We start from the raw sequence: 72,089 nt of genomic DNA on the forward strand, positions 1-72,089 counted from the left end.
TCAAAAGCTAAATCAGATTGAAAAAATAATACATATTTGACGGCTGATAAATATGAAATACCGGTGTTCTATAAAAAGAGTGAACACCAAATAAATTCTCTATAATTAATGTGCTAATTGTGAATTTAACATTTAAGTGTAAAAAATATTTTTTACTATAACGTTATTTGTTGTGTCAAATTTATCATATGTTGTACTTTATGAAAGAGATATAGGAATATTGATCTAATCACTTTTTTTTTTAAAAATGATGACTTGAGTTTAATTCAATATTTATGGGCATTTTAGTAATTAGACAATGAAATTGGCTAACGTGGTATGCACATCGCATATGCCAATTTTCGCCAGGTTTTTCGAATTTAGGTGGAAGTCAATTGATTGTCAACGATTTAAGAGCTGGGGGATTATTTTGTCAAAATAAAAAAAGGATTAAAGTGTCAATTACTAAGGGCTTATTCTTTTGGAGTTTAACTTGAGTATAATTCTTGAGTTGAATTTGAGTTATAACTTGAGTTAAACTTGTAACTTGAGTTTGTGTTTGGTTGTGTACATTTGAGTTATGATTTGAGATAAGAATCTTTTTGAGTTTGTGTTTGAGTGAGTCAAAACGTGAATTTGTATTTAGATAGTATTTTAATAAAACTCAATGCTGAGGAAAAATTTTAATAGGGTATATGGGTCGGGTTTTATTCGTTTTTTTGTTGTTAACGCATAGAAAAAAAAAATCATCTCAATAAGAATTAAAACAAAAAAGTTATAGCATTTTTAAGAATAGAAAAAATGAGTTCGAGTTTTTGAACTCGAGTTGAAGGGGAAACTTGAACTCGAGTTTTAGTCATAAACTCGAGTTTGAACTCAAGTTTAAACTCGAGTTTAAGCTTAAAAGAACATGAACTCGAATAAAATTGTAACTCGAGTTGCGTTTTTTTTAAGTTTTTCACTTAAAAGAACAAGCCCTAAATAATTGAAGAACTACCGGTGCAAATTACTCTAAAATATATTTAAGAGTAAATACTTATTATAATAATAATTTTAAAAAAAATTATGTGATTGAGTACTAAAATTACATTATTTATAAATTACAATTATAAAGAGTTAGATCTTAAGTAAATTCTACAAAATTAACTTATATTTTAAAGAGCTAACCTATTTATCTATACATATATATAAATTTCAATAGATGATGTTTGATGAATAATATTGTCTGGTTCGCTTCGCGGATTTGAGTTTTTAATTCGAATTGAAATGCGAAATTTTTTTAGAGCTTTTAACTGTAGCAAAAAAGTTAGATGTGACATTTTTTGAGAATTTTTAACTGTAGAAATCTAAAACTTCGGTGAAATGAACAAAGTCATGTCAACAAAAGCACGCTCGTTTTGATTGATAAGGGTTTTTTTTTTTTTTTTTTTTTTTTTTTTTTTTTTTTTTTTTTCTTTTTTTTTTTTTTCATAATTTTATATTTTTCATTCTTGCCTTTTGCTCCATTTATTTTTTTTCATAATTTTATATTTTTCATTCTTGCCCTCTTTTTTAACTTTTTTTCTTTTCATTTACTTAGATTAATTTCTTTTTCCTCATGTTATTCTACTTAGATATTTCTTTCTAATTGTGCCATAAAACTTATTTATTTTTCATTGTAGTCTTTTTTTCCTTTTTTTTTGTCTTGAAATTTCATTTTTCTTTTTGTTTTGCTCCCTTTTGTCCTAAAACTTATTTATTTCTTCATTTTGGCATTTTTAACCTTTTTTTTATTTGGTTCCTTTTACATTAAAACTTATCCATTTTTTCATTTGAGTACTTTTTTTACCATCTTTATTTTAGTCATGATTTTTTTTTATTTTGATTATTTTTGCCCTAAAACTTATTTATTTATATCAATTTTTGACCTTTTTTATTTTATTTTTACCCTAGAACTTTATCTTTTGGATTGATTACACAAATTCTCTATGAAATATGATCCTTGTTACACTTTATCTCCGATCTTTAAAAGATAATAAATGAAACTTATTTATTTCTTCATTTTAATTATTTTCTAATACTTTTTTATTTTTATTTTTAAATTTTAACTTTTTCGTTATGGTTCTTTTTATTCTAAAACTTATTTATTTATACATTTTGGTCTTTTTTTATCCTTTTATTTTTACTCTAAATTTTTTTCATTTTAGTCTATTTTATCTTAAAATTTATTTATTTCTTCATTTTAGTCTTTTTTTTAACTTTTTTTCTTCTTGCTTTAATTCTTTTATTTTGATTACTTTTACAATTTTATATTCAATTGTTATATATTTTTAACTATATTATGATAATTAAAACTTAAAGCATGAATTATTCTTCGCCCGCAAAGTACGTAGAGTTTAACCAGTATGATTTTAAGGTTGATAATCCTTTTCCATCCTGTTCGATATTTTTATCCTACACTGATTTCTGAAAAAAAAAAAAAAAAAAAAAAAAAAAAAAGGGAAACAAAAAAAAAAAACGGGCCTCAAAAAAATAAAAGGGAAGAAAAAGAAAAAAAGAATCAATCACGTGGGGACTGAAAAAGAGGAAAAGAAAAGTGAGAGACGTGGAATGTTTATATTTCATATATCTGTGATTTGTTAGTCTCGTACGTCCAAATTTCTTCTCTTTCAGTTTCGTCTCAGAATTATTTCCCCTTTCCTTATTATGCCTTAGCTTCATTTTCAGATTTTCCTCCATTTTCTCTTCTGGGCACCTGCAAATTGCTCTGTCTTTCTCATTTCGGTAAGCAATATTTTTGTTTTGGGTTTTTTGGGGCTTGTTCTGCTAATGTAAAAACGTTCATTTCTTTATATGAGCTTGCTTTGTTGTTATTATTTGGTGTCTTTACTGGGTACAAACATGCATGAATTCATAAATTGCTCCTCTTTTTTTGGGGGGTTTTTTTTTTTTGTGTGATGTTGGTAAAAAAAAAAAATCTTTGTTTCAAATCTTTGGCAAGTTTTTGAATTTTGGCTTCTGGGTTCGAATGAAATTGTATATTTGCGAATTGTGATTATTCTTTGTTTGACAGTCGAAATTGTAAATTATTAGTGCCCATATAGAAGAAATAATGAAATAATTTACATGTCTTTATTGTGATTTGTGATCTTCATGGGCTTTAATTATTTTCATTCGTACTTGGAATTTTTAAGACAGAACTATATGTTTTACTTATTTGCATATTCTTGGCGACATAATGCTTTTCAAGGATTATGATGCAACTGGATTGAATGTAAATTATGATCTCTTTCCCAGAAAATTTTTCGATTAATGTGTGCGTTACTATTGGAAATTTTCTCTGATTAAAGGTGTATTATTTAGGTCTCTGGCGCTGCTTTGATTCATTGTATAGTGAACCATTCGTATATTTGGCTAATGGGTTCTTCTGAAGCAGTTCTGCAAGTTTTTTCCAGAACTGTACCTCACCATTTTTTTACTGACTCATCTTTTGGAAAATTAAAATCCGATTCAACACATTCTTCTAAGAACTACATCAAATGCATAGACAAAAAGGTCTCCAAATGTATGCAATTGGGAAGTGGTCCATTTGGAAATATGACGATTTGTCGTCCATCACTTCAGAGTTGCAAGTGCCATCCGTCCGAAAGAGTTAGTGGGATAACTGCGGAAGATGTCAACGGGACATGGTTTGTAGATAATGCGAATAAGTTAAATACAATCAATGGTGTGGTGAATGGACCAAATGTTCTGGAGTTTCAGGATGTTCAACAATCGAAACAGGAAAAAGATGGTTTGACATCTAATGGTGCTAATGGAACAGTAGTCAGAGATGAGTTTCGTAAGATTAGTGTCGATTCCATTGAGGATGAAGCATGGAATTTGCTACGGGATTCTGTCGTTTACTACTGTGGCAGTCCTATTGGAACCATTGCCGCAACTGATCCGACCAGTTCCAATGTTTTGAACTATGACCAGGTCTTCATCCGTGACTTCATACCTGCCGGTATAGCTTTCTTATTGAAGGGAGAGTATGATATTGTTCGGAACTTCATCCTACATACACTTCAATTGCAGGTACTGTCATAATCCAATTAGACTGATTTTTTACTCTTTTACAAATAATTTTGTTGATTTCCCTGTCTTTGTTCTTTTTGTTGATAAAAGCAGAAACTTTCCTTGTATTGTTAAATTCTTCTGTTCATTTGCTTTTCCAATATGAAATTTGGCAACGTGATGCATTCATTTTTTTTTTTTAAATTCTAAATACTTATGGATCTTGCATGAACATATTCTTTGTCCAGTTCAATGTCTGAATGTAGTGCTAGTGCTTGTGTTAATATTGATCTCCGCAAATTATATCTGTGGATATTTCCAGTCGACAATTGTTTGCCAGAGCCGCGGAGGATTATTATACTACACAGACGCTTTTGTTGGACACCCTAATAGTAATCTCATATTGTCATACTGATTATTGTTACACCGTAAACACCTACACAATAACTGATGCTATACAATGCATGACAATTGATGCCATACAATATAGTATAAATACCATTTATTACGGCTTGCCAAGTGTTTTTTATTTTTTATTTTTTTATTATTATTTTTTTGCTTGGCATGCCAAGTTAAGGCTTAATTATTTTGCTTATAAATTGTTGTCATTGATGTTCATATGATTATTCTTTGAGCTTGTTGTATCACTCAGTGCACATAACTTTAATGTTGCAGAGCTGGGAGAAGACAATGGACTGCCATAGTCCTGGTCAAGGATTGATGCCTGCTAGCTTTAAGGTTCGCACAGTTCCCTTGGATGGTGATGGGTCGGCAACAGAAGAGGTACTTGATCCAGACTTCGGGGAGGCAGCAATTGGTCGTGTTGCACCTGTTGATTCTGGTAAATAACTTATCTGATCAAGTGTTTCAAATACAAAATACATGCTCACATTAGAATATGCTTAAAATTTCTATCCTCCTGTTATGAATTTCAGGATTGTGGTGGATTATCTTGTTACGCGCTTATGGAAAGTGCTCTGGCGATTTGTCTGTTCAAGAGAGAGTTGATGTACAAACAGGCATCAAGATGATACTAAAGCTCTGTCTTGCTGATGGTTTTGATATGTTCCCTACATTGCTAGTGACGGATGGCTCTTGCATGATAGATCGCCGTATGGGTATTCATGGACACCCTCTAGAAATCCAGGTAAATGCGCGCGCGCTCTTGCGTGTATGTGTGTGTGTGTGTGCGCGCGCGTGCTTGTGTGCACGCGCGGGCATAAGCTAGTCTTCTCCCGAGACAAACTAGTAATTGTCTTAGAGACATGGTTGATAAGTATTGGAATTGGGTGGAAGAAGAAGTTTGGGAAGTTTTTTTGGGGGTTAACTGTTCCATTATGGATGAAGGACTACTGAGTGATAGGTTCTGCGGAGAGGTAATAATACTCAGTTCCTCACCAGTCACAAAGGAGACTCAAGACTGCTTTTGGTGGTTGGCATTGTGTGACAATGATGATTGCTAGACCACACTTAGGTAACAATATGGAGTTCACAAGTTCAACAACTATCTTATGCCTTGTTTGAAGGAAGAAAGTTTGAACAAATGTGCACTTTGAGAATTTCAATAACTAATATGTTGGGAAATGGGTTTCCTTTGAGATGGGTTGATTTGTTCTGTTAGCGCTTGTAATGCTTGAGCGTTTTAGGCAATGCTTCTACATACCAGTACTTTTTTGATAAACAAAGTTTTATAGTGTTTATGTTCAAGAATGTGTTGAGCAGGACCCCTTTCCACCATACACCCTCTTCCGTTGAAAGATCTAATAAGAGGATTAAATCTCTTGTTCTCAGCCTTTTAGGTATTACCATTGTCTTTATCAGAATTAGTCCAATTCCCTTCTTAGTACTATGGTTTGTTGGAAAGTTTAACTTAACAGTGTAGAAAACGCTTCTTGTCTGTTGGTTGTTGGTTTATATAGGCTGAGAATGAGTATGGGTGATTGTTAAAATTTGTTTACCTTCTCGAGATTAGTTTTTTTTGTTTATTTATTCATTTATTTTTTAATGTTTTGTCGAGTCTCAGTACCGGAGAAATTTTGAGTGAAATTGATTCTTGCCTTTTTGTTTATTAACTATATGTATGCCTTTCTTATATAGAAACCAAACAATTGTTTCGGACTTGGGCCTAGGTTTAGTTTGATGTTGGAATGATATCATAATATTTAAGCAAATGATATTTTTGAGCGTGTGATAGTTTTCTCTAGGGAGTGCTGCATGAATGGTGCAAACATGGACTTTGGAAATATTGATTGTCTTAAACTGTTTTGCATGGTTGCTTGTCTACGCCAAAAGCAGTATTCAGAAGGCAATAAACTGAGGTGCAAACACCTGAGTAGAAAAAGTAGCATGTCAGGTTGGAATGGTCAATGTTCTAGCAAGAGTTGCAATCTTTGTATTTGTTGTCCTTGCCTATGACAGAATGCTAGAAGAGGCAACATTTTTAACTTAGTGGATTTGAATTTAGTAGTTCATGTACCAAGTTTTTCAGTTGTAAATTTACTTTTGGAAATAAGACAAAGAAACTTTTGATTGACCGGTCATGTAAACATCTATAGTATGTGCTCTTTTCTGTTTTTGTCCCCTATTTTCTGAGTAAGTTACGGGAATCCGGCCTTATATTGTATTTGATTCTTGCAGGCACTCTTTTATTCAGCATTACTTTGTGCACGTGAGATGCTTGCTCCCGAGGATGGATCAGCTGATCTTATCCGAGCACTTAACAATCGTCTCTTGGCTTTGTCATTCCACATCAGAGAGTATTATTGGATTGACATGAAAAAATTGAATGAAATCTACCGTTACAAAACTGAAGAATACTCATATGATGCTGTCAATAAATTCAACATTTACCCGGATCAAATTTCTCCTTGGTTGGTAGAGTGGATGCCCAGCAAAGGGGGTTACTTGATTGGAAACTTGCAACCAGCTCATATGGATTTCCGATTCTTTTCTTTAGGAAATTTGTGGTCCATAGTAAGCAGCCTTGCTACCATGAATCAATCACACGCCATTTTGGATCTTATAGAGGCCAAATGGGATGATTTGGTGGCTGACATGCCTTTTAAGATTTGTTATCCTGCTCTAGAAGGCATGGAATGGCAGATCATAACAGGCAGCGATCCCAAGAACACGTAATGTCCTAAACTTGTGCAACGAGATTGTCACCCATGCTTTGTTTTACTACTTTCTTAGTTTCACAGCCTTTTTTGTTTCTGATGCAGGCCTTGGTCTTACCACAATGCGGGTTCTTGGCCGACTCTGCTGTGGCAGGTTAGTTATCTTAACCTAGTAGTTATTTGGTTGTTAGTATGTGTGTCATTTCCATAGATCGACCAAAAGGTTGACGTTGGAGCACGTTATATAGGAATGAATAATGGTAGCTGTAGAGAGTGCACAAGGCTGTTTTCTCAGAGTGGTTTGGACCATAACTTTCCAGTGGTGCATAGAACAACTTGTATGTTCTTTGGAATATTTATAAATGGCTGACTGCTCGTGCATGATGAACCTGTTTTTGATTGAATGCGGATTGGTAGATTTACATAGAATGGTTATGCTATGTATTTGACATGTTTAAGGTGCCTTTCGCAGCTGACAGTTGCATGCATAAAGATGAACAGACCAGAGATTGCTGCTAAAGCTGTCGATGTTGCTGAGAAACATATATCACGAGACAAGTGGCCCGAATATTACGACACCAAGAGAGCAAGGTTCATTGGAAAACAAGCACACCTATATCAAACTTGGTCAATTGCAGGATACCTTGTTGCGAAGCTCTTGCTTGCTGATCCTAGTAAGGCCAGGATGTTGATAACCGAGGAGGATTCCGAGCTAGTCAATGCTTTCTCTTGCATGGTCAGTGCCAACCCGAGAAGAAAGCGCGGCCGGAAGACTTCAACACAGACCTACATAGTTTGAGTTCTCCGCAACCACTAATTTTAATGTGGTGTGATAGGTACTTGATTATTCTCCTGATATTATTATTTTTATCACTATTATTATTTTAGTGAACTATGATTGGAGTATAAGAGAAAGTTAGCTGAGTCTAAAATAGATTATATCTTCTTTTACATTTGTTTGCATGTATAGGCCTAAATGTTACACAGGCTTATTCATGTATATTAGATTATTAGTATTGTATTGTAAAGATGACAAAAGTCCTGAATGAGGTCCATAGATAGCACTGAATTGACTCAGGTGATAACATTACACCTAAATCTTATAAATATAAATATAATAAAAAAATATTGTTTCTGAGATTTAATTGTCTATTGAGAACTTTATGATTGCTTGCTAGCCCATTTAGTTGTGCCCTTTAATATTAAGTTATTCGATTGTCTAATCAATCATGGAAGATGTTTGCTGTATGATTATGTTGCGAGGCTGCTCATTGATTTTGAGCAAAATCTGGCTTTATAGGATACAATCTTTTTTGTTTAATTTTCAATTTTTGCGAGTACTTGAAAATGGTATTCTTGAAAAGACTGTTTGCTCATAGAAGAAACTGTGTTTAATTTTAAGGACAAGTTTTTATATTATCATGAAAGAAAAAATTTTTAAACAATTGAAACTAGAAAAATCGTAGATCAAAATTATTGCCTTTGGGATTTCTCTTTTAGACAACCATCATTTATTTCTCTAAGTGTAATTGTGTCTCTCCGCATAGTTAATTTTGGCTAAATGACTAAATATAAAATTAAGGAGGAATTTTGTGTGATTAGAAAAAATGCACGGGTGGATTTTGTGTGATTGAAAAAACATGAGGGAAATCTTAGCATTTTATAAAAACACCTGATATATTCTTGCATTTTGATTAAGACACATGGAAGATTTTGTTATTATCCCCGTAAAGTTAATGATCTTTAAGCAATTAATTAACAACTACAACTGTGTATTAGTATTGTTATGACAATGATATATTGCCCTAATCTGTTTTGGCCTTATTAACATTAATGTCTAAAGCCATATATTACTTCTTCAAAGTATTATCAACATTGTTGACACAAAGCGGCCAACAAGTATTTTAAGTTTTTTTTTTTTTCTTATTTATTTATTTATCTTTAAGTTGGTAAGATGGACAGCTCCTTTTTTTTTTTTTTTTTTTTTTTTTTCAAAATAATTGTACAACATGCAGGCAGTAAAGCGTTTCTTCTCACTCTTGTCTTTTATTTTAGAACTAATTTCATAAGTTCCCCTTAAATTTTGTATCTTGTTTCAACATGCTTTCAAACTTTGAAAATGTTCATTCCATCTCCCAAATTATGTACTCTAATTTAAAATAGCCCCATACATTTTTAAAACAAACAAAATGAGGATGTGATGCTACTTATACTTTTATAAATGCCCTCTAAACGATTGGTTTTAAATCAACTTGCCCTTAAATTATTATTTTTGTGTCAATTTGTCATTGTATTGGAAAAATTTATACAAAATTAGTAGTTCAGAGGATATTTATAAAATAACGTTAATTTAGGGGTTGTTTTGAAGCACTTTTCATATTTCAGGAGGTGTGAAAGGTATTCTTTTTAAAATTTAGATGCATGTTGAAGTATGGTATAAAATTCATAGTTACTTATGAATCTAATCCTTTCTTTTATTTTTTTCTTGAGCCTTAGATTTTGGATTCGTTATATGTTTTGCATGTGTCATTTTCATGGTACTTTTGAAGCATAACTTAGATTGATGGAACTTTGAATGCAGTCCCAATAGTTCTTCCTCTCATTCAACCTTCCCACCTCTGCCCCAACCTCCCCAGGAAAAAATTAATAAATAATGCATAAAGGAAAAACAATAACTTGGAAGAAAGAAAAAAAGGAAAAAAAAAAAAAAAAAAAAAAAAACAGAGATATGTTATAAGATATATTGCAGCTGAGGAGGTACTAAAGGCTGGAGGTACAAAAATAAGATGACAAATACAAGCTGGTTGAAAGGATCTTAGACAGTTAACCAAAACGTTTTCTAGAAATCCATGTGTGGAATTATGAAATAAACCATGAAGAGGTCAATTTTTTATTTAAATTTAATGCCTCTGGGCAAAAGGAAGAAGCTAAAAGTTCAATTTTGTCCAACTACTAAAGATAGATTGTTTGAGGTGTTTATTAGACATAAATTGCCCATTAAAATATTGCGCACTTAATATGTGATGTTGACTAAAGACCTAATCTTCTACTTGGACAAAATTTTCTTAGCTATAGACTCATTTTACCTGATAATCCACCCTTTAACAATGCTTATTAGTTCAGTGAAAAAAAAAAAAACTTCTTTTTGCTTGTTATTGAAGCATCAAAATGTAATGAAGTGCTTGGATTCCAACTTTTTGGTAATCTTTTTGCCCTTTTAACTTTTTTGAGCTATAAGAAAAAAAAAAAAATAAATAAAAGAAAAGTCCCCAAAATTATATGGGACATACCCTCAAAGAAGAAAATGATTGGTCCAAGTGGTGAGTATTATTACAGTAATCCTATTAGTTTTGACTGAAAAGCATTTTAGTGTTTTATTAGAGGTCACAGAAAGTACTGCATGTGCCTTTACAGTTTTCATAATTTTTCATTGATTTTTTTTTCTTTCCATTCCGAAAAGGGTTTACATAGTAAAAAAAGATTATATATATATATATTCTCATGAAAGGTAAAAGATTGCATTCTGTTGGTTTCTTTTTTCTTTCCTATTCCGACAAGGCGCTTTCCTTTCCTGTTGATGAACTATGCTGTCGAAAATACAAGAAAAAGAAAACCCAATACAGATAACGAAAATTATGTCCTTTAACTTTTATTTTGCCATTGGATAAGCTGATATCTTTCTCTTTTTCCCTTAATGTAAGAAAGAGAAATGCTAACGTTATTTTTTTTATCATTTTTTTTTGTCACTCTTACATTCACTGTTTGGCACTAAATTTTACTAACACATTTTCTGTTTAAATGATAATATAATATATTAGTAGAATTCACGTGTTAAATGATGAATGAAAAGAATAACAAAGAGAGTGGCAGAAAGAACAACGCTAACATTCCTCATATAAGAAAAGGCATATCCTGCATGAATTCTAAATCTAGCATGTAGAAATTGAGTGTATTGTGAGATTTTCTGACCTAAGTGTGTCATGAGATTATTTCATGTAAAAATGATTTTATAAAAATATCAACAACAACAACAAAAACAAGCTTTAATATTAAATTAATTGGGGTCGGTTATATGGATTTTTCATTTTCAGTTTGTTCTATTAAACACGAGATCCTCCTAAAACCTTAGATCTTGAAAGTCGTGCCTAACTACATTAGTCCAAGTAATTCTTTGTCTACCTCTTGCTTTCCTAGTACTAGGTATTTGGATGTTCTCCCAAACACAATATGTGCATCTAACGATCTACGTTGTACATGCCTGTACCACCTCAGACGGTTTTCTCGTACCTTATCTTCTACTGGTGCTACACTTACTTTACTACGAATAACTTCATTCCGTATGCGATCCATCCTCGTATGGCCACTCATTCATCTTAACATACGCATCTCCGCCACATTCATCTTGTATATTTGTTGTCTCTTGATGGCCCGATTCACTACCATATAACATAGCTGGGCGAATTGTTGTCCTATAGAATTTTCTTTTCAACTTAATAAGCATCTTATCATCACATAAAACTCCCGTGGCATATTATCATCACATAACTCCGCCTATACGGTGATTTGTATAGCCGGTCGTAAACCCGGGTAATTGAGGAAGATTACGGTAGGTTGACAGCCAACGTAAAAATATATCACTTTACATGAATTTCTCATTTAAAAGAAAAATGATAATAAATTTATCTATGGCAGATTAATGTTATTTGTTTTTAAAATTATTGTTATGCAGAACTAATTTCATGTTGTACCGTTTATTTGTAGGTGTTATAATGCAGGTCTATACACATATATAGATATATATATATATATATATATATATATAAATGTATATATTTTTTTTCTTTTTCATATAATATTTCTGGTTGGTATTGCATCAGCTGGCAGAAAGGCACATAAAGAACAGAATTCAGTATAAATAGACTAAATAAATTTAGAGATAGAGACATGCATGCATATTTTTCTAGGGGTTTAAGCATTTTTTGTATATATTAATTTGTTATAAAAAGAAAATTTTGCTTGCTTGACCAATCCTCTCTAATTGATAGCATTATAAAGGAATACAACAAATAGTCTCCGGAGGTTTTGAACACTCATCTTAGATTTATGAAAGCTTAATTTAGAAGCTTAGATATGAAAAAAAAAAAAAAAAAAAAAAAAAAAAAAAAAAAAAAAATTGTGTTAAAAACTTGCAAAATGAAAAAAAAAAAAAAGAAAAAAGAAAAAAAAGTTGTGTTAAACACTTGCAATATGTGGTGGTAGGTATTGTGTGGAGCTATAAAATAATATTATGTGATAAAAGATGAGTCACCAAACGTACTAAAAATCTGTGTGGTTCTTAATTTCTGAAATCACGACTCACAGTGACCAAACAAAAATCGGCAAAGTCTCTCTTTCAACCTCTGTAATCAAAGCTCACGGCCAGCCCATCAATGGCAGACTAAAAACCCCAACAGCACCAACAAGTTTTCATCATATTTATTGCAATAAAGTTATGAGAGGCAATTGAGTTCAAAACCATAAAATAAAGTTACGAGAGGCAAGAGTTTAAAACCGAAATTAAAGCTATTAAGGGATTTTTACAGTAGGATCTTGTCCTTTTTAACCATCAATAATTACCGTAATTTTAACTATCGAAATAAGATTTCAAGAGTATAATTTATGAATGTCTACGTTAAAAATTTATAGCGCGTGATATATAGCCGCAACAATAACATATCATAACGTTAAAAATATAATTCAACGATCAAAATAGCAAGAATTACCGATAGTTAAAAATGATACATAATATCAAAGAAAAACTTAAAAAATAATCCCAAAAAAGTCAATTCATTTAGAACTTGGATTAGGATTCCAATTAAAGAGATTTCTTTTTCTCGCCCCAGATGTCACAATCAGCAGCTTTCCCACCTAACTAGTCACTAATTTCCCCATCTAATTATCTCTCATGCCCAAATCCGGTTAACAAAGCTCAAAACACAAGAAATCACTAATGAAGAATTCGAAGTTCTAACATATTAGGCCCCGTTCATTTCACCGATTTGAGTTAGAATTCAATTTTTGCTATATACAGTAAAAAATTCTCACATAAAATCACATTTTAACTGGAATTAAAAATTTGAATCAGCGAACTAAACGAGTTCTAATTTTGTCAATGGAGCCCCATTTAGAGTTTTTTTTTTTTTTTTTTTTTTTTTTTTTTTTTTTTTTTTTGTTGTATATTAAACATTACCTTGTTGGTAAGTTTTTTATTAAAAAAAAAATTGTCTGGTCACTATTGAATTTTGTTAATTTTACCTATTTTTATTTTTTATGTGATTTTAATCCCCTTACATATCCTGGCCGTATTTATTTTGTTGTTAGAAATGATAAGCCAATCGTCACGTCATTAAACTGAAAGTGCATAGCATGGTATTTATCCATCATTCTTACCTTCTTCTTCTTTTAATTTTTTTTTTCTTTTTTCTTTTTTTTAGCCAAAAATTCCTCTAATAAGCGAGATTATCAAAGTTTTAATACTGTTTCCATTTAGAAATACCGTTATTATTGTGAATTGGCATGATTTTCATAAGCAGAATAATTAAAGGCAATCTCCAACATTTTTATGAACAATATGATACATGTTGAAGGGTCAAGACACCAGTCAATGTTATGGTGTTCATGGGACTGAATATACGTTTATAATGTGTTTTTTTCCTCCTCTTTTTTTCCCTTAAGTTAAAATACCCACACCTTATATTTTAAATTAATTTTATAAATACCCCCCCTAACTATAGAATTTATGTCAGGTTGCTCATTGATTTTTATTGGGGTCATTGCACTCCTCAATTACGTGCAATAGTTAAAATACTGATTACTTCGAAATCCATCTATAATACTAATAAGAGGCTAATGTAACACTAATTGTAATTTCATAAATACCCTTGAAATATGTGTCAACTTTTCTAATTTATAAAAAGCGGTTACTGCATCCCCCAACTAAATAAAAGTGTTCAAAAACACCCCATTTCATCCATTGTCCACAAAACCAACAAAATGACTAACATAAGTATTCAAAAATAGGTTGCGGAAGTTGATTTGGTAAAAACAATTTAACTAAGCATAAATAAATACAATTTATGCAACTTCCCGTCCACTCCTCACGACTTGCCCATGTAGGTTGCCCGGGGAGGGATGCAGTAGCGCGTGTGTAGAGAAATTATTCAGTACACCAGGTGCATCACGTCATATTATTTATGTAGTACACCGTCCAATAAAATTGTATCATTTAGACATTTTATCTATGCCAACTTTTCACTTTTACTTTTCTCTTTCTTAATAGGTATTTGCATTGAATGCCCATTAAGAAAGAGAAAAATAAAAGTGAAAAGCTTATATAGACAAAATGTCCAAATGGTACAATCTTATTGGACGGGTGTACCATATAAGTAATATGACGTGGTACACCCGGTGTACTAAATAATTTCTCGTGTGTGTATCCTGTTTTTTTTTTTTTAATTTGATATCATTTACTAATTTTACTAATTTTTGTTTTTTTACCATTTTTTTCTTGTTTCTTTTTTTTTTGGGGATTAAACGGGTGTTTTGGACTTTTTTTTAAAGAAAAAATTGCATTTCATTAAAATACTAATAAATAATCGTGTTAGTATAATTAAACGAGTGTTTTAGACTATTATATATCGTTGAGGGGGTGGAATGAGCTCTTTCTGAAAAATAGGGGAACATTAACTTGAAGTCTATAATTCACGCAATTTAAAACATTAAAATCCTATTTACATGTGTACTAACTTTCTTTCTATTTATCACTAATATTGTTGTGTAGCATCAACTTTTAGTGCAATCACGCTTATGATACTTTTCTATCAAAAATCACACTTATGATACGGGCGATTAAACTATAAATTATATTCTTAAAAAAAAAAAAAAAAAAAAAGTTAGATTACACAATGCTTTTGTTGACGTTCAACTTTTGTTTTCTACTTGAATTCCATGGAAGATAGGACACTGCTTGATTTTTATTACATGATTAGATATAGGACACTGCATAATGTCATACCATTATTCATTTGTGGACTTGTAACAAAATATATTCTGTTTATTACAACAATCTCATTAGAAATTACATAATCCTTTTAGATTATCTAAATCTGCTATTGATATATTCCATAATTGTTTTCCTTCATGTATCTACTTTTTCTAAATGACAATTTGATTCCCTCAACCAGCCATATCCAGTGACCATTAAGGAATAAAATTTCATTAAAGCTTGCAAAATAAAATATTTAAAATTATCGCTGGACGACATTCAAAGACAACAACAATATATCATCAACTTGCTCATTATTCAATAAAAGGAATGTCATGCTTAAAGATAGTAAACCATAATCAACACTTAAATCTTACATATCTTATAATAGCATTTCTAATGTATTGTATTTGCACTTTCAATATATATATATGTATATGTATATGTCTGTATATATATAATTGTACAATAATTCCCCTTTCCATATTCTTCAAAAAATAAAAGAATCTTCTTTCCATTTATAAAATACATATCAATATTAGTATTACTTACCCTACTGGCCAAACAGTGCTAATAAAAGAACATAGATAAAAATAGGAAAATTACATATAAATAATTTAAATGCCAATTATGGAATGCCAAGGACAGAGCTGGAAATTGACATCAAACTATTGGGCCCACAATGGGCCCTCGTCGAATAAAGGCCATCCAAATGGCCCATCGCTCCATTTTGCCGGCCCATACTGCCGAGTCCCACCCCTTTTTAAACCTCTTCCTTCTCATTCCCTCTTTTCCCACTGTCACTCCTCAACTCCTCTCTCTCTCTCCGCCTCCCTCTCCGACGATCGATCCTCCGCTTTCCGATCAAAATCTCCTTGCCGTCACCGCCGCCATTTCAGCCTTCGATTTCACCTCAATGGAGCAGTGCGCTGACGATCTCGCCGACGACCTGGACAGCATAAGCTTCAACTCCACGACGACGACGGCGACCACCGCCGTCGGGACGAAGAGGAGCACGAGCTCCGGCTCCGAATCTACGACGACGCGGACGGCGTCGAGCCTTCTCTCCTCCTCCTCCTCCCTATCGAAGCCCCACGCGCCGTCGTGCGACCCGTGCTGGGACGCGATCCGGCGCGTGAGCAAGTCGGAGTCCGGCGGCGAGCTCGCACTCGGTTTTGGTGACCTCCGTTTCGTGCACCGCCTCGGGAGCGGCGACATCGGCAGCGTGTACCTGGTGGAGCTCAGGGGCGGAAGCAATGGCTGTTTGTTCGCCGCGAAAGTGATGGACAAGAAAGAGCTCGCGAGCAGGAACAAGGAGAGTAGGGCGAGGATAGAGAGGGAAATTCTCGAGATGCTGGACCACCCGTTCTTGCCGACGCTCTACGCCGCCATCGAATCGGCGCGGTGGTCGTGCCTCCTCACCGAGTTCTGCCCCGGCGGCGACCTCCACGTGCTCCGCCAGCGCCGACAGGAGAAACGTTTCGACGAATCCGCCGTCCGGTGCGTACGGTTTCTTCCATTTCTGTGTTATTGGTTTCTTTTTGCATGTTTTGATGTATTAATTTTATTGTTATTTTTATTTTTTGTGTATTTTTTATGTATTTATTTTAAACTGCGAGATTGTGAATGATATGATGCATCGTAATGTGTGGATCCTTGTTCGTTGCATTCTGTGGGGTCCAGGGGATTAATCTGCGACGGGACGTCATTTGATTTGCGATCCCACTTCGCTTTTGGTGGGTCTGTCGTGCACTAGATCATAATTTAGAAACAACAAATTAGCAGTAGACGACCTTTTCATTTTGTTATGAAGAACAACGAAGAATAATTATAAGAATCGAGCTTATATGGCTGTCTAAATTATTGCAAAAAAATCAGCAACAGTAAAGGGGAAACAATTAATTTCTCTTGTTTTTCCATTTCTAATTCCATTCTTGACAGGAAATTTTATATAAGGACCATTATTGTCCGTAATTTTCAACTTTCCAATTTCTTTCCCGGGATTCATGGCTGTTTTTAACCTTTTATTTTTATTTTTCTGAATGATTTATTTTATTTACTTAATATAAAAAATTAGAAAAGATATAACTAAAAGCAGTTGGCTACCTACGTGACTCTTGTGCATTTCATCACGGTGGACCCTATCGTATAAGATCACTTTCATTCTTTTATTACTATTAAATTAAATTAAATATTAATTTCTTTTTTTTTTTTGACAAAAGTACCTATAATATTCCAGTTGGGCCAACCATACTTTAAATACAGTTTTAATTCGAAGTAGGCCCCACCTAATACCTTAACTCTCTGAAGCTGAATTTTGCCTTTGTTTTTTGATTGGTGGAAGGTTCTACGCGTCAGAGGTAATCGTAGCGCTGGAATATCTCCACATCATGGGCATAATCTACCGCGACCTGAAACCAGAGAATGTCCTCGTCCGATCCGACGGTCACATCATGCTCACCGACTTCGACCTCTCCTTAAAATCCGACGGCTCCGCTTCAACGGCCCACCTCGCCTCCAACCACGACCCGCCCGTCATCGCACCCAACCCCGACTACTACCCGATCGACCAACCCCCATTCGCCACGTCATCATGCATAATTCCGAACTGCATCGTCCCGGCAGTTTCGTGCTTCCGTCCCAGACGCCGCCGCAAGAAGAAGCTCTACTCCGGCCACGGCGGCCCTCCGGAGATCGTTGCCGAGCCGATGGACGTTCGGTCGATGTCGTTCGTCGGAACGCACGAGTATTTGGCTCCGGAGATCGTCTCCGGCGAGGGCCACGGCAGCGCAGTCGACTGGTGGACCCTCGGGATCTTTATCTTCGAGCTTTTCTACGGTGTGACGCCGTTTAAGGGGTTCGATCACGAGCTCACGCTGGCGAACATCGTGGCCCGGGCGTTGGAGTTCCCTAAGGAGCCGAGCATCCCAAGCCCGGCGAAGGACCTGATATCGCAGCTACTAGTGAAGGACCCCACCAGGAGAATGGGGTCCACCATGGGAGCTACCGCCATCAAGCACCACCCCTTCTTTAACGGCGTTAATTGGGCATTGTTGCGGTGTGCTTCGCCGCCGTTTGTTCCCCGGCCGGTGAATTACTCCGATTTTGTACAAGCCGATCTCCAAGGAACTGATAACTCAATAGAGTATTATTAGTTTAAGTTACATAAATAAAAAAAGGAGAAAAAGAAAAGAGAAGGTTCATGGATGGATTATACAACTAAATTGTGATTATATAAATTCTTTACATGGGGATGGGGGTATAGTACCGGTAGTAGTGAGCGTTTCTGAAGGATCTAATTTCAATTGCCTTCTCGTTCTCGGTTATATGTATTTTTTTTTTTTACTCTTTACTAGGATATTCATTTGAGAAATGCTTGGCATCACGTGATGTCTAATACCACAACTAATCATGGCAGGTTTTGGTGTCGTTCATTTTACGTATTCGAGTTTTCAATTCGAGCTGAGATATGATATTTTTTAAAAGTTTTTCACTGTAACAAAAAAAATTAGACGTTATATTTTCTGAAAACTTTTTACCATAAAAATTTAAAACTGAAAACTTAAATCGGTGAAATGAACAAGTCCTTTATATATATATATATATATATATATATAGTCTGTATTGCGCTCACAATTTTTTAATAGTATGCAGTGTTGGACATTATTGGTGCCCTCTAGCAATGTTGATAATGTTTAGAAACTTGGATTCCTATATTTAGAACAGGAATTCTGGGGAAGAGTGGGGGCATTAATTAAAAGAAAGGATATTTATATCCTTCTTGTTTTGTTATTATTGAGATGTGGGTTAAGTAGCAGAAGATTGTTGTAATAGCAGTGGTTAATAAGCCTAACTGTAGATGCGTGGTCCGGAGCCGGCAATGCACATGGAAAGGGGCGTGATCTGGATTGTTGACCCAAATTATTAGGCTGGAATTGAGATTAGTTGTTCCCTTTGGAAATCAAGATTTCAAGCCCCACCCACATGCACTTGTTTAGAGTACGTCGAGGAAAAGGATTAAAGAAAAGCAAAATTCACATGTCTCCATCCCTTTTTTTTTTTTGGACTCGTACCACTGCCTATCCATCACTTGTAGTTACAATGTGCCATGATGTTTCTCCTCTACGTTTTACAAGTGTACATAAAAAAAAGGAGAAAATTTCTCAGCTTATTGTTAGAGTGTATGAATTTAGATTTTCACTAATTTTTTTTACTAATACCTTTTCAACTAATATAATTATTTGTTACAAAAGATATTTATAAAAAATAAAGAATAAAAATTTAGACTCAGACTCTAATGCTATGTTTGGTAGGAAGGAAAGAAAATATGATAGAAAGAAAATATGAAAGTGATGGAAAATAACAATGATGGAAAGAAAATTGATTTTCTTTTATGTTGTTTGGTATGAGAAGATGAAAAAAAAATAAACTTACCTTCACTTGTTTGGTATTGAAAGTTAAATTGGGAGGAAAGAAAAAATCTTACTCGTAAATTACTTTTATACCCTTAAATTTTTTGCTTGGATGTTAATAGAGAAAAGGATAGTTTAGTAACGTTGCTCACTTTAATGAGTTATCCCTATTTTTCATTTCATTTTCTGCCCACTTGTGGAAAGAAAAAAAATAGTGGGGCCCACATGTATTATTTTTCACTCTATTTTCTCTTCCTTTCTCTTTTATCTCCTACCAAACAACCTACATTTTCATTTTTCTTCCTAAAATCTCTCCACCTTCTTCCTTCCTTCTACTTTTCTTTCCTACCAAACATACTCTAAAAGATATTTGTCTCCTTTTTAACCTTTGTCAATTTCAGGTCTTTAGTGGAGGGTTGTCTCATCCTTGAACCCTTCCCAAAAGTTTGTTTTTATTTGCGCTCTACCCGGCCTCCAATGTATGAATAACAACTTTTTTTTTGCATTCGGATCCCCAAACTTTTTGTTTAAAATTTGAACAATCGGCTCCTCAAACTCCCATTTTTTTTAGCACTTGAGTCGTGATCTGAAAAATTTGGACAATTGAGTCTTCAAACTCGTATTTAGTTGTACTTGGTTCCTCCTATTTATTGTTAAATTTTTTTTGTCCAAATTTTCAAAATAGGAATCCAAATGCTAAAAGTCAAGAAGTTTGGAAATCTTAAACGCAAAAAACCCAAACAAGAGCTGTCAGATTACCGCCAAATAAGGCTAGCTAACTTTAGTATTCTACTAGTCTAACTGTTCGTGTACAGTTCAAAACTTTTCGCTATAATATTTGTATTACATACCACAAGCAACTTCACTACATTACAAATCCAATACTGATACAATAAACCTTCGGTAATATTTAGGCCTCGTTCACTTCGCGGATTCGAGTTTTCAATTCGAGCTGAGATGTGACATTTTTTGAGAGCTTTTCACTGTAGCAAAAAAAGTTAGATGTGACATTTTCTGAGAGCTTTTTACTATAGAAACCTAAAACTGAAAACTCGAATCGGTGAAATGAACAAGGCCTTAGACTCCGTTCATTTCACCGATTCGAGTTTTCAGTTTTAGATTTGTACAGTAAAAAGCTCTCAGAAAATGTCACATCTAACTTTTTCTGTTACAGTAAAAAGCTCTTAAAAAATATCATATATCAGCTCGAATTAAAAACTCGAATCCACGAAGTGAACGAGGCCTTAATAATTAGTTCGAAGTTACAGTTTCTTAGACCTTGTTTAATTCATGAGTTCAAATGTCATTCACAAAACAAGAGGGCCAAGTGAAAAACAAACAATACTTCAAGGTATAAGCTGTAATTTAGGGCGCGTTTGGAACTCGTTCTAAAATAATTTTATTTTTTATATGAAAATGAAAATGAAAACGTTTTTAATCTCAGATAAAAATTAATTTTAAAAATGCGTTTGGTAATTTTATCAAGAGATTATTTTCAATATAAAAAACTTATTATTGTCTCTGTATCTTCTCTCTGCTCGAGAGAGGAGAAAACGAAAATAAAAAATGAAAAACGACTAAAAGTCGCTTTTCATTTCTCTCTCATTTTACACTAAACCAAAAAATCATTTTTATTTCCGTTTTTTGTCTTTATTATGTCAAATACCGTTTTAAAAATATTTTTATTTTTTTCTTGAAAAACGTGAAAAATAAAAACGGGATCAATTCTAAACACGGCCTTAATGTTTGCTCTGATGGTCATGATTTTTTCTATTTGCTAAATCTACGAGCAGCTTCTAATGGAGTAGGCAACTTTATCTATTTATTTGCTTGGATTATTATGGAATAGTTAGCTTTTTAACATTTTGGATAGTTCTAGCCTTGATTTTATCTTTGTTCTCTTATTTTTAATCTTGTAGAGGATAATCTTTATTTATTAAATGTAATATGATGGTATATAAATACTGAAGTTTAAAATAGTGGATATACTTTTTGAACAAAGGTAACATGCATGGTATAAAAAAGTTAATACGATATAGTTATTGGACCAAAGTAACAATTTCTTAGTAGTTAATGAAGGAATAACATAACCGTTATTAAAAAAAAAAAAAAAAAAAAAAAAAAAAAAAAAAAAAAAAAAATAGTGCTTCAAGGTATAAGTTATAATTTCTGTTTGCTCTAGTTTTATTCACATGTTTGTATATTACAGTAACATTTTAGAAACTTCGTAGCACTTCCTATATCTTTTTGCAATAAACAAGTTTATATTTATTTATTTGCTAAATCTACAAGCAACTCCCTAAACAAGTTTATATTTAGTTTTATTCACTTTTTTTTTTTTTTTGAAGCTAGGATTATAATGGAATAGTTAGCTTTACAACATTTAAGATGGTTCTAGCCTTGATTTTATCCTTTCTCTCTCTCTTATTTTGAATCTTGAAAGAGATAATCTTCAGGTACAGATAGGAAAGATTTTTATTTCTTTTGGCTGGAAAAAGTTGGTACACAACAAGCAGAAAAAGAAAAAAAAAAAAAAAAAAGGGGGAAAAGGACCAAAGAGAGCTAGGGCCATAAGAAAAGAAGTCAGACCAAGACACAAACATCAGAACACAAACTGAGACTCAAACAGCAGACAAAATATACCAGAGCGAACGCCAACAGAATACTACAAGACAAGACACTGAAAGCAGAGGTTTAAACCACTCAACCCCAACTGTCAACATGGAGTTTTCTCCCAATTCAGGATAATGTTTGCTTTTTTCAATATTATGGAGATACATAGGGCCAAATGTTTTGAATTTGAAATTTCCCAGTTAAGCCCCACTTTGCTCGGTTATGAACTTCTAGTTTGTCTTCTAGTTTAATTTGAAGTTGCAAGTTTGGACAGGATTAAATGGCCGATCCGAAGTTCATTCCTTGACCAAAGTCAGACTGGGTTGAGGATATAGGCCGGAAAGTGCTTTTGGGGCCAAACAAATTTAATTCGATTATCCTTATTTTAAAAGAGCTTTTTTTTTTTTAATATATATATGCCTTATAAGTGTTTGGATCAGTCCGTTCTAGACCGGTTTTGGCTCATGAGCTTTCAGGCTGGGCCGGCCAATCGGTCCAAACCTGCAGCTCTAAGTTAAAATGCAACAAAGGAGCCTTATGTTGATGTTTCAGTGGGCGTTGACCCAACTGATTTTGGGTTGTCACTAGTAGTACTCTTAGAGTCCGTTTAGTTCGCTGATTCGAGTTGATATGTGATTTTATATGAGAGTTTTTTTATTATAACAGAAAAGTTATATTTAATTATTTTTTAGAGTTTTTTACTATAACAAAACTCAAATTAATAAAATGAATATTTAATTATTTTTTAGAGTTTTTTACTATAACAAAACTCAAATTAATAAAATGAATAGAAGCTAGCTTAGTTAGTTCGTATTTTGCTCCCACTTCAAAGTAGAGGTAATAGGAAACGGAAGTGTAAAGGAGTTACTTGGTATTTTGCTCCCTCCAAATTATAACCCTTGTCTCCAATTATCCCTCAAACTTGAATTTGTAACATCTGTTGGTGCTGAATTTTAAAACTCTTCCAAATTTATCCTTATTGATGAAAACTGACACATAAATGATAAAAGGTGGGTATTGAATGTGCAATTACAAAGTTACCCCTGAATCTTTTTAGTTTTTTTGTTGGTTTTATTTTCTTTTTTTTTTTCCCAAGAGGATGTGCAGTACGCTTTCGTCATTTTTTCCCTACCTTTCAACTTTCTCTTTTGCTTGAACTCAAGAACTTTGGTGTTTCATCAATGGCTACCAATAATAATAGTAAACAAAAAACCATTATCAGAAAAGGAAAAAAAAAAAAAAAACCCTCACGCTTAGAAACGCAACAAAATAACAATCCATTTATGTCCATGCTCTTTTCATAAAAAAATTCCAACCATACACAAGACAATCAATTCACGTGTGATTCAATGAAAATAACATTCGCTGAAAGCATTCACAAAATCCAACTTAATAGAATATGCCCAAAAATCAAGCATCTAAGAAAAAATTACCTAAAACCATTTATATTCACCCATAGCGTACGATTTACAATAAAAACTAACAAATAGTGTAGATCTAATGAAAGATATGAAAACAAAAGAACAGATCAGAGGTTGACGAATATGGCCGGCAGTGGAAGCCAAATGAACTCCGGCAAGATTTAACTTTGTTTTATTTGGTTCCAAACAAACTTTGGTCTCTGTGTCGTCCTCTATCGCTGCAGCTGGTTTGCTTATATGTCGTTCTTGGCGAATTTTGGGGAAACTAATGGACAATCAAACCGCTTTAAAAAACCCAAATAATGCATCTATTATAGCTTTTTACTGAAACTAGTTTTTAGCGCGCGCTATGGGCGCCTAATTCATTTAAAATTATGGTTATACAAATTATTTTAATTTATTTTATTGTGTTAGTATAAGACATGTTAAAACGCATTAGAGTACAGTGATTCAAAACCTATTTAGTCCGGCTCAAAAAGTTTATGGGTGCGACATATGTGGTGAAACTTTAATTATGAAAATTTAATTTATTTTGTTATGTTTTAAATTAGATTTATTTTCTTTTGTTTAATATTTTTTATTTAATTTAGTGTGGTTTTATTTTATTTTAGCGTATATTTGTATAATTTTATTTTTTATTTAAATTATTTATAGTATTTTTATTTGTGTAGTATCATATCAGTGCAAATCAATATTAAAATAGACAAAATTGAAAAACAAATCAGTTCAACATAAATAAATAAATAAATATAATAAATAATAATAAAAACAAATTACTGTATTTTTTGGACCGTTTGATCATAAGGACGAACAATCAAGAATGACGCGTGCATCCCACATGCGGGCAGAGACGTGTCCAGTGGAAGAAGGGAGACATGCCGTGTCAAAAAAGAATAAATAATAAGGAAAAAAATAAGAACGAGAAAAAATGAATAATAAAAAAATAAAAGATAGAGAGAAAAGGGGATTTAAAAAAAAAGAAGACAAAAATGTGTATGAAAAGAATTTATTTTATTTGGAAAATAGAGAGAATATATTTATAAGGGTCACAATTGGAGAAAACGAAAAAAAAGGAAGAATTTGTAACAAGACAAGAGTGAGGGAAAGCCGAACAAAAAAAAAAGAAAAAAAAAAAAGAAAAGGGGCTCTACAGGTCAGAGATATTTTAAGACAACAAAAATGTTATTCATCTTCACATGGATAAAATCCCATCATTAATAAAATGACAACCTAGCTAGACACTCTTTATATGAGCAACGGAATTTTATCTCTATAGAGATGAATAAAAGAACTCTTAAAATAATGATTAATTTTAAATTTAATTATCAAAAGAATAGAGTTTTTTAGACAAAGAGAGAAAAAGAAAAAACTCCCAAAAAAAAAAAAAAAAAAAAAAAAATGCTGGACGCGAAGAATGGAAGGGGAAAAAAAAAAAAATCCAACAAAAGTTTCATTGGGGAAGTTAAGGGAGAAACTCATTCTCCGTTTAGTAATGATTGATAGATGTCGTAAAAGATGTTATCACGTGCACGCAATGTGTCATTTCCCATTAACAATTTAACACAAGAAGGAAATTTGCGAGAATTAATTTAAAATTTAAAAGTAATGTGTGATAAGACCTATACTTCTCCAGGGGTGGGGGTAGGGGAACGTGAAATTTATCCTCTTAAATTTTGTTGTCGTTGTTTGAGACTCCGTTCATTTCAATGACTTGAGTTTAGAATTTAAGTTTTGTTATAGTAAAAAATTCTCAAAAACAGTAATATATCTCACATAAAGTCACATCTAAACGGGCCCTAATTCTCTCCACGTTTTTTCAAATCTGTGTCGTTTATCTTTCGTGATGTTGCTTTATTTTGTTTTGTTTGTTGGTCTATGTCCTATGTGCTCTATAAGTCTACTTATCATGTTCAAGATGAAGTCGTTTCTAATCCTTTCAGTCAATTTTATTTTTATTTTTATTTTTTGACTCCCCTTTCAATTTTCATCTTGTCTCTGGCATTATTGTAGTTTCGACAATTGTAAGTCGTCTTTGTTCTGTTTAACTAGTTTATCTTCAATGTCGTTTTAAAGTAATTGTGTCCTTTTATCACTCTATTGTCTCTTTCTCCAGTTGTGTGTCCTGGATTTCTAATTTTGTTTTTGTTTGGAAGTGGTTGCCATTATTTTTAATCTATTCTACAACTGGTTTAAAGGTGTTCAACAAGATTTTTTTAATATGTGAAGGTAAATTTTTTTAATTAATTTATTTTTATTTATAATTCTCGTAAAGTTTAGTTTAGTAAAAAGAAACTAATAAGAACATATTATGAGAAGAAAAAAATAGTGAGACGAATTGGATAGTAAAAAACCATTAAGAAAGTACTTATATATATATATATTAAAATTAGAACTGTCTAAGCTTATCTTAAGTTGCAAGTGTCTAAACCATTAAGAAGGTACTTTTTTATATTAACGTGCCAAATCGGCCAAAATGAAGGAAGCTAGAAAAGAAGTTATTTTATCTTAAACCCAGCAAATTATAATCATTTTGAAAAGCATAAGAAGCAAGGACATAAGCTACCACATTTCGCTAATTCGCTATAAAGGGAGAAAACAAGCCATATATCCTCTAATTCGCTAAGCATGCATGCACACAACTTATACTCTTCTCGTCTGGAACAACCGCCCTTATAAAGCCAATGTAATTCAGTATTGAGTTTGAATGAACCTGAAGGCGAAGAAACCCAACTACTTTCCCGTTTGAGATGGTACAATTTAGACCATGTTCATTTCATCGATTCGAGTTTTGCTATAGTAAAAAGTTCTCAGAAACAGACACATTTAACTTTTTTATTACAGTAAAAAACTCTCACGTAAAGTCACATATAAACTCGAATTAAAAACTCGAATCAGCGAACTAAACGGGTCCTTATGAATTGCTTGAATTTTTCAATTGATGGAAGAATTCAATTTGGTGAGCCATAATAGAGAGCACATCTCTCCGTCTCTCCTCTTTCCTCTCCTCTCCTTCCAATCAAACAAGTGATTAGTCATTCCTCTCCATTCCTCTCATCTCTTAGTCTCCCCCTCTCATCCAACACACTCTAAAGGAAGACAGGTAAAAGTTGCTTATTAATTATGATATTTCTTTTAAAACATGATAAATAATGAATCAATATGGAAAAGTGTGTGTGTGTGTATATATATATATATATATATATGTGGTCTCTTGTATCTTCCTATTACACCATTAAAAGGTCACATTCGAGCGAAAAAAAAAGAACATTCAATGTCTGGAAGACCCCTTTGAAGTAATTTCCTCATAGAAATATGTGCTCAAGTGCGTATTTGGTTTTTATTGGGTTTATGTTTGATAGACCAATTTCACATCCTAATTCATGCAATGCAATTCAATATTGTAAAAAACGGCTAAAAGAATGTGAAAATGTTTGATTCTAACTTTTTTCTTTTTCTTGAATTTGAAGGTGTAGATTCAAACATAAGACCTGCAACATTAGAGTATGCTGTAGAATTATATTGGATCATAAACCACTGCCATAAAATTAGATAACCTAGAGAACAAAATCCAAATCGACTCAACATCAAAACAATATCCTCATGGTATAAAGTCTCAACTAAGTAAAGAAAAGGACCACCACAACATGAGGTGTCAACAATACCATTCTAAACCATCATTGAAATCAGAAATGCATAAGATCTAAAAGTCATTTGAAAGAAAACAAAAACATAAGAAAAACAAACAAACAAACAAACACACTCAAATCTCTTTTAGGGGCCGGAAAAACCTATTATTCCAATAACCATTCTTCCCAAATAACCCATGCATGTGATGCTACTCCTGAGGGTTTATCAAGCGCATGAACCACTGCGGCCACCTATGCATGCCATCCACACTGGCATAAAATCTCGGTGGCCTCGCCGCCTCAACCGCCCCCACCGGTGTCGCACTTTCTCCCTCGCTCTTTGGCTTTCCCTTTGCCGCAAGCGCCATCAGTCGTGGCTTGCAGTTTTGCGCGGCCAGTGTACCTCCGATTCTTTCGATTCTCATTTTGATATTCATTAGCTTTTGTTCAATCAGCCATCTTAAATCCTTCAGGTCCACGATGCTTAGTCCTAACAACCCTTTTGCCCCCATCAAAGTTTGGAACATGATCCGAGTGATCTCCTTCTCCCTATTCTCCTCTCTTTGCTTCTCCAGTTGCTCGTTGGCCTTGGCGATTCGGTTTCGGAGAAAGCTCTCTTGGTTCACCATTTTCTTACTCTGCACTATCTCAGGCATGTTCTTGAACCTGGCCAAGACTCGCTGGACTCCCGACGACGAGGGGTAAACCTCCGGTTGGGCATCATAAGGGCTGCAGATTATCATGCAGACATCAATATCGCAAAGGATACTCAACTCTTCCACCTTCTTGATTAGTCCCTTCTTTCTCTTCTTGAACGTGGCTTTCCTCGCAGAGTCATCGGTGATGTAGGCTAGTTTCACCTTCTTCCTTGTCATGGCTAATAGAAAAGGAAAAAAGGAATAATGAAAAAGGAATAAGAAAGGAAAACAAAAGGTGTATGAGAGAGGAGAAGCGAAAGCAAAAGGGAAACAGAAAGAGGAGGGAATAATTATAGGGCTGCAGATGATAAACAGTAATCCTTAATGAAAATTATAGAAATAAAAATCCCCTCTTATTTATAAAAAACTAACTTAGACTACATATTCATGACCGGATATATTAATTTATTATTTTGAAAATTCATTGGTTATATTTGTAACGTACATTTCTAATGCCAATTTTCTTAAGATATCGTATCTCTCTAATACCACACACATTTTTTTTTTTAATGGTATTAATTGATGTGGGTACAACATGAACAAGGATGGCAACGGGGGCGAGACAGAGCGGAACGGAGAATTAGTGATTTTCCATCTCTATCCCTATCTTAAAAAATTATCTTCATTAACTGTCTCTATTCTTGCTTAAAAAGAGGTGGGAGTGAGGTCGGGGATACTTTGTTGGAAGAGCCTTCTCCATACCTACTCCATTTTCTATCTAATAAAATAATACATTTCAAAATTATAACAATTTAAAACAAAAATAAAGTAGAAATTCACTATAAAACTAAACCAAAGTCAAAAGTTACACAAAATAAACCAAATTCTAAACTTGTGCATACCAAATCTTGATAATGAAGCATCAAGAGGACTATTTATATTTTGAAAATTAATTTTATACATATTTATTTATATAAAATATATATTTATATGAATTATCGGTAGAGGCGGGGTGGGGAATGCTTCTCTCTTCTCTGTTTCGCTGCGATTTGGGGACAAGTTTTTATTCCCATCCCGCCTCCATTCTCAATTATTATTCCCTATTTCCGCTCTTTTCGGGATGGGGTCCCGTCTTCATAAGGAAAATTGTCATCTCTAAAAATGAAAAGATTTTAAAAATTACAAAGGATTTTTAGCATTTTAAAGGAAAGATTAAGATTTCCTTAAAACAAAGGAGAAGAAAGAGTTGAGTAGTTTTATTACTTCTTGTAAATATACTATGTGTAAACTAGCCTTGTTTGTTTGTGTTTTGTCACTTATATAATTTTAACAAACGTTCCAGGACATTATTCATGATTTTTGGATTGATTCCAAGTGCTAACTTAAAATAGAAGAAGAAATAATTTGCAGTGCTAACTTTATGTTATTAATAGATAATTGAAAATAAGAGATATATACCAATATACAAAAATATAAAATTGAAATTACAACTGAAATTGAAATATAACGACAATACCAACAATGACAATGATAACAATATAATGACAATAATAATAATATAAAGGAAAGATGTAGAAAGAAATCAAAATGTTTAAACTAAAACATACCGAGGCTCGAAGACACTAGAGAGAGACCGGAGGAATTTCTGAGAGGAGAAGAAGACTCTAAAATTTTAATATGTCTCAAATGAGGAGGTAAGGATTCTTTTTATAAGGGGTCCTTTTATAGGAGTTAGAGGAGACAATGATTTTTTTCCTTTTTCATGTGGGACACAGAGGCTTTACAAACTTCATGGAATTTTTCTCTGGTTTTTCTAATTTCATGTGAGCACTTTAAGAGTCAATTTCTCATTCACTCATTCATCATTTTAAGCATATGAAAATATCATTTCGATATTCTCACAGCAGAGAACACAAATCTACATTGTTCCGTCACTAGCATGAGTGGGAACTGCTCAAAATCGAACCTTAAACTGGTCCCTCAAAAGGGTTTCACCACTACAAATAGTAAGTAGATGACGCCTAATTAACCACATTTTCTAGAAAACTATTGTCTAATGTGCTTAAAAAAATTCGGAATGAAGATTTTTGTATTTCAGAAATCTATAGCGCACAAACGGTTTTCAAAAAAACGTCATCTAATATGGTATATTAGACGACGGTTTTTTTAAAACTGTCGTCTAATGTAAAATATTTTCAAAAAAAGAGGCGGATCTTTCCTCACCCAATCTTTTTCTAAATTTTTTTGAAGTTTTATTATCTATGTATAACTTCAAATACTCTCTTCAATCTCCCTCTCTTTAATATACAAATTTTAAGTCTATTCTCTCAAACCCCCCTATCAAATTCCTTCTCTCTCACAATACCTAAAGGTTTTATCTCTAATCTCTTCTCTTCTACACTCATCACTCCCTCTAATATACATCCTTCACACCCTCAACCTACCACACCTCCATGATTGTCACAACTGCCACCATGTCTATACACATCGTAAGCGATCATGACCTCGTAAACATATCCGCCACCACATCTTGAGCATAAAAAATTAGAGTACTTCTCATTGAAATTAGATTTTTTTTTTTGTTTGAAATTAGAGTTTTCTTTAAATTTATATGTATTTTTGTTGTTCTATTTTGTTGAAAAGCCTTGCCTATGTATGTATGAGAAGGAGAATTTGTAACATCTTTCTTTAAAAATTTTCAGTATGTTGTTTAATGAACTAGTTTTTATAAATTGTGCAGAATATTTGAAGAAATTGTTGTTTGAACAAAGAACTAGATTTTTACGAATTTTTTTAGACTTTTAATGACGGTTTTGGTGGAATTGTCGTTAAAGTTGCACATAAGATATTGGTTTTTCAGAAAAAACCGTCGTCTAATGTGCCTTTTCTGAAACCCTCAGCATTTCACATGCGTATTAGACGACGGTTAACAACTGTCTTTGTTTCTCTTAGACATTTAATGACTCTAGATACGACGACGGTTTTCAAACCATCGTTGATCTTTTGATGACGGTTTTTAACTGTCGTCTTATCTCCCATTTGTTCTAGTGTTTTCCAGCCATTTTTCCAACGATTCCTGATATGAATGAAATTGACGGAAGAAAGGAAATGAAACAACAAAGTTTAATTTGGTGATAGAGTTCAACGGTCGAAACTACATAGGATAGGTAGGTATTACTTTTTGAGCCTTCCTTTATGAGAATATATTCACTTTACTGACGAAACAGTAATATGATATCCTTAAACTGTTCTGTCATTCATGTAAATGATGATATACCTCACACACAAATTTTTCTTGACACAATTCTGTGGTCATTGTTATGTTCATGTTGGTCATAAACATCTCCTTGGTTTTGCCAGAGTTTTTAAAAAATTGAGCCCTACACAATTCTTCTTTGAAGTGGCCCCCTTCTCTCTACATAAGTGATATCTTATTTAAGAGTAACCCATATTACGCTTGGTAGAATTCTCGACGCACAAGAATCATTAAAAGCATAACTTATCCTTTTCTCTACAGGCATCACTGTTTTTATCATAGGAATGGACAAGAGGTAATTCCCCACAGGGATCTAACTTGGTCTTTACAATTAGGTTGTCCCTTTAAACCTAGATCTTATATCAAATAGGTTGGGTTTCTATTAGATCAAGTACATTCTATTTCATGGGCAGATGGGCTTTAGTCTCATTCCCCTCGATGATTTATCAACTGATTTTTGGTTTAAACCTTTGGTTAATGGATCCACAATGTTATCCCTTGACTTCATTTAGTCAACAGAGATAACTGTATTTGAGATTAGTGTTTAATGGTATTGTATCTGTGATGCATGTATTTAGACTTACCAATATAGATCACATTGCTCTGCGCCCTTTCAATTGTCGATTGTTTATTAATATGTATGCAGATTGCCGACACAGATTTTGGCCACTTTGGAATATCCCATAAAAATTGACATGACCATTATTCAGCCCCTTCTCCACTCAAATTCCAATGTAGATCTGGTTATCATATTATGTTTTGAGGATTCCCATGGTACAATAGCACTTCTGAATGTGAATTCATATCTACTAGTTGATTTTATTCAGTTCGCATAACTGTATCCTTGCAGAATAACTGGGTATCTAGTATAGTGAAACTCATAATTAACTACGAGTATACTCAAGGTATTAAATACTCATACTATTGTATGCACGCAATTTACTAACTGTGTAGACAATTGTAGGTAATACTTTAAAATTTTCAGAATTTCGTGTGATGATAATATAAAAATACAAAAAAATTTTATTCATAAAATATTTCATCATACAAAATATTCACAGCGGAAGATTCCCACAATATAAACCGTCTTGTATTATATCTAAAATAATGACACAATATAAGAACTCGTAACTTTTAATATTTAGAGACAATGCTTACACAAGATCATTAGCCGACGTTTTCGTCTACACAGATTTTCCAGACTATTCTCAAGCTCGACTGCACTTGGCGAATGGACGCCATATGCACTAAAAAATAGTCAATTGGTAATATGAACAATGAGAACAATGTCGAAGCCTAGCTAATATTTAATTATTGTTCTTAACTCAAATGCTGAAGCCTACATATATATTTTGATGGGTGGTTGGAAACTTGGATGTGTTAGATGGGACATATCCTCGCTATCTGAATTGAGTAGAAGAAGCAAGAATATATCTGGATTTATTTAGGGTTTCTCTGGTAAATAGGTTCAAAATATGGTAGTTTGAATTTTTATGGTTTTAATTGAATAGTTTGAAATACTAGTTTGAACTTTTGGTTCAAAATATTAAAAATAAGGGGGCCTTAAACTCATAATTCTTAAGGTTTTTTTTTTTTTTTTTATTCAAAATTAAGTCAGTGTAACTTCTTGGTTCAAATTCTTGTTTTGCATTGCAGGTGTGCTCTTTTTATTAGTGTGTGTGTGTGTGTGTGTGTGTGTGTATATATCCATTTCTTTCATTAGTTAATATACTCAATCTTTATACTCCTAAAAAAATTTGATTCCCTAAAAAAAAATGTTATGAAGATGTTAAATCGTATATTAAAGCACGAATTACCTTGTGAGAAATTTATATAATGCTTAACAATTATTAATTTTAATAAAATATCAGTTGTAATTATTAGCTCTTACTGGGAAAACTTTCTGCCCCGTCGTTGGCAGTTCATAAAAGAGAAGATACGAGCTCGTTTGGTTTGATGAGCCTCATCAAAGGCTAGAGGTGATGAGTGCTAGAGAATCGTCCCATAGAGAAGAGAGAGAATGAAGAAAGTGAATATGAGAGAGAAGAGAAGAAAGAGATTGAAAAGTTGTGCTGTTGTGGACTTCTTTTTTTTTTTTTTTTCTTTCATTTTACTCGTTTAGTGGCAAAAAAAAAAAAAAAACTAAGTATTTTATGACATTAATTAGATATAAAAATGGGTGTCTAAAATTCTTCAATGTTTAAAAACTGCCCATTCATTAAATTTTCCAAGTCAATCTTGGGTCCTTTATTCCGATGAAAGATTAATCTTCAGTTCTTATAGTTTACCTAGAAGAGACTTACTAATAAACTAAGGAAGATTTTATGGTGCATTTTGTGTAAATATTGTTGAGTATTCCCTCCATTTATTGACGACATTTTGTTGTTGGATCACAATTTGTATTTTTAAATGCGAGAAAAAGAAACAAATACCCCTTAAAACATATAAGTATTGAATTTTTACTCCCAGCTTACACTTGATTAATATCTTTTAATAAAAAAACTATATTAGTTAAAAATGTATTAAGTAAGAATAAATAGTTAAAGTCTTAAAACAATGCATTCAAATGGTGAGTTCACTAATTTTCTCATTAAACTAGGATCTTATTTGTAAAAAATGTTTGGAGTGCACCAACAAAAAAGGAAAAAAAAATTAATTAAACTAACATGTGGTTCTAAAGTTATATATATAGGTCAGAAAAAAGTGAAACTACACTTTAATTGAAGGTTTTTAACGATCAGTTCAGAATCATAATGGTAATTGGTTGGACTAATGAAATACAATGCATAATTACTTAATTTTAGTGACAATAAAATAGGCAGAGGAGGTGACAACTAAGGTAGGGTTTCATATACTAATAAAAACATGTCGTTTTTGGTAACACGAGCAAAGCATTGTTTATGGACAGATGAAACCGCAGTTAGAAAGATTCCTAATATTAAACGACAGTTTTCCTAAAGGGCGGTCTCGGTCTAAGACAAACTCATCAATGAGAGTTTGCCACTTCTGCTTTCCTGAGAGGAAATATTGCAACCGTTTCTTTTGTTCTTTCTTTGCTTCTCTGACCGCTCGGTTCTTCTCTCAAACCCAGTGAAAGAAGAGAGAGAGAGAGAGAGAGAAATGGGTTCTCTTCTCTCTGTAGAATATTCATCTCTATCCTCTCACACAGACGTTATCAATTTCGCATGTAACCTCCTATCTATACATACCACTCCAGCTCTGTATTCCCAAAATCAAATAGAGAAGTACCTCTCTCTCTCTCTCTCTCTCTCTGTAACGTTAAAAACCTTTCTGCGTTTCTTAGTTTTCTCGTAATCAATGGCACTTATGGAGTCTCAGTCTCTCAAGCAGCGGCTCTCTGAAGTTATCCGTTCCTTGGAGCAAGAAGTACTTAGTCTCTCTCTCTCTCTCTATATATATATATATATATGTGTGTGTGTGTGTGTGTGTTTAATGTAAGTATATATTGACTTTGAAAATGTGTATGAGGTAGATGGATGAGAAGTGCTAAATCTAAGTTGAATTTTGTTATTAGACATCTAGTTCCGTGGTAGTTGCTGTTAAGGAAAGAATTAAGAAGAAGAATTTTTGTAACTTATTATTTAATAATTGGTTTAAATGGGGTCTCTTTTTTCACCATTTTCCTTTTATTGCCTTCTGTTAGTGATTCAAGGACAATGATAAGAGTAGCACATATTTTTATCTTAATGTGTCTGGTGTTTTGGTGTTTTGGTATTTTGATATTGTTTTAGCACTAATAAACCTTGTGTGAAACATTATTTGAGCATTTCAGTTTGGGTTGACTGGGGTACTATACCACTGGGATTTAAAATGTCACATAATATATTTCATATATCCTCACTTATAATTTCAATTGGATGATTTTGTTTTTTAATTCTGTAAATGCAGGGCTACTTGGATTTTCATTTCAGGATGGCTCAATCGGTTAAGAAATTCAATGGTTCATTCGCCTTTTTGGAGCTCATTTCGACCTTTCGCGCTGACTGCCAATCTACCTTGCGGGTTCTCAGACAAGAACTGTACTATTCAGTCTTTGATTTGATTTTTCATGAATTTTGAATTCACCTTTGGTTGGTTTATACGTTGATGCTACTAAATTTTCTCCATTGTTTTTATTGTGCAGCGATCAACCTATTATAAGTTTTCAGGACATGGAACTGCTTTGTATCAAAATCAAAGGGAGCACGTCAAGGTAACGACACGATTTTTTTCTGTCTCCATGCATTCAATTAAGAACTATAATTGCATTTATTGAGATTGCACGCGCTGGATAAACTTGACAATGATTTTGGTCCTTTAGAATCTAGGAGATCGGCGAATTCTTTCGTGACACGTGGTATGTTAGTCAAGAATATGTATCTGATCGATCATTATAGTTTTTTTTTTCTGACAATAAAGATTTGCTTGTCGTCTGCAGGGATCGTCGTAACGGAAAATTTTATTCATTAATGTTACCATATGCCATACAGGAATTTCATTAGAAGTACCAAATCCATAAAAATGCGTGGTGATGGCTTTGTTGGAATATACCTAAATAAGAATTCTGTTGACTTAATAAGAATTCTTTTGATGCTTTCATGTGTTTCACTTAATAGAATTTTGTTGAAATTTTCATGTCAAGGAACTACGTATTGCATCAAATCAAAGCAAGCACACCATGGTAATAAAAAAGGGTTGTTTTGTCCTACACTAAGTTAAGAACTAAAATCTTACTTGTTAAGGTTGCAGATTAGAAGTCAACTTGTTCGATTATAATTTTAGAATCTATGAGATCTAAAAATCCTTTTGTCACATGTGGTGTTCTAGCAAAAAGATATGGGATTGATCATTTAATGTTTTGTTTCTATCACACGAGACATTTTTGTCGTATGTGAAGCGCGTCGTAACAAAATTTAGCTTTCCTTATATTGCCATTCCGTAACGGAAAAATTGAAAACCAAATTCATAAATATTCATGATTTTGGCTTTTTTGGAATATACCAAAATAAGAAGCATGTTTTTTTCATGTGTACTAATGCTCAAGGACGAAAAAGTCGTGATATTTTCATCTTTTTATTTTAATAAAGTTCTGTTGACTTCTTACTAATGCTGATTAAGTCAATTAGTTGAGTGTTAGAAGTTCCAATGCGGAACATATTGGATTGTTAAGTCAGATGACGTTATAATAATTCATGGCTAAGCCTTTCAATCCTTTTTGCATGTTAGGCTTTCAATTGTCATTTGTTATGTTCTTTTGTAGTGATTCAACTTTTTACTCGAACAACAACGAGCATCTTTTTCAATAATTTTTTTCCCTTTCCAATGCTGCTAGCTAAGTTTGAACCTGGACTTGATTTATGCTCATTTATTAAGAGAATGAAGTATTTAAAAAAAAAAAAAAAAAAAAAAAAAAAAAAAAAAAAAAGAGAGAAGAAGAAGAAAACCGATGTAAAGGAGTCAGAAAATATTGTTTTGCATTCATGTTGTTTGTTTATATTATTTTGTCTATATTTTCGAAGAGAAATGAGATAGTTAAAAAACAGAGAGAGAAGAAGAAGAAAACCGATGTAAAGGAGTCAGAAAATATTGTTTTGCATTCATGTTGTTTGTTTATATTATTTTGTCTATATTTTCGAAGAGAAATGAGATAGTTGCCTTTACTTTTAGGATAGCTAAAGATCAACTATCAAGCTTGTTTTGTTTATATATAACTTTAGTTTCTTCTTTTGCATTTTTTTTTAAGATGCATCACAATGTGAATTCCATCTGAGCTTCCTCTTTTTTGGCTGAATTTGGTGTTGCAGCATTGGTGTTCCGCGTATGACGCTCGCTTGCAGTGATCTGAGGCAGGCTATTTGTAACAATTCTAAAGAGGAGTGAGTATATCTTTCATGAACTTAAATTAAGTTGGAGCTTTTTTTTTTTTAATTTCAATTTGCAATTTCATATTAGAACTTAGATAAAACCAACATTAGTCATTGGTTTTAGAAGCGATGTAAAGGAACGCGACTATCCCTAACGGAGGGACATGAGAGTTCCAAGGAGGGATCATAGAGATTGATAAATATTAGGACAAAAGTATGAAACAGGGACAAAGATGGCTTGAAATGAAAACTCCCCTTTACATTGATTTTAAATGGTAATTTCAACGTATTCCGCAAACCGATGCTTATTTTTTGGGCAAAGTATCTATAACAAATGTATAATCCTGGCTTTAAGGAAGGAGATAATAGATGAGGCAAACGAAATGTTCATGATACAAGCTGTATTACAGTGACGATGGGTATAAAAATCCATTAAATTTCATGTACTTATAGCAATTTGAAAGAGAAAATTGCTTGGTACTTGTGCTTAAAGCATTCTTCTAAGAGGTAAGATCAAGTTTTCAAGAAAATTGTTTGGTACTTGTGCTTAAAGCATTCTTCTAAGAGACACATTAATGTTAGTCTGAAAAACCTTGCATGAAATGCTTAATGTCCCTAATGGATGACCTTTAGACCCGGGAGTTTCGCGTATGAGCGTTTAACAGATTAAGGGATCATTTTGTCGTCAATCTCTTCGTACATCATGTTAATATCTCGGAAAGATCAGTGTCGTTTGTTGTTGTTTTTGTTTTTTTTTCCTGGTCTTTTCTATTATTTCATATTTATCAAAATTCTAGTGTTCATCCCTCCAAACCATGTCACTAAATTAGATGTATCATCATTGATCATGGTTCCTTTTCTCTTTCTCTACTAATGACTAGTGAAAAGTCAGTATGCAATAAATCGGATAACTAGAAAAGGATAAAATTATATGCACTAATCTTTGCCTTATTAGACTTTATGTTTGGAATTATGGGTTTTCTTTTCAATTACATACAATGCTTAACCACACGTTACGCGTTCTCCTAGGTGTATCGTGGCATTGAACCGAATCAAGCATGAATTCCAGGCTATGCAAGACAAGTTGGATCTTATTTGTCAGGTACTGCAAATCACTATTCGCTCATTTTCAATTCTTTTTCTCCTTTTTAAGTTTTCCTACTTAAGCTATTAGAATTCCTGTTTTTAAAATTAGTAAACACTAAAAAGAGAATTACGATTATTTCCAATTCCACCTCCTAACAAGTAAATAAAAATTATGACCCCTCTTGTCTTTTTATTATTATTATTATTTTTTTTGGTTAATGAAAATTCGCTTCCCTCCAATTCTTGTTCTTATGGGGGTTGTGTGTTGCAGTTACAATTATTTCTAATTCCACGTCCTAACAAGTAAAATGATGATGTGGCACTAATTCTTTTGAAAATATGCCCCAAATTATTGATTTTAAGTCAACTTGTCCCCCAATATTAAAAGATCAGGCGACAAATCGATACAAAATCTATAGTTCAGGAGACGTTTATGAATAACATTAGAACTAGTTTGGAGGGGAAAAATGAGCCTTTTTCAAAATTCAGTGGACATGTTGGAACATGATACAAAGTTCACGCGACATTTTTATGATATTAATCCTAAATTATAATCCCTCATTTTTTTTTTCACTGCCATTTTTCTACTCCCCATGAATTCTTGTTCTTATGGGGTTGTGTGTGTTGCAGCTTGAGAGGAGAATCGTCACTCTTGAATTTGAGCTGGCCCCATGATGACGTCGTCAATGCATCTTCTAATGTTTGTTGAATGTGGGAATGTGGGAATCTGATCTATCTTCTGTTTGGACTTTGGTGATCAAATTTGCCCTTTACTTTCATGGTGTCTTTTAAGTAAATTTTAGTCGAGACTTTTTCGGTCAATTGTTAAGGTTAAACTGTGGTTTCTTTTTTTTTTTTTTGGGGGGGAATAATAATTGGTTTCTTTTGTTTCTCTTTAATGCGTTTACTAATCAATAATTCAAATAATTAAATTCCAAGAAAAAGAAGAATCAAATATCCGTAGAATTGTGGAGAAATTTATGTAAGCGGTGGGAATCAAAGTGCCTCTTATTCAGGAAATAAATTCTCCATTTAAATAGATCTACCTCAATTAATTTCTAAAAACAGAAGTAATTATTATAATACATAAAATCACAAACAAAAGTAATTTTTTTTATTTTTACCCTGAAACTTTTATTTTTTTTCGTTTTGGTCCATTTTGTCCTAAAATTTATTTATTTCCTCATTTTAGGTATCTTTTTTTTTTATTTTTTTCGTTTTGGTTGCTTTTACTCTAAAACTTATTTATTTCTTCATTTTGGTCCTTTTTTATCTTTGTTTTTCATTTTTTCATTAAAACTTTTTTTTTTCGTTTTGATTCTTTTTGTCTTAAAATTTATTTATCTTTTCATTTTAGTGCCTTTTATCATTTTTTTTAGCTTCTTACCTTAAAAGTTTATTAGTTTTTCATTTTGGTTCCTTTTTAAGATTTTATAATCAAACGCCTTATACTTTTAACAATAACACAACAATTAAAACTTATCCCCACATGCATATAGCATATAGAGTTCAACTAACATGTATATACATTTGTTGTTTTGTCTTGTTAGTTGCAACCAATAATGACTTTTTGTCATATGATTGGCTTACATATATTTTACATATATTAACATTGACCCTTTACTGAAATGCTTGGGTTAGTTTTTTTAAACCTTTTTTATGTTAAAAAATTATTTGTTTTAATTTCTGTAATTATTAGATAATTTGAACAATAATACACAAGAAAAGTATTGTCTATAAAAATACATTTTCTAAAGATCCACAAAATTAACCCTAAATACTTCACATATTATAAGAAAACTAGTGATAGTGACGCATATAAACTAACCTTTATCCGCTTTTTATATATAATTATATATATATATATATGTATATAAACCTTACACGAACATAAAAGTCAAATATTTCATTGTAAATAACAATTATTTTAACCTTTAAAAAAAAAAACCTTCTACTGGCTCCCTGGATCTCCAAAAAGGATATGTATTAATGTAGATTTATGAGCTTTAAATCAATCGTCAAATGGGTGACTTTCTTGCTTAAAAAGAATTTCATTAACTAGTTCTCAACATAATTATCATCGATTATTTATTACACATAACTTTCAAGGTAGTTAACATATGATTGTTAACTGAAACATTGTGCTAAATATATATATATATATATGTATATACATTTATATTTTTACACCATTAAAGCAGTATATAAGGAAATAACATCTCCAAAACTTACGGCAGCATATATGTATAACGAAATTTCAATAAAAGAAAAATATCAAACTCCATACTAAATTGTTTCAAAAAAAAGGACATCAAATTTCACAAAAGCACTTTAGTGTTGAAGTGCTTTGTGACTTGACATAAGTGGAGACCACACCGTCCTTCTCTTCTTGGCCAAATTTCCAAATAATGCAGTTTGTTGCCATGGCAGTACTAGTACGACCATTAATGGCCTAACCAACTCTGCCTCTACCAAAAAAGTGAATTGAAATAACATTAAAAAGAAAAAAAGAGAGAATACTTGATGCACAAAGATTGGCAAGTTCAAAAAGACGATTGGATTGTACATTTCTTAGTGCACTTGAACTGTAACATTTTCTACTTGTGACTCAGATTCATGTAGACTGCCACGGTGCTGAATCAACTGCGGTGATGGATGATTCTCGGAGTCGATGTGATGGCAATGTGTCAACAGCCGCGGTAAAGTTGCAAAAAGTCTACAGGAGTTACCGCACCCGGCGGAGGCTGGCAGATTCCGCTGTGGTTGCTGAAGAGTTATGGTACGTGCTAATTGACCGTATCTGATATGTTACTCTTTGGTTTTGAATTGAATCACTCTTTGTTTTGCCTGAAAAATGATGGGATTTTTGGTTGGAGGTGGCAAGCTATAAACTATGCAAGGCTGAATTACAGTACGGTTTCGTTTTTCGATTCCCATAAATCGGAAACGGCAGCCTCAAGGTGGAGCAGGATCAGCCTGATTGCTTCAAAGGCATGTTGCTTACTTCTCATAAAGTCTACAATTGCTTCCACGAGTCTTCCTTGATCTTTCTTTTAGAGTACTTTAGACAATAAAATTGAGAACAAAGAGAGATAATAAACATGATTGGAGTTTTTCTTCTTATCTTTTTTCTTTCTTTTTCAGATTGGGAAGGGATTATGTGAGAATTCCAAGGCCCAGAAATTAGCTTTTCAACATTGGATTGAAGCTGTAAGCTTTTTTTAGTTAATTGCTCATCTTCTTATCATAATTACTACAATTGTCATGTTGGTGATAATAATGTTGATGCATTGCAGATAGATCCAAGACATCGTTACGGTCACAATCTCCACTTTTACTATGATGAATGGTGTAGAAGAGATGCGGGGCAGCCATTTTTCTACTGGTATGCACAGATTTTCTTTAATGTTATGTACTTCTCCTTGGTGTTCTTGTCACATTGACACCTTACGTGCATGTCTTGTTCTCTTTTTGCCATCTCTATAAATAATGGTGCAACAGAAATCTATCTCAAGTTGTAATTTCTGAACTACGTCCCTCTTCAACGTTGTGACATTTCGAAGGCATAGAATTAAAGTAGAAAGGATGGATCCAAGGAATTTGTACGTATCAACAAGCAGTTTATCAGAGATGTTTGTTGCTTACCAATGCCTTATATGTGCCTGATCTTTTGCCCGATTTTCACCTTTCTTTCGCCTTTCGTAATTAGAAACTGGTGATATCATCGTATTCGAATGACCTGACAAAAGGATTGAAGGCACTTATCGCGGTTTAGGTGGCCACAGACAATGTTATGATTAACAAAACTATAACATGCAAAACTTTGCACCTATCTGTTATAGGATTTGAGTTATTATAGGAAATGAAAAGCCTAGACAAGTCTAGAAACTTCAAGGACTCGTTCACTTCGCGAATTCGAGTTGAGATGCGATATTTTTTAAGAGCTTTTAACTGTAATAAAAAAAGTTAAATGTGACATTTTCTGGGAGCTTTTAACTATAGAAACCTAGAACTGAAAATTTAAATCGGTGAAATGAACAAGGCTTAAGTGACTTCAAAGAACTAGAAGTAGAACAACTAGTTTAATATATGTCAGGAAGCAGCTGCAAAAACCAGACGTAGTGTCAAATGTTTTCCATACAAAATTATTGACCATGACCAAAAGTTCTGTAAGATTCAAAATTAAATTATCTTATCTGGTACCGATCCATAACTTTGATAAGACGAATGGATACAGAAACCCGGTGCTCTTATTTCTAGCTTCCAATTGTAGATGAATCGTAACCAGAATGGTTAAAACCTAAGATGAACAACTCTTATAAAGATCTTACTCTTTTAACACATTTTATTGTGTACCTATGCAGAAAATCCTTTTACTTACTTTTAGGTAGAAATAAGACTTCTGTTCCAACTGAGAGAAACCTAATGAGAAGGAGGGATATGTACAAGCTAAGGATTTCACAGTGCACTAAAATGCAGTTTCTATCCAAAGAACTCTGATGAAAGGTTACAAGATTTTTCTATTACTTTTCATTTGCATTGTAGCATGTCCAAATTATCATGTTGCACAATGGAAAACATGTTACTGAAGTACTTACATATTTTATCTTGTGCAGGTTGGATGTTGGAGATGGAAAAGAGGTCGATCTCACGGATTGCCCAAGATCAAGGCTAAGAGAAGAGTGCATCAGATATCTTGGACCGGTACCAAAAGCGAAACATCAAACTTTTTACAAATCAGAATTCAATCCGGAATTCCAAGATGTTCCCTAATAATTGAGAAAAATTGAAGGAGTTTTGCTGAAAATGAAACAATGACCATCAAATTTTTATTGTTGAATTTTAACAAAAACTAGACCATATAATATATCTTTTGGTTACCCTTCACTTGGTGACAGAATGAGGATTTATTTGAGTTCGGTGGGAGCACAAATAAAGACAAAATTTATAAGCTAAAATACTTTAGAAAATAAGTCAACTTCTAATATTTCTTAGTAATATTAGTAGGGCCCGAATTCAGATTTATAAACTTCAAGATAAATATCCTTTACTTCTCTCATGCTCATTGTGATCATCTTTCATGAAACCAGCAAGAGAGAGAATCCTATGAGTATATTATTGCTGAAGGGAGGATGATGCACAAACTAACTGGCAATCTCCTGGACACTAAGAATGGAACGCAAAGCAAAAAATGGATCTTTGTAATGAGTACCTCTAAGAATCTTTATGTTGGAGAGGTATGGACTCAGATGCTCACACACTGCTTGTTTAGCAGCTTTGCTAATTGCAGAATCTTCTGGTGTTTTGTTTTATTTTTTTATTTTATTTTATTTTTCTTATCTTTTTCCTTTTCCAGAAAAAGAAGGGATCGTTTCATCATTCCAGTTTCCTTGCAGGAGGAACCACCTTGGCTGCTGGAAGGCTCATGGCAGAATGTGGAAAGCTCAAGGTACAATGCGTCTGGTTGGATCTTCTAGTTTTGGGATGCAGAGATATGACACTAAATAAGAGATGATGATGAAAAAAAAAACCCCCCATTCCACCCTGTGTCTTCAAAAATGCAGAGATTATCGTCGTGTTTTAAGAAAGACAAGGGTGAATTTTGCCTGATTCGAAAAACGCGGGAGATAATCTGTATTTTTTCAAAAGCACAACATAGATTCTTACATTTTGATTAAACACAGGGGAGGTTTAGTCAAAATTGAAAGACCCTGAATGTAAATAAGCATAAACTATACTAATTCAACTTTCTTATATACTTGTGAAGAATAATCACATAAATAAAGAAGCTTTAATTGCAGTAAAAGAATTATACCGTCAAGTTCTTTCTTTCAAGTGTCTAATAAAGATGGCGCGTGGTTGAAGGTCAATTTTTTTCTCCGTATTCGTAACCTCCAGAGTGTATCGGCATATAGCGGACATTACCGTCCTACTGATAAAAGCCTCAGCAGCTTCCTCACTTTCCTCAAAGAGAATGAAGTCAACCTTGATGAAGTTCAGGTACACAACTCACATATATTATAATCCTGTATGACCTTTTCCTGCTTCTGCACCTTTTATCGTCCTTTATTTTTGTAACTATTACAATGAAAGGACACTGATGTTTTACTTCTTCCGCTTCATTTTATCTTCAATTTACATATACTTCAGGTAATGTCTCCCATGGAAGATAATGAGCACTATGATATTAGCATGTCATGTCGACAAGGACGTACATTTCAACAGATAAAAGCTCTTATATCACCCTCGCTTCATGTGCCTGGGGAAACAGAAAACGACCAACATTCTGAATCGTGTGGATCTAGTCAAGTTAGCAGAATCGGTAGTTACCAAAGAACCTTATCCAGTAATCTCCAGAGCCCTCAAACAAGGGTGCCAAAGAAAGAGATCCTGCAGAGAATCAAGTCCAAGAAGGAAGCAAGTTCTTACCAACTAGGTGAACAGCTATCTTTGAAATGGTCTACTGGAGCAGGGCCAAGAATTGGGTGTGTTGCAGATTACCCTACGGATTTAAGGGCACAAGCACTGGGTTTCGTCGACCTCTCGCCAACACTGCACTTAGCAGCATCAGCTTCTGAACCTTCGTCGGGCTCCAAATCATCACTTAAACCTTGCAGGATAATGTGAGCTGAATGTAAAAAGGATACGCATTCTTACGAGCATCGCAAACTTTACAAGTTTTCTAGAAATGTAAATTTCTTCATTTATTATTGTCATAATCTGTAAGGAACCTGGTTAATCACAGCCAAACACACACAACTCACACACAGATGCACAGCAAGAAGAAATTGAAAGGAATCAGGGTAGCTTTTATTGAATTCAACCGGCAAACAACGATTACAGTAGACAATCTAACACAGTAAACCCGAGATTTCAAGTACTCCAGAACTCCTAGCCACCGACGGTGGGAACAGTACAGAGACAACCAAGGGAATTCAACCCCCTTGCCCTAATCCTCTCCTGCCCCCCAAATACCCTGATTCCTACTTGCCTTTGCCACGTCACCTGTCTAGCCACTTTTTGAAATTACTTCTTGACCCCCAACTCTAGTCTTTTTGTCACTCTTACCCCTCCTAGTGTAAACGTTTGTCAATACGGGTCTGACAGTACCCCCCCTTCGAGATCAACCTTGTCCCCAAGGTTGAAGTCAAGAAATTGCCGACGAATTGAGTCTAGTGGCTCCCAAGTCGCCTCCCCCTCCGGCAGCCCCTCCCATTGAATGAGGAGGTCCAAGCCAGAAGGTCCTCCAACGCGAGAATAGCGGGTTCACAACACGGCTGCCGGTCGAACCAAGAGCTCGAGCTCCTCTATAAGCTGTGACGGCAAGGACTGACTTGCTGGGGTGTCGCCCCGAAAGGCCTTGAGCTGTGAAACATGGAAGACCGGGTGGATACGTGCGTCTTCCGGAAGCAGGAGCCGGTACGCAATGGTACCAATCTTCTCAGCAATCTCGAATGGACCATAGTAGTGAGGAGCCAACTTCTCATTACGCTTCTTGGCTAAGGACTTCAGCCGGTACGGTCGCAACTTGAGGAGTAGCCAATCCCCAGGCGCAAAACTAACTTCTCACCGCCGCTGGTCAGCAAAATGCTTCATGCGTTGCTGTGCATTCGCCAATTGTTCCTTGAGCTCTTCCAGCATGTCGTTATGTAGCTGCATTTGCTTGGTCACCTCCTCATCCATCGAAGGAGTGGTCCTGAAATTGGTACAAAACAGGTGGATGCTAGCCATAAACTATGTAGAAGGGTGTATGCTTCGTCGAAGCATTGTAGGTTGTGTTGAACCAGTACTCAGCCCAAGAAAGAAACTTCAGCCACGACCTTGGCTTAGCCCTGGTGAAACACCATAAATATGTCTCCAAACAGCGGTTGGCCCGCTCAGTTTGGCCATCGGACTCGGGGTGATAGGTTGAGCTTGTGCGCAACTGAGTTCCTTGGAGTTTGAAGAGCTATCTCCAAAATGAACTCATAAAGATAGGATCACGGTCGCTCACAATCGAACGAGGAACCCCGTGGAGCCGAACGATCTCACATACGAATAGCTCCGCCACAGACTTCGCCGAGAATAGACGAGCAAGGGGGCAGAAATGTGCAAACTTGGACAACCGATCCACCACAACTAGGCTTGTGTCCCGTCCCTCCGATTTAGGGAGGCCGCCTATGAAATCCATAGAAATGTCCTCCCAAATCCTATTAGGAATTGGAAGGGGTTGCAACAGCCCCGCCGGAAGCATAACCTCGTTTTTGGAACTTTGACAAACCTTGCACCGAGCCACATAGTCTTGTATTTCCTCTTTCATGCCCGGCCAAAACACATTGCTTGACACCCGCTTATAAGTGCAAAAGAAGCCCGAATGGCCACCAATCACCGAGTCGTGGAACTCGTGCAACAATCGAGGTATCCATGGTGAGGAACACGGTAAAACCACCCGTCCTTTATAGAGCAACAACCCCGCCTTCTCACTGTATCCATCCTGAACTTGCTCCTCAGCCAATAGTTTTGCGAGCAACCCCTAACACTGGTCATCCCCCCACTAACCCCTCCTAATGTCCCCCACATCCAACAGCTGTGGAATGGAAATGGCAGTAAAAGTCATTAGCTGCTTATCACCCCTCCTAGACAACACATTAGCGGCTCCCGGTTTGAATTACACCTCAAAATCATACCTAAGAAGCTTGGTAACCCATCGCAATTGCTCTGGTGGAAGCACTCGTTGATCCAATAGGTACCGAAGACTTTGTTGGTCAGAGCGGACCATAAAGCGTGGTCCCAGCAAGTAGTGACGTCACTTTTGTATGGCAAACACCACTGCCATCAACTCCCTCTCATAAACCAATTTCAGCCTACTTGACTCCGATAGTGCTTTGCTAAAATAAGCAATGGGCCGGCCCTATTGCATAAGGACAGCCCCTAGGCCAGCCCCTGATGCGTTGGTCTCAATCAAAAAGGTCTTGCTAAAGTCCGGCATAGCCAACACCGATAATGTGGTCATGGCCCTCTTAAGGGACGCAAAAGCTCCTACCGCCTCTTCCTCCCAACCGAAACCACCTCGTTTGAGCAAATTGGTCAAGGGCCATGCAATCTCACCGTAGCCCCACACAAACCGGCAATAGTATCCGGTCAACCCAAGAAACCCCCATACGTCTCGGACACTCTTAGGAGTCGGCCAAGAGTTAATGGCAGCCACATTGGAAGGGTCCAGCGCAACCCCCTTGCCCGAAATGATGTGGCCGAGATAATCCAAGCTATGGCGGCCAAACACACATTTCTTCAAGTTAGCAAATAGCTTCTCCTACTACAACACCTCTAATACCTTTACCAAATGGCCCCGATGCTCTTCCATGGTCCGGCTATATACTAAGATGTCATAAAAAAACACCAAGACAAATTGGCGTAGGAATGGGCGGAAGATCGAGTTCATAAGGGCTTGAAACGTCGCCGTTGCATTAGTAAGGCCAAAAGGCATCACCAAGAACTCAAAGTGGCCCTCGTGCGTTCGAAGGGCAGTTTTCTCTACATCTTCCTCATGAACTCGTATTTGGTGGTACCCCGCTCTCAAATCCAACTTAGAAAACAACTTCGCTCCGTGGAGCTCATCTAGTAGCTCATCGATGACTAGGATCGGAAATTTATCTTGCACGGTCAATTGGTTAAGAGCCCGGTAATCGACACAGAAGCGCCAACTCCCATCCTTCTTCTTCACTAAGATGACCGGACTAGAGAATGGGCTGCTACTAGGTCGAATGATCCCGGAAGAAATAATGTCGGCCACCAATCTCTCAATCTCCCCTTTTTAGAAGTGTGGATAGCGGTAAGGCCGAATGTTAGGAGGATCAGCCCCATCCTTCAATACAATCCGGTGGTCGCGTGCCTGTTTCGGGGGCAGCCCCTTAATTTCCTCAAAAACATTCCTGAACCCCTCTATCACATCCTGCAACTCCCCCGGTACGACTACCGATTGCTTACCATCCTCCTGCCCTACCACCTCACAGAGTTCCAACAATACCCCCACTTGTCTGCCCCCTACCGTTCGAGTCAGCGAACGAAAACTCACTGGCGTACAACATAAAGCGGTATACCCAATCCAACTCACCCAATTGTCCCCCACCTTGAATTTCATGGTGAACCAAGACCAATCCGCCCGCACTTCTCCCAAGGTCCGCAACCATGTAACTCCCAAAATAATGTTCGTGCTTCCTAAATCAAGTAGGAAGAAATCTTCTACCACCGTGAACCCTTGTACGGACAACTCCAATCCCCTACATACTCCCTGTTGCTTGAAACACATACCGTTGCCAACCTGCACCCCGCATTTGGTCGACAAGTCACATGGTAGCTCTAGTTCTTTCACAATCGTCTCCGACACAAAGCTATGAGACGCCCCACTATCAATCAACACCACCACCACTCGGGAGCCAATTGTGCCCTTAACTTTCATAGTTTTTGCGGAATTGAATCTCATCATAGAGTTAAGGGAAAGGTCTACCTTCTCTTCTGATTGTTCAGTTTCGGAGTCTTCCGATTGTTCAGTTTCAGAGTTCCCTTCCTCCTTTGGTTCGCCTTCCCTAACCAACTCGTCCCCGATGGCCAGCAATAATTGAAGTTGCTGCTTGCTCTTACACCGATACCTGGGGCTGTATTTCTCATCACACTTGAAACAAAGTCCTTTTGCCCTCCGTTGTTGCACTTCATCCTTAGACAAACTCCTATAACCACTCACTCCTCCTCCCCCCCGGACTATTGGAAGAGGATGTCGCGGCCCGTCCACGACCGATCTCCCCTCCCTCTCTTCCGGCATTGGATCGAAAGGAGCACCCTAAAAAAGGCCCACGGCCACTAGTGGCCTCGCTAAATGAATATGACCGTCCCAAACCTCCAGCACGGCCGCGTTTCCACCTTCCTATTTTTTCCACCGCCTCATTCTGATCTTCGATTTGCCGGGCCATCTCCATAACCTCTTAGAGAGCCGTCGACTTATGCATTTTGACCTCAGCGCGCACATCTTCCCTAAGTCCATTTAGAAAAACACCCTTGTAAATAGCACTCGGCTTTCCCAGCACCGGCACTGACAGCAGCTCAAAACGGTCTAGGTAGTCCGCCACTGACCCCACCTGCCTCAAAGCCATAAGCCTCTCCATCGGATCCCCCTCCTTAGCTCTACTAAACCTCTTCAAAATCACTACTAGAGCTGAAAATTCGGGCCGCCCGGCGGCCCGAAAGTGTAGTTCGGGCCGGGCCGGCCCTAAATAATTTTATATAAGCCTAGCCCGTCCCTAAGGCCTGACGGGCCTAGGGCTGGGCCGGCCCAAATCGGCTCGGCCCGGCCCAAACATGATTTATAAAAATTTAAAAAAAATGAATTTATAATAAATAGTGAATATTGTAAAATTTTAATGGAATAAGACTTTATTTATGTAATTATAACTGTCTCATTAAAAACCTTACCAAGAAAAACCCATTGGGATAAAACCTTGGTAAGGAAAAAAGAGTGCAGTATTATTTTCACAGTTACAATTTATATATACTTAAGAAACAAAAATATCTAACTGCCTGCTACACTAATCCCGGCATCAGAAGCGTCATCGTTAATGTATAAGTTTTGAAATTGATCCATTTAATCGTTGTCTTCGACTGTATGTTGCATTTGCAAAGAAGCATTTTCTCAATCTTTTAGACATATTAGCACCTCAACTATTTCTGGAGTCAACGAAGTCCTTCTTTCTTCAATTATCCTCCCAGTTGTGCTAAAGGCAGATTCTGAATACCCCGTTGATACTAGAATAGTTAAGATATCATGTGCTAATATTGAAAGTACTGGAAATCTTACACCTTGTAGCCTCCACCATGCCAAAATTTGAAAATTGTCATCATTATCAGCACCATCTATCACTGAGAATTCTGTCTCAAGGTATCTGTTGAGCTCCCTATATTGTGTCGTCGTTGGTGTTAATGGTGGTGGCATGACACTCAGAGTCGCAGTTGATGACGAACTAGAGCCACCACGATGAGAAAATATAAAATTCCAAAACTTCTTTTTTGAGTGGGCCGGCTGATCTTGTTGCGTTTGTTGAGTTGTCAAGTTACCGAACTTGCTCTCGTAAATTGCATAAATCTCAAACAACTTCTCACGTGTGTTAACAACCTGTGAAGTATAATCTATGTCCAGCTGGCCACCGATATGAGAAATAACATTTTCAAGACCGGATAATTTTACTCTAGGATCCAAAATAATAGTTAAACAATACAAAGGAATTTCAGACCAATATTTCATAAACTTTGCTTCCATTTTTTCTACTATCAATTTAAATAACATATCATTTCTATACGTTTCAAATAAGTCTGTAATCTCACAAATTTGATGCAATACTAATGGAGAAGTAGGATAATAAATACCAGATAATAAAACAATAGAATCATAAAAAACCTCCAAAAAAGACAAATCGTTCGCAAATAAACCAATCAGCTTCCTGCAACATTGTTTTGCCCATTTTTGTATTGAAAAAAATAGTGATAATATTTTTATATGGCAAAGTACTCTTCAACATCATATATGTTAAATTTCACCTAACATGCATGTCAAGACCAAACTTTCTAGGCTTCATACCTTCTGCTTTACAATACCTCTTAAACTCAGCAATGCGGGGGTTTGAATTATGAATCCAAGAAATGGCATTTCGAATATTATCAACTATAGAACTTACCATATGCATACCTGATTTGACAATGAGATTAATTATATGGCATGTACACCTTTGATGAAGTAAAACTCCACCACTATACGAGTTTAGAAGCCCCTCCAACATTGATATCGCCCTTACATTAGCTGTAGCATTATCTAAGGTGATAGAGATAAGGCGGTCTCGTATACCAAAATCTTGAATAACACTAACAAGTCTCTCAACAATATTGTCAGCAATATGTGAACAATCAATAAGTCTAAAACCAATAATTTTATTCTGCATATTCCATTTAGAGTCTAAATAATGTGCAACTACGCTCAAATAACCTTGATTGGCCCTACCACTCCAAATATTAGAGGTTAATGCAATTAAAAATTTTAATGCACCCATCTCAACTATTAATGCAAGACGCATTTTCTCATAGTATGCAATCATATCACTCCTAGTAGTAGTTCTAGAAAATTTTTAAAATTGAGGACAATATGCACGTTGAATATGCAATTCATAATGTGGGTTATCACCAAGATTAATAAGTAAATCTAAAGCAGAAATAAATTGACATAAAGATTCCCTAGCAACTTGAGGATTATAGGACCAAGTACTTACCGAACCGTCTGGGTTTAATTGAAGTTGAGTTTATGTAGGCTCCGTCCTGGCTTGACGTAGTCTAGCGCATTTAACTCCGTGATCTCTTAAGTGTCGAGTTCCAATTACAGAATTTACGGTCAAAACTTTTTTACAATATATACGTGTAGCTAATTTTATTTTCTTACCTCCAAAGTCAATTTTCTTTTGTGTAGTGAAGTATTTCTAACATTCTGCACGTTGTCTCGCATGTTTTGTTGTCGTTGATGATGTTGAACCACTTGAGCCCGTCGGCATTTCTGATGATGGTTGATTCGGGTGAATATTGATATTTTGCGGCATGTTACCTACTTGGTCACCCGCCTCCATTCGTTGAATTGTTGCTTCTTCAATGTCTTGATTATCCATTCCATAGTAGTCAACACCATCAAGATCATACCTATACATATTTGGTTTCATTTTCTATTTCCTATAATAATAACAACAACAATAAACATATTAATACATGCTAACACTAAAAATTAAATATTCACAATAAATTAGATATAAAAAATTAAAACATTCATAATTCTAAAATTTATCAATACCTTGATTACATGATATGGATAATGGAATTGTGACTTGAAAATTGAAGTAGAGACTAGAGTAGAGATTAGAGAATCACCAAAGTTTTTTTCCAACAAAAATGAAATAACAAAATTGAGAGAATTAATGTGAGTGAGAATTGAGAGTTGAGAAAAAATTGGAGAATAAGAAGAGAATAGAGAGAGTAAAAGTTGTGTTGTATGAAAAAAAATGGGTTAATGGAAGAGGTATTTATAGATAAAATTTAAGAATTTTAGGGGAAAAAAAAGAAAAAAGCAGAAAGCCTGTAGCCCTCTACTTCAGACTCACTGCCTCACGATAGTGAGTCAACGGCAGGGCAACCCAACGGTAATATTACCGTTGGACTTAGCCGCTTGGGCCACAAACAAGTTCAACTAAAAAAAAGGCCAGAAACATTCAAAGTTCAAACAAGTAAAAAAAAAAAAATCCTCCAGCCTTCTGCCTTTAGACTTACTACCTCACGACAGTGAGTCAGAAACTCAAACAACAAACAAGTAAACCAAAAAAAAAAGGCCAGAAATAAGTAAAAACAAAAAAAAGCAAACTCACTACCTCACGGCAGTGAGTCAACCCAACAGTAATATTACCATTGGGCTTGGCCAATTGGGCCAGAAACAAGTAAATAAAAAAAAAATTAGGCCTTTGGGCCATTCGGGCTCTCCAGGCCGGGCTCGGGATTGTACTGATTCGGGCTGGGCCGGGTCCGGGCCCACAGTAATGGGCTTCGGGCCGGGCCAAACATTTTCAACACTAATCGCTACCTTCAAGTCCCACCATTCACCAAACGGATCTTGAGAATCAGTCCATCTAAACCAGTTCAAAGCTCGCCCTTCCATACACATGGAAGCCACCGCCACCTTATCCCGTTCCCGCACGTCATACACATCGAAATATTGCTCAGCTCGGAACAGCCACCTATAAGGGTCCTCGCCGAAAAAGCTCGGCATCTCCACTATCCTTCCACGTATGTCCCCTCTTCCCCGACCTTCCAGCGTCTCGAGCCGCTGTCCCCGCTCCCAATCCCACGGCTGTCCTCCCCTGGCCCACCTAGGTTCATCCTCGTTCTCTTCCTAAACTTCCCCAACTCGGTGGCCAGGTACCCCGCCAACTCTGCCGCCATTCCCCACTACTTGGGGTCGAGGTGGTTACCACGTCGTGCCCCCATGGGTCCCCAATCGAGGTTGGGTTCCCGGTCTAGGCGTCCACCCCTTTCTCTCGGAGGTTCCCTGACTGGGCCGGCTTGGTGTTCCCACCCCAGATCCGGCGGTCTAACAGGACCACGCCTCCTTCCTCTCTCGTCCAGGCCGCGTCCAACCACCCCCGCCGCCTCGCGCGGCCGTCGCCCGACCTCCGGACCTCCATCCCGAGGCGGCGCAACCTCGTCTGCGACTGGGTTGGTGACAATCGGACCTCCCTGTAGCAAATCGCCTGGATTCGGGCCATTTCGGTCACGCGGGACCACTTCCCCTTGCTCCGGCGCGTTCTCCGGCTGAGCTAGCCGGCGACCCATGAGATCTTCCAGCTGGCGCAGTACCTCGTGGACCCCGCCGATCTGATTTCTCATCTCCTCCCTCACCCACCGATTTCCTCCCGGATCTGCGGGATCTACTCAGACGTCAGGGACTGCACCACTTCATGCACCGTCGTCAGCCCCTTCTCTGCTGCAACCAGCCTTTCCGTCTCTCCTGGTTTGGGCACCATGGATCGTACGTCTCTGATACCTGTTTGGAAGGAATCTAGTTAATCACAACCAAACACACACAACTCATACACACAGATGCACAGCGAGAAGAAATTGAAAGGAATCAGGGTAGTTTTTATTGAATTTAACCGGCAAACAACAATTACAGTAGACAATCTAACACGATAAACTCAGAGAATTCGAGTACTCTGGAACTCCTAGCCACCGACGGTGGGAACAGTATAGAGACAACCAAGGGAATTCAACCCCCCTGCCCTAACCCTTTCCTGCCCCCCAAATACCCTGATTCCTACTTGCCTTTGCCACGTCACCTGTCTAGTCACTTTTTGAAATTACTCCTTGACCCCCAACTCTAGTCTTTTTTTCACTCTTACCCCTCCTAGTGTAAACGTTTGTCAATAAGGGTCTGACATAATCACTCATGCCTTCCAAATTTTGTAAGATGTAGGGAGAATTTACTATATCGAATATTTAAATTGAGTTTCACGTTACTGTTGAATTGAGATTCCATCTCAACAAATACTTAGGCCCCGTTCATTTTGCTGATTCGAGTTTAGAATTCGAGTTTTGCTACAGTAAAAAGCTCTCACAAACAATCACATCTAACTTTTTTGCTACAGTAAAAAGCTCACATAAAATCGCATCTCAACTCGAATTAAAAACTCGAATCAGCGAACTAAACGGGCCTTTAATTCTTTCTAACATCCCTGCCTTATTTTCTTCTCATCCTAACCCAGGAAAAAAAAAGCTTAATTTCTTCTTACAGTCCCACAAGACCTTGAAACTCTGCAGGTATGCTACACCAAACAAATAGGAAACGCCAACTCATTTAAGACCTGATGTAAGATTAATTTGCTGAAATTTATTGTAATAACTTACAGATTACTCGGCTCTACCCTTCCATCTTTATTCAATGCCTTCAACACTGAATTTCTCATTTGTGCTCTGGGTGAATCCTCGATATTTCTTTCAAACACTAGCTCTTCTAGTTTCTTTTATGTGAGCAAAAATGCTGACCATTCAAGCTAGATGCTTCACTCTCTGATCATGGAATTTAGTGGCACTGCTGTCACCAAATCTCGTCTTCTAAACCATGTTGAGCATATCCTAAAATCATTGTTTGTAACGGCCGGAGATCGGCACAGATTGTCAAATGATGAACCATGTTGATTCTTTATCTTTTGGACATGGTTCTATGTGACAAGAGGGTTACATCTTTCATGTTCAGTGTTCAAAGATGAGCTATTTCAAGCATTTATTATTCTGCGTCGGTGAACACCCCAAGCATAGATGGAAAATGTAATCCCTGTGCATAATCGACGGCAACGCTTCAGTTTCCTTGTTTTACACACTCCAAATTGGCAATTCCTAACAAAGAAATTCCAGTTCTCCACGCAACATAAAAAAGAACAAGTAAAAACAGCAAACTAAAGCATTTGAATTAGAAGCAGCATAACAGCAGCATATGCATAATCATCAGTAATTAACCATTTATCTAAAGTACTGATGGAGCCTCTTGCACACCCATGTGGGAATACCCGGAGATCAAAACAGTCTTAGGAACAGATTTCCTTTTGAAGCACTGCTTCAACAAGTGGTTGTTTATGTAGACATCATGAGCGGAAGCTTAATTTATAATTAAAAAAAAAAAAAAAAAAAAGAAGATGAACAATAAAAATAGGAGTAAATCAGTTAACCTATTATTTCACACAAACCCGATAGTCTTCCCATGGACAACTCTGCCTCTAAGAATGCACCAGGTCTTCCCATGGACCAGACCAAGAGCAATGGAATTGGCAAATACATCCGTTTTTCTAGTTTCTTTACTGTCCGTTTTCCACTATACTAAGATTTAAATTAAAAAAATAATAAAATAATAATAATAATAAAACATGTCGTTTCTCTTAACACTCGTATCCTCTATTTAAAAGTAACATGTTATTTTGCATGTCTAGCATACTCTGTAACAATATATGATTGAATAACATGTTAGAATATTTGTTTTTTAAACTTTCAATAGGCTTAAAGAGGATAAAAAAGCATTCAAACTTTTCATTGCAGTGGAAAGAATAATATACGTCTCAGGACCTTTTCTTCATCAAGAAGGAAGAAGGGGACTAATATAAAAGATTTTTTAGTTGCATAATTCAGCAAAAACTTCCTTCTTTTGATTTCCTAATAAAGCCATTTTTCATCAATCTGAAAAACCATCTCACAGAAGGTATAAAAGCATTCAAACCATTCCTAATAAAAGTTTTTTCATATACTTTCTTCTGCAAATCAAGCAGAAGGTATACAATGACCTCTTTAACAGAGAGAAACAAAAGAAAAGAAACAGCAAATGCGTGGTCTCTATTCAATTATTTATACAGGAGGCCATTACAGCAGGCCAACTGATGAGATATTGTAGCTTACAAACAGGTAAGAGCCCACGGAATAATCCACAAATAACAAACATGTCATTAACTTTATCAATATAAAACAGATCAACAGATCCTTAACCGACCTACATCCACAATGGAAAAGTGGTAGGGACTTCAAGCAGCAGCCACGGTTTCTGCAGGCTTTGATTCGGTTTCTGCCGGTTTTGCTTCAGCTTCTGCTGGCTTTGCTTCACCCTCAGCAGGCTTTGCTTCGGCTTCAGATGCCTCTGCTTCCCAGTAGGCAGTCTTCTTTCCAGTTTTGGAGACGGTCTGAAGAACTGTCTCTGGCGGCACACTACCTTTCACTGTCACCTTCTGCTGCTCTATATCAATGTCGTACGACTCCACACCTAAAGATGGTCACAAAGAAAATTATCATTCGTTCACATGTTGATACAATATCACAAGAGTTATTTATATTGTTGACTTTAGTTTTCTGCTAATCATAATAAAAAGTGGTAACAAGATTCCAACTACTAGAAAACAGAATGAAGTGAACGAAAACCAGGATTTAGTTTAATCCTTAATGTGCTTATTTTCATGTTTAATATTTGGTTTATATCCAGCCATCCCAACAGGGCCTCAAAAGCTGGGATGCAGATAAGTGGCTATCAAATCTCTTCAGTAAGTTTCCAAAACAGCTTTTACATAAGAGATGAGCTTCATTGACAGAAATAACTAAGAGCGACTTTCAGTCAAGCAAATATATTTTACAAATACAAATTTTGACCAAACAGAGTTATTCTCATAAAGTAATAGCACAAGATTAGAACAGGAACAAAAGAGAAAAAGAACAGATCAAACTTGATAATATAAGCATAAAATGAAAGGAATAAGCAAAAAAAGGTCAATCCAAAACGAGAGAAAAATTGATCTTCCTCTCTTTTTTCGGCCACTATACCAATGCGCAATTTCTTGGGGGATCATCAAACCCCTCGTGATGCAGAATTCTTGATCTCTAACATTAGTATAACCAGGAAAGAAAAAAAAAAAATATATATATATATATATATATATAAATTCAAGGGACACATGACAACAACTAACCTTCCAGTTTCCCTAGGACCCTTTTCACGGCCCCAACGCAGCCTTGGCATGACATGCCAACCTTAAGAACCACGGTCTGCAGCAAAACCAACCAAAACTCAGATTGTAGATTGTACAACAAAATCGAAGAAATACCCAAATTGAAGTATCAGGGAAAAAAACAAAAAAACCAAAAAAACAAAACAAAACAAAAAAAACAAAGCAGAGAACGGCATTCTCTCAAGCTTTTAACTGAAATTCCGAGAATTTACTCAAAAATTAACATTTTCCTGAAGCCTTTAAAGCAGAAACCCGATCATATTAAGGTTCAAAACCTACTCAGTTTAAATTCAAACTGCAAATGATTCAAATCTTTCTGATATATTTCAAAATATCTATTAAAAAAATATATATGTGCCCTTAATGCGATATAGACACTAAAATGCGTGTCTTAATTAAACCATCATTTCTATAATCCCATGAACCTATAAATAATTAAAAGCAAAATATTAATTCAAAGATAAAGAGATCAAAAACAAAACAGTTGCGTCCACTCAAGAGAATATTTTGCGTCCACTCAAGAGAATATTCGGATTTAACACTTTGTCACCACACACTTCTCATCTTTTCATTAAAGTGAGATATTGATTCCCATGTCTATCTTTTTCATTTTCGAAATAAAAAATACCTAAATTCAACCAAAAAAGGTGGGGTGGGGAAATAAAAAAGAGGAACCAAAACCCTAAGTTATCCAAAATTAACTTAAACGATGAGCTTCTAACAAAACTAACAAGCAATCTAAAACTGGTGATCAAAGAATACAAAATCATGACTTTACCCATCAAACTGACTAACAAGCTTAAAGGCAAAAACAGAAATTCGAATCATAAATGGATGAAAAATTGGGTCTTTAACGAAAAAAGGAAAAATAGTAGAGATCAGGGGAGGAAAATTAACGAACAAAAAGCACAATTAGAAAGAAAAGAATCTTAGGAAGAGAAAAGATAACAAAATCAAGACCTGAGACATGGCTTCTGGGAAACTGAATTTGGAGAAGAAGCTTTGAGCGGAAATGAGCAACAAAAGTAAATTGGGAAGAGCGAGGAGAAGACAAAAAAAGATGAAACAAGATACGTAATTGAAACTGAATTGAATTGGGGAGGTATTTATAGAAGTTGACAATGAAAAGCCGTTTTTAAACGAAGACGGAAAAAAAAAAATAAACGTAATTTTGCTATTATTATTATTTTTTTTTTTAAAGAAAGACAGAGAGAAGCAGTTGAGTAGGGAAACGATAAGTTTTGGTGGTGGGTCGGGTTAGTGGAATCCGAGTCATCTTGTGTTTTTATGGGTTAATCTCACAAATGGTCTCTAAGGTTTATTTTTCATCTCATATTGATCCTTAATTTTTAAAACGTCTCAAAGTTAGTCTCTATGTGAAAATTAGGAACTAAAATTAGAAACATATAGGGTGCGTTTGGAACTCATTTCAAAATGATTTTTTTTTTATAAAAATTAAAATGAAAACGTTTTTAATCTCATACATAAATTATTTTTAAAAATGCGTTTAGTAGTTTTATCAAGAGATTTTTTTCCGTATAAAAAAACTCATTAATGTCTCTCTCTGCTCAAGACGAAAATAAAAAATGAAAAACGACTAACGTTTTTCATTTCTCTCTCATTTTACACTAAACCAAAAAATCATTTTCATTTCTGTTTTTTATCTTTATTGCGTCAAACGTCATTTTGAAAACATTTTCATTTTTTTTTTTGAAAAATGTAAAAAATAAAAACGAAATTAATTCTAAACACGGCCATAAATTTTATGAATTAAAACAATACAAAAAATAAAAATTAATTTTCACATATAGTCTCAAAATTTTAATTGTTTTTAATTTGTTTTTAATTTACACATATTTTATTAAATTTTAAAAACTTAATTAACGGAAGGATCAAAACTGAAATAAAATAAAATCTCAGAGACTAACTGTGAGACGTTTAAAAAGTCAAAGACTAAAGTGAAATTAGTAAATCTCAAGAGCCATTTACGAAAGTAACCCTTTATTAATTAATGTTTGTCCACCAACTCTAAAATCAACTTTTGAGGCAATATGCTAGAATGACTATCCAACAAAGTGAAATTAACAAAATGACATTCTTCTATTTTTTTATGAAGAAAGACATTTACTCATTCTTTTTAAAAAGATGTCATTTTGCAAATAAAAATATCAACCTTTTTTATATTTTACAAAAAAAAAATCCTTTTACAATCAACTCATACCTATATTTATTCATGTCTATTTTCATATCTCTTTATAATTAATAATATCATATCACATTAATTAAAATGTCGCATCCATTAAAATTTCATATGACGTCAGTTAAAAAATTATGATAGTTAAAATATTTTAATTTTAATTAATATAAAATAATCTTAAAGGGACATAAAAGGTGATTGAAAAATAAGACGTGTGAATTCATTCCCAACTTTTGTACTATAAAAAGGATTTTTTTTTTTAGGGGTACTATAAAAGGATTAAGACAATATATAATAAGATTTTATTCACAGACTCCTTTTTACTCTTTGTGTCTCTTATTTAAGTTAAAATTTTTATGATAAAAAGACTCTCACATAAAATGATTAAAAAGACAATTATAAAGACTTAATTATATAATTAAATTTTATTATAAAAGAATATGAATTTACATAGTTTTTCTTTCAGCACATCTCACATATTATAGCCCCAAATCCAATTACTAATTTACATATATATTTTTTTCAACACACCTGAAATTCAATTATAAACAGTTATTGCTATGAAGTCAACCCTAATTTTCATTCTTCAATGATTATTTTTATAAAAAAAAATTGCATGGCCATATGTTAAATTTTTCTTACTAGTCGTTATATGAAGATTTTTTTGTTCTTTTTTATGTTTATTTTTGAGAGAAAGAGGAAAATATGCCAAGACTTGAGATGAATTAAAATTAATAGGCCAATAGTTTACATAAGTTAATAAACATGTCAAATTACTGTTTTCGTCCATAACTTGTCTGGTTATAAATCATAACTTGACAAGTTATCATCCATAACTTATCTGGTTATGAACCCTAACTTGATAAGTTTGTCCATAACTTATCTGGTTATGAATCATAACTTGACAAGTTATGACCTATTAATTTTTATAACTAAAAATTGGCCTATATACTTTCTTAAACTTTTTATATTGGCTTATTTCCTACTATTTTCCTTTATTTTTTAAAGGTTAATCATTTTATGTCGGTCTTTTTGTGTTTTATAACGTTGGATTGGGTTTTGTTTTCTTTTTATGTATCATTCTCTTTTTATCTCTCTATTTTTTTTTATACTCTTTTGAATTGGCTTTTTTTTTTCTTTATTTTGCCTTTTTTAAATCAATACCTCAATAGATATGACAATTCGTATTTTTGTCCTTTATCTTTAAAAAAAATAAGAAAAAAAATTAATTTATCACTAAAGATGGTAAAAAATATTATTTATGATACTCCACTCGAAAATTTAAAAAAATTGTCACTCAATTATAAGTAAAAAAAATAAAAGACCACAATAGAACCCAAATATTTAGAATTACATACATAATAGACTTGTATAAAATCATGACAAACTATATGTTTTTCTCAACAAAAATATAATAGTAAATTTTCTTTGGGTTCATTTAGTTCGCTGATTCGAGTTTTTAATTCGAATTGAGATGTGACTTTATGTGAGAGCTTTTTATTGTAGTAAAAAAGTTAAATGTGACTGTTTCTGAAAGTTTTTTACTATAGTAAAACTCGAATCGATGAAATGAGTTGGGCCTTTATGTATGAGAAAAGACTTCACCCAAACCTTCAAAAAGAAAAATTAGAGATTAAAAGATGATAATATATTGGAATGAGAAAATTAAAATCAAATGGTGGGTGTGAAAAGAAAAATAAAATGGTCAAAAATTTATAATCTCATGAAAATAGTTAAGGGTAATCTTGAAATAATATGGGTGTGCAAAAATTTTTTTTTCTGAGAATGGTGAAAAAAGTAAATTTAATCCATTCAAATTTAAGTGGGATGTGTGTTTAAAATGTGAGTATGGAGAGTAAAAAAGTGAGTGTAAATAAAACCACCCTTTCCTTATTATTCTTAAGTTGTCACTTTTATTTATAAACTAGTTGAGCCATGTACTATGTACGTGGGGAAACAATTTTATAAATTTGATCTCGCGACAAAACAAATACCCATTTTAGAATCTAAGTTCATTGATCGGAGGAAGAAAAAAAATAAGTACTTTCACAAATCATATAAAAAATATTAAGTTATATAGCAGTTTTTGATTAAAAAAACCTTAAATAGTAAGACGTTTGAAAGTGATTATTTTAACTAAGAGAAAATGAGGAAAAAAAAAGGATTTTAAAGAATTATATTGTAAAAAAAATGAACTATCAATGAATATTTGAAAAAAAAATAAAAAAAAAAAGCAAAAAGTAAAAGTGAAGAAGAAAAAATTAAAAAGAAAAGTTAAGAAAAGAAAAGAGAAAAAGTTAAAAAAGAGAAAAATAATTAAAGTTATATAAGAATTTTTGCTAAAAAACAATGGGGATATATTTGAAACGAATTATTTTATTAAAATAAAGTAAGAAAAAAAGTAGTTCAAGGAAGAATATTACTAAAAAGATGAAATATTAGGAAAAGACATAAAAAAAAATTCAATAAACAAAAGAAAAGAAAAGGTTTAAAAATTTAAAAAAAGAAGAAAAGAGGACAAATTAAAAAAAAAAACAGAGAGAAGAGAGAAAAAAGAATAAGGAGGTCAACACGTGGCCTCCTTAGCATCCAAGTCCACTTGGCTGTGTACCTTAGATGTTAGATTAGGGCATCGTTTATTTTACCGATTCGAGTTTTCAGTTTTAGGTTTCTACAGTAAAAAGCTCTTAAAAAATGTCACATCTAACTTTTTCTACTACAGTGAAAAGCTCTCAAAAAATATCACATCTCAACTCGAATTGAAAACTCAAATTCGCAAAGTGAACAAGACATAGATAGTTATTAAAAGATTAAATTATAAAGGAACATTTGATGTAAAAAAACAGTATTAGAAAAGAGCAAATACACGTAAAAAATTAAATTGTAAAAAAAAACCATAAAAAATAAAAGAGCAAAACATTTAAAACCTTTTTAAAAAATTAAGATAGAAAAAGTTAAAAATGACCGAAATGGAGACTGCCACGTAAGTGCTTTGTGAAAGTACTATGAGAAAAAAATGTATAAAAATATCATTAGGTACGACATGTTTTATATGGAAAAAATTAAGTACAAACAAATTCGAAAAAAAAATTTTAACCATTGATAAAAAAAATAAATTGGAATACATTTCAAATAAATCACCTCTATAGCAATAAAGCGAGGAAAAATATATATTTAAAAACACACATAAAAAATTAAACTGTAAAGACATACCCACAAAATTAAAAAATTAAAAAGAACAAAACAAAACATTTAAAAATTAAAAAAACAAATATTAAAAAATGTGAAAAGAAAAAAAAAGGTGGGGGAGGACCTACCACGTGGTGGTGTAGGAAAGACTATGTGGGAGTACTGTAGAAAAATAAGTGTAAAATAACTCTTGATATAACATAAATTACATGAAAAATAATTAAGTATGGATGCATTTAAAGAAAATTTTTTTAATTATTGACAAAAAAAAAAACACACATATGAAAAATCACTTTCATAAGACTAAAATGAGGGAAAAGTATATTTCAAGAGATCACAGGTTAAAAATTAAACCGAAAAAATCACAAAATTAAAAAACTTAAAACAACAAAATGTCTACAAAATAAAAAAGAAAGATAAAAAATTGAAAAAGAAGGGCACCACGTGGCAGCTTTGGAATAGAGCACTTTGGTTCTTTTAACGGTATAAGTTTTTGAAGGTGTTCCCGACGCATTGCCTTGTTGAAAACATCTCAACAGTTTATTATTTTTTGAATAATGAAAAATTCAATTATATAATTATTGAAAGATTTTAAATTTATTGTAAAAAGGAATATATGTAAAGATACCATTTGATATGATAGGAATTATATAAAAAATAATTAAGTAGAGACATATTTGAAAAAATTATTTTAATCATTGACAAAAAATAAAATAGGAACACATGCAAAAAAATACTTAGAATAAAGTCAAAAAAATTAAAAAACGTACAAAAAACTAAATTAAAATACATTCACAAAAAAAACCATTTTAAAAATAAAAATAAAGATAAAAAAGGGGAAAATGGGAGGTAAAAAGATTGGTGGACACAAGGAAAAGAGCTTGGGCTTTTTTTATGTGTGTAAGATAAATATTATTTAAAACACACATAAAAAATTAAGAAATTTCTCTGGTAGGATTAGAAAAAATAAAGTACTGATAGTTCCTTATTTTATCTATTAAATTTGTATCAGAAATTATTTGTTTTGCATGTTTTTCAATTTAATGTGATTTTGACCAAATTCAATAGTCTTAAAAAATTAGTGGCCCTACTGACGAAAGTCCAAAAAATCCAACTATAAGACCATCTCCAATATAAATATTAATGTCAATTATATATTTAGCATAAAAAAGTGTGATATGGTATGTTATTTCATTTTTGCTCCAATATATAATGTTATTTGAAATGTTAAATATATATTTTTTTTCTCATAATCATTAAGCTTTGCAAGCTATAAAAGCAAACTTTTATTTCTAAAATAATTAGAAAAAATAATATATGAAAAAAATAAACATTTCAACAAATAACAATCGAATGCCAAATTTTCTATATGTTATACTGGGTGGGATATTTGCCACAAAATATAACATGTAGGAGATTGACATAATAAATAGCATTGCATTAGAGAGTATTTTTTACACTCAAATGTTAAATGTGTAATTAGCACATCAATTATAACATTGCATTGAAGATGCTCTAAGAAATTACTTTAATAAGAGTAAAATGGAATAGAAATTAGTGATTTTGACAAAAAACTATATCAAAAATTAGTTATTATACATACTTTTTCAATTTGATGTAATTATAACCAGATTTAACACTTTTTAAAAATTACTAACTTTACTGTTATGGAAGCCTTATCTGTGAAAGTCTTAAAAAATTAAATCATGAAAAATTACTTCTGTAGGAGTAATGCGGAAAAAATGTATTTAAAAAAACACTTAAAAAAATTAAACTGGATAAAAATATTCATAAAATAAAAAGTAAAACATTCAAAGATAAAAAGTATAAAAAAAAGTAAAGACTGGAAAAAAGGAAAAAAAGAAAAAAGAAAAAATGAAGGGGCCACGTGGCATTCTAAGGAGAGAGAACTGTATAATTCTTTAACGTTTGTTAAGATTAGTAGATGTTAGGTCCGTTTTTTATAACACTTTACTGTAACACTTTTTGTGACAGAGAATCTAAAATTAAACCAGCAAAACAGTAAAGCATGAAACTAATGCAGAAACGTAAAGGACACCAGAAAATGGTATCACAGTTCGGTGCGCACACCTACTCTGCAGGGCCACGCCCAGACAATGATCAATCCACTAAGTTCAAAAGATTACAAAGGACCGAACATTCTTACACACTCAACGACTCCCTCATTGACGATGTTGCCGTTGCCTAGAATCTCTTTAGAAAGCTTGATCAGCGAGCACCACTTGACTTGACGGTTTCCTCCCGAAACCAAAGAAATCTTCTCCCGAAGAACCAACTCGAAAGTGTTCTAACAATTCGTCGCAATACATCAAGCGACACTTAACCTTACAATCTCATTTTCACATGAACAATCGTCAATTTTCTGTATTCAGCACATATTCTTCATCTCACATTTTTCACCGCATCAAAACCCTCATGCCACTGTATATACCATCACAGAATCACACCCCTCAATCATCCACGATAAGCACATCCAATCATGGTAATATCTCCTCCATTAACACCACAAATCAGGTCACCAGCCCCAATGACAGTAAGAAGACAATCATTCCCAATATTTCTCACTATTCTTTCCTTAGAAGAACCAGCCATAATGCTCCAGAAAGTCCACTATTGATTTTCAGCAATCAAGATCTTTGATTTGCAGCCAATAAACATGACAACTAAACTTTCCTTAAGAGGACTACCAATTTACAATGCCAACCAATTTGCTAAAAATAAGCCAACACAAAAAATGCACTAACAGTAAAAAATATATTTAAGAGAATACGCGTAAAAAATAAAAAAGGAGGAAAATTCACAAAATAAAAAAATAAAAAAAAAACGAAACAAAACATTTAAAAAGTAAAAAAGAAAGATTTAAAAAAATTAAAAAAGGAAAAGAAAAAAGAGGAAAAGGGAGGGGTGCCATGTGCAGTCTTGAGGGAGAGCACTTTTTTATTTTTTATTTTTTATAATTGGACGAAAGAGAGCACGTTGGCTCTTTTAATAGCTAGTAAATTAGTAGATATAATTTTTTATTATTATTTAATGTAGTAATTTTGAACCTCTTTAAATATATTAATAGCTTAAAAATTGGTATAACAGTTCCATTAAAAAAAAGTTGGTATAAGAGTTAGGATTAGTGTTGATATCTTTAAAATTATTTTTATTAAAATACTTGACATATGAATATGATCAACATATTGTCGAATCATATTTCTAGCAAAAAAAAAAAAACCAATAATATTTTTAATTTTCACTTGAGTATTCAACATAATTACTAATGCATGATGTTAGAGTTTTTAATTTTTATTTTATTATTTAGTATTTTATTCTAAATTATTGCTTTGGGTTCTTGAGAACAATTGTCCGATCTAAAGATTCTATAGAAAAAAATCAACAATAATTGGGAGAAAAAAACCATCATATATAGAAATCGTGGTGTGAAGGATTTTAAAATAGAGAACCTTCTTCGGTACTCCAATATATTAGTAGGTTAAGTTTTTTATCCATCAAATCTGTATAAAATCACGTAAAAGTTAAAAAGTACGTAAATCTAACGGTTATAAAAATATGATCTATCAGTACCCTAAGTACACAAGAGAATCTCTATTAAAACATATGTCATTTAGTAAGAATCTTTTGGGCAATTTTTATGATAGGGCAAGGTTTTTAATCGTACTGATAGGTAAAGTTGTTTTAACCGTTAGGTTAACATTTCAACAGTTAAATCTGCGATTGGAAGCAATTTTGTGTCGAGTGTCTCAAATTTTTAACATGGACTCTTACATATCTGACCGTTAAAAAGTTAATCGAACAATTAAAAAGTCTTATCTATTGATATAATAAAAAACTCTATCCTACCATAAAAGGACCCAATCTTTTATTGTTTCTTTGTTGTTTTTCTTTTTAATACAGAATTATACAAATTTAATCGTTAATTTAACAATTAAAAACAACTATTCTCACCAATAGAATGCTCTATCGTAAAGATTCCCTTTTCTTTTTTATTTGCATTTGGTTTTCGCTTTTTTATTTTTTTTTTAAGTTTAGGGCACTCTTTATTGTGGAGCACCCCAGAAAAACCAGTTGGTAGAACACTGTTTTTTACTGTTGGTGTTGGATTAATTTTTCAATAGTCAGATTTATAGCGAGAACAGTTTTGTGTGACGCAATAAATTTTTAATACAGACTTGTACAGATTTGACCGTTAAAAAATTAATTCAACAGTTAAAAAATGGAGGTCTCACCGGTAGATTTTTTAGGGTGTTCCACCATAGATTGTCTTATTTTGGTCTTATAAGTCCCTTTTTCCCGGCTACTTTTATGGTATGACATGTTTTTTTATCCTGTTTTAAATGTTAAATTAACTTTTTAACGGTCAGATCTGTAAAAATTCATGTTAAAAATTTGAGACATGCGATAAAAAACGGGTTCAGTCACGATTTAATCGTTAAAAAGTTAATCTAATAGTTAAAATTACTTTATCTACTAATAGGACAAAAAATCTTGTCCTTCCATAAAAATTGTCCTTTTTTCCTTTTCTTTTAATAAAATTTTCTTTTATTTTTTTTTTCAAATTATTTTCTGAATGCGGCATTCACTCGCATGAGTGGTAAGTGGTTGCCAGTTTGGTGCTGCTATGTGCTAACAAAAACTTTGGAGAGATCTCACACCAAACAAAAATGATTTCCATAACGTGTAACCTACTCAACCAAAAGTGTGTTTGGCCACCTAGATTTCCACCCCTTTGACGAGCTTCTTTTATTATCACTCAAGAAGTACGAAATTCATATTCTTGGTGTGATACGCAGTACAACAAATTTTAAAACTTTGCAGTACGTATTCCTAAAACAAGCCGTACTTGTTAGTGTTCTGTTTTTTTTTTCTTTTTTCTTTTTTCTCTCTATTTTGGAAATCTTTTTCCCTAGAAGTGCATGTATATTTGGTGTACATGATTTAGGATTCATGTACCAGACAGTTTCCAATTGATTACACATTCATTCGTGCTCTTTTTCAATGCCGATCATCACGAACCAACTTCAGGAGTGCGATGGGTAGAATTTTTTACTTCTTATTCTTTTTTATAATAAAAAATAAAAAAATCTTCAATAGATTTTATTTTCTAGTTGTCTTATATATATTTCTTATTTTGCAGTGCTTCTCAAATATATTTCTATATACGAAAGATGTGATAAAGTTAAAGTTGCCTAGCCATGCGATGTGATGCAATGAAAATTTCTGTAGTGCACTTGTGGTGCTTAGTATTATACTACTCACTAATAAAAAGTGAATTTCGTATATAAGACTTATAATATTTTTATTAGTTACAAAATAAAGTTATGGAAATTCACTAAGAATATTTGTTTAACAAATTATTTCTTTTTGATATCTTAAAATATGACAAACATAAAAAGATAAATAATTAAAAAAGTTTGTAAAAAAAAAAAACAATACACTAAAATCTCTACAAATGTTGATATTTTTATCGATATAGTATGATATTTATCAAAATTTTTCTAAAAGTTTGAAATTTCTCCTATATTCTCGAATTTCCACAGAAATTTTAGAATCTAAGGTCCCAAAATATCTTTTGAGTTTAAAAATAAAATTCTACAAAAATTTTTGATAAATTTCTGTAAATATATAAAATATTCTTTTACACCCAAAAATATTTCAAAAACTTAGAATTAAGAAAATCTCGGTGGAAATATTAGAATTCACTAAGCAAATTTTTTTTTTCTTTCTTTTTTAAGGGAACACTAAATAAGTTTCTTCTATTAATTAGTCCCTTGCTCTAGTTTATTAATAGAAAGAGAAAAATACCAGAAATGAGGAATTTCACAATCCAACCTAAAGACTAACAGAAAAATAAAAAAGAAAATCAGTATGACAAATAAGAAACAAGTCTACACAAAATATGAAAACAATATCAATAACTAAAAGTAAGGTGACTAGGTGACAATTCGTGTTGTGGGTCGTGTTAGTGTCGGGTTGAGGGTCAAGATTTATAAAATTACTTCAACCCTAACACGACATGCGACACGAATGGGTTGAAAAATCTCAATCCTAATATGAGTTGTCCTAACACGGGTTGAAACAAGCATGATCCACATGAACCCGATATCTTTGTAGCATACAACCCACATTCAACCCATAACACATTCAACATGAAATTAACCCACTATCCATAATTGAACCGTGATTTTCTTACTCTAAATCTACGATTTGTGTAATAAAAACATATAAAAATAAAGTACAACACATATGTTTTAAAAATCAAATCAATTTCATACTATAATAACTAATTAAGTCCTAAAAATTTTAAAAAACATCCAACCAAGTTAGGGAAATAAAGTATATTTAAAAATAATAAGAAATTGAGTATGTCAATTTAGTGTCACACAGATTGACACGAGTACGACTTGTTTTTTAACAGGTCAATTTCATGTTAATACTAAAATGACCCATGACTTATTTTTTTCAATACTAATTCATAAAAAATCAAATCATATTTATATGTGTCATGTCATAACTTGTATTGTCAATACTAGAAACAATCAACTCTCTTAATCTATAACTATATTATAAAGGGGAGTTCCCCTTAGGCACAATTCAAAATTTTAGTCAAATTATTTTGTCTCATTCTTATTTTGTCTTATTGTCCCCCTTCTTTTTAGAAAACTTTTTTAGTTTGCTTTTTCTCTTTGATTTTTTTCCTTTTTTTTTTCTTTTTTCCTAAAATCATATATATTCAAATACGTATAATTGAAATATTTTTTTTTAATTTATCCATTTAAAATAATTTGTTTCAGTTTTCAAATAGATCTCCAATTAAATTATTTTCTTCTAATCATTTTATTTTATTAAAGAGACCTTCAGAATTTTTGTTTACTAATCATCACAATAAAATAATATTCTCAAATACATTCATATTTGAATGTGTTTTTTCTTCTCATGTAGAGATAATTTCTTTCTTTATTTTTTTGTTTGTCAAGGAAAATTTTAAGCTATATATTAGAAAACTTTTGTCTCTCTATTTTTTTTTTCTTTTGTGACTTTTCTTTTTTCTCTTTTTTTGGAATTGTTTAGTAGCCGGGTGAGTTTATTATTATTATTATTAGTAGTAGTAGTGTTGTTGTTGTTGTTTTGCTTTTTTCTCTCCTTGTGTAGTCTTTTGTGGTTTTTACTTTTTCATATATGCTAAACCGTTTCGAGGCTTATTGAGTCATTTTCCCTACTTTTTTCTTTAAATTTATGTTTTTGAATTTTTCTCTTTATTGCTGAATGTTTAGAAATCTAATTTATCATAAAAAATTTCTTTTATTTGTCCCATGTTTAATAATACTTTTAAAGTACATTCTCATTGAAAATTTTCTTGTCATCCTTCTTTTAAATATTATTTTGTTCATAATATTATATCTTATGCAAATGAGTGAATGACTAGAATTAATGGAAAAATAATTGTGTTATACTTATGTGTTCTTCGCAACATTCTTTTTCTCTTTTGTTTCTTTTTACAAATTGAAAATATTAAGAAATCGTGAAATGAATTTTACAATCATATTTCTCTTAATTTTCTCTATACTAAACAATATAATATTTTATTTATACTTTAACATTCCTTCAATTTTTTGCCCTGAAAAACCATTCTCGCAAATATAATGTTATGTAGTTAATTAAAACCTTTATTACTAAAAAACTAAAAAAAAAAATACTAATATAGTAAAATCAAAACTTCTACATGTGGATAGAATCTATAAAATTAGCACTAACTAATATTTAAAAAAAAAAAAGGCCTTGTTAAAATCTGATGTAGAAACTTGGCAGGGTAAATAAAGAGTGCATGATTCAAACCTAACTTATTTAGGCTATTACCATTTCAAGCACAAAATCATAGAGAGGCCTTGTTCTTTTCCAAATCAATTGTAACCGCCTTTCACAAATTATCAAGCACTGCCTTACAATTCTCTCTTTTTTCCTTGTTCTTCCTTCTCTTCATCTCATATTCCAGCATTGTTCCTACCAAGATCTCTCTCTCGCAAAATTATTCTTCCAATAATATTTTTAAAAATGATAAAAATAACCTTTTAGATTATTGATACCCTAAAGGTCAAATACAGTTAAAACTACAGAAATAGTAGAAAATAGGCTAATATGAAAAGCTTAAGAAAGTATATAGGTTAATTTTTAGTTATAGAAATTAATAGGCCAAAACTTGTCAAGTTATGGTTCATAACTAGATAAGTTATGGACAAACTTGTCAAGTTATGGTTCATAGCCAGACAAGTTATGGACAAAAACTGTCAATAACTTGTCAAGTTATGGTCCATAACCAGACAAGTTACGGACAAAAATAGTAATTTTGCCTATTTATTAACTTATGTAAACTATTAGCCTATTAATTTTAATTCATCTCAAGTCTTGACCTATTTCCCTCTTTCTCCCTTAAAACTATATATGAATGTTATCTTCAAAATAAAGGCTCTTTACACATATAACAAAATTTTTTTAAGGGCTCTTCACACATATAGCAAAATTTTTAAAATATTATAATAACAGCAAAATTTTTAAAATATTATAATAACAGCAAAATTTGATATTATTAAAATAATGAATATATAAATATTTAGTACAAAATGTGATATCATTATAATAACTACTATGTCATATTTACTTTTTTTTTTATAATATTTTGAAAATTTTGCTAAACTTCAACGTTAATGAATGAAATTTTGTTGCGTTGTGTAATTATCTCTCAAAATAAAGTGAGGGATCAGTATTGTGTGAAAACTAACGAGTAATGAACGATAAACCTAATTTATTTCTTTGATTTTTCATGACATTTAAATCAATTTAAATGTAGAAACTAGCCAGGAGGAGATGAATCTTAAAGCGATACAAGTCAAAAGGATAATTTTATAATTTTTTGAAAATATAACAGTGAATATTGTATTTGAACTTTCCCTAAAAAAATTACTGTATTTTTCCTATAATATGTGTCGTATAACAGCTAAGTTTTTGGAAGTTTTCATATGGCTCAATTAGGAATTTCACTTTCCACTTTTTTCTTAATTAAGGTTTGATTAGGTCAATTCTCTTCGATACATGCTAGGCCACATCTACGAAAGTGGACTCCATCGAACAAAGATGCAAAACACGTCCTCATTCACTTCAAAACCAACATTTCCTACAAGTTCTTGTTTATTAATCGAAGTCTAATTGTCAGGGCTCGTTTGTATCATGCGTTTAAACCCATAATTTTAATTCTGTTATAGTATTTTTCTCTTATAAAAAATTTAAATTTTGAATGTCAAAATCAAGATTCACTATTTTAAACGGATAAACCAAATGGACAAATGACTACAATGTACGCAATACAAGAAAATAAGAATTTCGTAGCTACTTTTTTACATTATCCTCGGCAGACACAAATTAGCAGCATAAAGATGACTGAAAAAGATAGGTAATAATAATAATAATAATAATATTAATTTGCATACGTTCAAGGAAGTCAAAGGAATAGGATGTACATATTTATAAGGCACG

The 72,089-nt window shown here is 33.5% G+C and overlaps 5 protein-coding genes across 5 annotated transcripts; 3 read left to right on the top strand and 2 right to left on the bottom strand.

Moving 5' to 3' along the window:
* The first annotated feature begins 2,628 nt into the window (after positions 1-2,628).
* LOC21401285 (neutral/alkaline invertase 3, chloroplastic) lies at positions 2,629-8,263 on the top strand. The gene is made up of 7 exons (XM_010090451.2): positions 2,629-2,742; positions 3,322-4,035; positions 4,690-4,855; positions 4,950-5,161; positions 6,652-7,145; positions 7,236-7,284; positions 7,603-8,263. The coding sequence occupies exons 2-7, from the start codon at positions 3,376-3,378 to the stop codon at positions 7,927-7,929; spliced, it is 1,908 nt and encodes a 635-aa protein (XP_010088753.2). The 5' UTR covers positions 2,629-2,742; positions 3,322-3,375; the 3' UTR covers positions 7,930-8,263.
* A 7,699-nt stretch (positions 8,264-15,962) lies between these two features.
* LOC21401286 (serine/threonine-protein kinase D6PKL2) lies at positions 15,963-18,369 on the top strand. The gene is made up of 2 exons (XM_024173794.1): positions 15,963-16,653; positions 17,498-18,369. The coding sequence occupies exons 1-2, from the start codon at positions 16,070-16,072 to the stop codon at positions 18,306-18,308; spliced, it is 1,395 nt and encodes a 464-aa protein (XP_024029562.1). The 5' UTR covers positions 15,963-16,069; the 3' UTR covers positions 18,309-18,369.
* A 5,139-nt stretch (positions 18,370-23,508) lies between these two features.
* Positions 23,509-28,100, bottom strand: LOC21401287 (agamous-like MADS-box protein AGL80). The gene is made up of 3 exons (XM_010090453.2): positions 27,629-28,100; positions 23,704-23,811; positions 23,509-23,543 (listed from the first exon to the last, which is right to left on the bottom strand). Exons 1-3 carry the CDS (start codon positions 28,098-28,100, stop codon positions 23,509-23,511), a joined length of 615 nt encoding a protein of 204 aa, XP_010088755.2.
* Positions 28,101-34,437: 6,337 nt separating this feature from the next.
* LOC21401288 (IQ domain-containing protein IQM3) lies at positions 34,438-44,725 on the top strand. The gene is made up of 14 exons (XM_024173600.1): positions 34,438-34,506; positions 35,029-35,159; positions 35,264-35,332; positions 36,924-36,995; positions 38,700-38,769; positions 40,682-40,848; positions 40,946-41,060; positions 41,214-41,279; positions 41,366-41,454; positions 42,686-42,773; positions 43,160-43,306; positions 43,426-43,518; positions 43,968-44,069; positions 44,220-44,725. The coding sequence occupies exons 1-14, from the start codon at positions 34,438-34,440 to the stop codon at positions 44,694-44,696; spliced, it is 1,755 nt and encodes a 584-aa protein (XP_024029368.1). The 3' UTR covers positions 44,697-44,725.
* Positions 44,726-55,864: 11,139 nt separating this feature from the next.
* On the bottom strand, positions 55,865-58,240 carry LOC21401291 (copper transport protein ATX1). The gene is made up of 3 exons (XM_010090457.2): positions 58,112-58,240; positions 57,113-57,188; positions 55,865-56,415 (listed from the first exon to the last, which is right to left on the bottom strand). Exons 1-3 carry the CDS (start codon positions 58,118-58,120, stop codon positions 56,180-56,182), a joined length of 321 nt encoding a protein of 106 aa, XP_010088759.1. The 5' UTR covers positions 58,121-58,240; the 3' UTR covers positions 55,865-56,179.
* Between the last annotated feature and the right edge of the window lie 13,849 nt (positions 58,241-72,089).

The sequence above is a fragment of the Morus notabilis genome, unplaced genomic scaffold (assembly GCF_000414095.1).
Source record: "Morus notabilis unplaced genomic scaffold, ASM41409v2 Scaffold521, whole genome shotgun sequence".
Lineage (NCBI taxonomy): Eukaryota > Viridiplantae > Streptophyta > Magnoliopsida > Rosales > Moraceae > Morus > Morus notabilis.

Coding starts and splice junctions, on each gene's coding strand:
- LOC21401285 (XM_010090451.2), top strand. CDS start 3,376: ATGGGTTCTTCTGAAGCAGTTCTGCAAGTTTTTTCCAGAACTGTACCT. Junction 4,856..4,949: donor TGTTGCACCTGTTGATTCTG/GTAAATAACTTA, acceptor TATGAATTTCAG/GATTGTGGTGGATTATCTTG. Junction 7,285..7,602: donor GGCCGACTCTGCTGTGGCAG/GTTAGTTATCTT, acceptor TGCCTTTCGCAG/CTGACAGTTGCATGCATAAA.
- LOC21401286 (XM_024173794.1), top strand. CDS start 16,070: ATGGAGCAGTGCGCTGACGATCTCGCCGACGACCTGGACAGCATAAGC. Junction 16,654..17,497: donor TTCGACGAATCCGCCGTCCG/GTGCGTACGGTT, acceptor GATTGGTGGAAG/GTTCTACGCGTCAGAGGTAA.
- LOC21401287 (XM_010090453.2), bottom strand. CDS start 28,100: ATGACAAGGAAGAAGGTGAAACTAGCCTACATCACCGATGACTCTGCG. Junction 23,812..27,628: donor GAGAATCGAAAGAATCGGAG/GTACACTGGCCG, acceptor CTGCAGCGATAG/AGGACGACACAGAGACCAAA. Junction 23,544..23,703: donor TATTCGTCAACCTCTGATCT/GTTCTTTTGTTT, acceptor GAATGCTTTCAG/CGAATGTTATTTTCATTGAA.
- LOC21401288 (XM_024173600.1), top strand. CDS start 34,438: ATGGCACTTATGGAGTCTCAGTCTCTCAAGCAGCGGCTCTCTGAAGTT. Junction 35,333..36,923: donor ATCAAAGGGAGCACGTCAAG/GTAACGACACGA, acceptor TTGGTGTTGCAG/CATTGGTGTTCCGCGTATGA. Junction 43,307..43,425: donor AGAATCTTTATGTTGGAGAG/GTATGGACTCAG, acceptor TTCCTTTTCCAG/AAAAAGAAGGGATCGTTTCA.
- LOC21401291 (XM_010090457.2), bottom strand. Junction 56,416..57,112: donor GGTCCTAGGGAAACTGGAAG/GTTAGTTGTTGT, acceptor GACCATCTTTAG/GTGTGGAGTCGTACGACATT.